A 72,089-nucleotide genomic window follows, 5' to 3' on the forward strand; every position below is an offset into this window, starting at 1 on the left:
CTAAGAAATTACAAGTTGTTGCTATGGGTAACCCAGGGGAATCAGCTTCAAGCAGCTCGCATGGGGCCAGTGCTACACTTGTGTTGCCTATCGGCTTGTAGACTGTCACCAGTTTTGAGGCAGAGGCAGAGGCAGATTTGAGAGCCGTGATCTAAAATGAAATCAGAACCACTTTTAAAGGAACCCTAGGACAGTGCATTTATTAGACTGCTTTGGATTAGTTTCTACCTACTAGTGGTGCAAGGCCGTAGTTTTTTTTTTTTTTTTTCTGGCAGGGTTTAAGTCTTTAGCACCCAAAAAAGAATAATGAGGTGGTGCATGCAGAGCACTATGGTGAATTATGGGTGTGGCAAAATTGCACTAACATTGTGAGTAGCTTATACTGGGTAGCTATACCCAGGACACCTTGAGAGTAGAGCCCTGCGCGGGACTGTTTTATTAAACCCGCACTCACCCGCACCCGCTGAATGTATGACCAGGACCGCCCACACCCGCAATGTTAGTGTCCACTCCTGCAGTTTTGCCCTATACTCGCCGTATAAGACTACCCCCTCTTCTGAGGCAACACCATTTCATAACATCAGTGGAGCCATCACGTATCTATTAAATATTTTAGCCCGCTGGATGTGCCCTAATATGTACTGTAGCTTCTGCTACATACAGAACTTCTCTATTATTAATAGTTTAGCCCGCTGGATGTGTATACAGTAAGCTTTGGCTACTTACAGAACATCCCTGTGCTGTAATACTCTATGTACCATGCTGAGCCAATCACGGCAAGCTGTGTATTCTATTATTGCATACAAAGCCTGCTCGGATTGGCAAAGGTTGTATAAGCCCGCCTCTCTGATGCATTATCAGTACTCACTTTTGTTGCCAGCGGTTTAGACATTAATGGCTGTGTGTTGAGTTATTTTGAGGGGACAGCAAATTTACACTGTTATACAAGCTGTACACTCACTACTTTACATTGTAGCAAAGTGTCATTTCTTCAGTGTGGTCACATGAAAAGATATAATAAAATATTTACAAAAATGTGAGGGGTGTACTTACTTTTGTGAGATACTGTATGTGCAGTATATTCTTAGGGCTTTCCATGTTGATGTGATTTATGATAGCGCTGTGCCTTTCGCCTTTTTTGTTTAGTTGGAGGGAAAGCAAGTCCTGACAACAACAGCTGTCACATTTAATATTACATTCATATTTTCTCTGAAGCACTTAGCTCTGGTATTATCACTGTAATATTGCAAATCCCTTTGCAGGTAAAATAGGCAAAAATGTATTTTAACTGGGTATTTAGCAGTTTGCCTAGATTTTCACTTTGTCTTTATAAAGTTAAAAAAAAAAAAAAAAAAAAACAAGTGCCACTTTATTTCACAAGTGACAAATAAATAAATAAAAAAAATAAAAACCCAAAAGTCTTCTACTTTTCCTATTATACAGAAGGCATTTTCTTCATTGAAGTTGTGGAGTAAAGCTCACTAAGGACTTCACTAGAACGACCATGCCTATATGAGGTGTGTCAATGTTTGTAGTCTGTCAGAATTCTGCATGATAGGGTGACAACGCAGAAACACAATTGAGAGACAGGGACAAAATGTTGTCATCTTATAAAAGGAAGGAACTTCATGGCAGGATCACCAGATATTCTTTAAATGACAGTTTCAGATTTAAAAAGAATAAAAAACAGCTTCTGAAATGGAATATATATTTTAAGGCTTATTCGTTTTAGATTACGGGTTTACATTTTTGTTCTTCGGTTTAATTATCGTACCAAAATGTTTATGTCTTAGTTACAGTCTTATGCTTGTTCCTCTGTATTATTTGATTTTTGTATCTGTAACTTAATTTGCAATACAATTTTTATTGTGAAATAAAAAAAAAATATCCTTTAAATACACAGTTGAAATGTATATAAGAGAACTCTTGCCAACAAAAATGTATTTCCATCTATTCCATCCTGGGTTTTTTTCACAGCCCTGGCAGACAACATGGTCAAGTTGGTGACCAAACTTTTCTCTACTCCAGCTAAATAGTACAACTTAGTCACCTCTCTGGACTCAGCCTGTGATTGGACAGTGAAGGAGCAAGCAGATTTCCCATGTCAGCATGTTAGCTGTCATTACATCTGCATACAGTACCTCTGATTGGCTCTTATGGCGCTTTTCCACTGCATGGAACCGAACGGTTCAGCTCGCTTTTGTGCTTTTCAACTGCTGGTACCGTATGGTGTAGGAACGGTTCGGTACGGTACGGCGGCGCTTTTCCACTGCATGGAACCGAACGGTACGACTCTCAAAAACAGTACCTACTCGATTGTGGTTCCAAGAGGTATCATACCCGGTACCATATCCCACAATCTTTTGCATGCAGTCACTACTAGCCACTGATTGGTCAGAGAATCCCACCCACCCCGTTTTTATCCCACCCACTTAACTTTAGTACTACTTTAGTGGAAAAGCAAACCATATCGTACCGTACCGAACCGTTCCAACACCGTACCATGCGGTACCAGCAGTGGAAAAGCAAACCGGGCCAAGCAGGGCCAAGCAGGGCCGAGTAGAGCCGAGCCGGTACTTGCAGTGGAAAAGTGCCAATAGTGCCACCTCTCCTTCTCCCATTTTTACTGGATATGTGATTACAAAGGGCTGATGTAAAATTCAGTTACTTACACATGTTGCATATAAAAATAAATGCCTTTTTTAATGAATACACAGCAGTATTAATTGGTATGGGGTTGTGGCAATAATTAAACTGCATTAATTGGTATTTTAGCCTCTGAAGTTCGGAATTAAAGCACATCCCTTAATGTAATTTATCAAAAGGGATGAAAACACTGAAGTCTTTTCATAAATAAAGAGAACGAGTAGGCACTCGTAGCTAGAAACAATATTTTTTATAATAAATGGATAAGTGCATGGTAAAATAAGATTAGACGAGAGTTCTAGCCGTGGGAACTCTTTAAAATCTTCTTTGATGCTCTTACCCATCTTTGAAAGTAAAGGTTGGGTCTTAGCTGTGACCATGGTTTATCTCCATTTACAGATATGCTCTGCTTTACTTGCCTGGGGTGTTTGTACTCTATGAGCAATTGCATCAGCCCACAAAGTTACCGGGCTTGGTATGCATGAATACCATATGTCAAACCACAATACTGGTAAGAAATTTTCATTTTTTACATACAACAGCTCCTTCTGTGTGCAAGATCTAAAAATATTTCTGTCCCTGTACTGCAAACTGAAGAAAACATCAACCATTTATAGTACCAATTAAATAAAAGATAAATTGCTGTACATACCGTAAAATCCACCGACCTCTCATGAAAGATATTGAAAAAACTCTTCTTCTTTGCCATGTATAAATAGCCAGTAGTAAAGTTATTACATAAACCTGCAACTGACAAATCAAAGCAACAAAGACACTGTTTTGGGTGCTGAGAAAAGTCTTCACTGAAGAATGAGATGGTTTGATCATACTTTGTTCCACTAAAAGGAATAGTCATACTTTCACCAATATTCATATATTTACAGTGTATTTGTAATAGACACGTAGGGGCTTCTTTCTAAAGCCATGAATTGCTGACCATTTTCTGCTATTTGCTACAGAATACACACAATTTCCTTGCTGCATTTAGAAAACATGTGGGGTCCCAACTCCTGGCCGAATTCAAGACTCTTCAAACTACTCAAGTGACGAAACTAGTAGGGCGGGACTAGGACGCTGGACATTACCGCGCATGCTCGATTCACGCTCGTGGCTCTGATTGTGACAGCCATAGGAGAAGAGCACACACATATACCTTAGTGTCGGGAAGAAACTTGTCGATTGTGAGTTTTTTACTTTACTTTTAATAAAGGAAGAATTTGTTTTATGGAATTACGCTACGTGGATTAATCTTTCCTCCCCCTATATGGTATACCCCTACCTGCTCCTATGATAGTGTCTGTATGGCAGTGACAACATAAAGTGGATTGTGGACCTGTTTGGTGGATATATATGAAAAAGGCGCAGCAGCTGGTTTAGAATTTTTACCAGCCACTCCATCTGGTGAGTCAGTTTGGGGTGATTGGTGAAAGGAGCACACAGGGTATGGTTTGGCACTCAATTTTGACAGAAGATTTGTTGCACAGAATATATTCACCTTTCTACACTTTGTTCGAATGCTTCTGGGACTTTTTTAGAAATATTAATGAATGAAAATTGTTTATGAATTTTTTTAATATTTTTTATTGGACTTTTTCATTGATATCAATTGTTTTGTTACCCCACATTTATTTCACTGAATTTTTCACAGATATGAATTGTTTTTTATAATATATATATATATATATATATATTTTTTATTTTTTTTTTTTTTTTACTTTTTTTATCATTATTTTCACTATCATATTTTTGCACTAATTAAGAGAAAATATTTTTTTCATAATTTTTCACAATTCTCATTAAGACCATTGCACTTGCACTTTCTTGTTAGACATTATAGGATATTATAAGATTGAAGGTTAGTTTGTGCTGATTCTATAGTTTGTTGTTCATGCTGCACACTTTTGCAGATAATTAGCTGCAACTACATATTATAGCATTCTTTGATCACAATTCATAGCCATTGATATTTCTAAGCGCCAAATCTCTTTTTAGTATATCTTCAAACTACTGTCATGTGCTTTTTAAAGCAAAATATAAAAACAATTCCCTCACATTCTTCTCAGGGGTTTTCCCTGTAGACTAAGATGACCAGATTTTCAAAATGGAGCCATGGGTCAGGAAAGCAAAAATTCCCCCTCCTCTAAATACAACTACCACCCCTAATGACAAAACTTCCTTCAGCACACATTACCCCCTCACTCCCTGAACTGTACTTTTCGTACCATGATATTGCATTGCATCTGCTGGTAAGTTCCGCAGGTCCTAAAACCACGCCTGCCCACATTTTTTGTATACATCACTTAATCTGGAATTCTTACATTATAAAGATAACACATGGGTAATCATGACAGTACATGAGCAACAAACAGGCATTTGTGACAATACACAGTCAATACAGGAAGATTGGGGTTTGTGATGATGAGCTGTGGCCCCCTTGGGTTCAACGTTGAGATGTTAGGTGATAGGTAAATAGGCATGTTATGAGGTAGTAGTGGGCAGGTCAGTAAGTCTTTTTAATAAACAGTTGTTACTAAGTACTACACTATGAGTATTTATACAGTATTTTATATGCCCCCTGACATTGTGAGTGGAACCGTGGAGTGAAGGGTACCCAAGACTGCCTTAACCTATGTGGATATGTTTGGAAGATATTCCCTAAGGCGCTATTTGGCTTTCCATTTATTTGGAAGCCAACTTCTTTTGGTAAGCAGCCAACCTCACTGATTGTCTTTTCCACTGGATGTCCTGGGGAGTCGTTTGTCTCTGTCTACGTGTCCCTCTACTTCTCTTGGAGTCGTTTTTGGGAACATCACCATCCTTTTTGCACTTCTATGGACTTTGTTTACTTATCCATTGAATTTACTCATATATTGTCACTTGTGCATGGTGATTTTGTAATTATTATATGTTCACAATCCTTTGTTTTGTTTTTTCTTGATAATCGCTGCACTTTTAGTTTGAGAATACAAAGTCAGTAGGTCTACAGGTCAGACACGAGAAGGAAGGTTGCCAGATCAAGTATGAAGGGGTAGGTGGGCAGGTCAGATAGGATAATGTAGGTGGAAAGTTTCGATATGAGAAGGTAGGTGGACAGGTAAGGTACGAGGAGATAGGTGAGTAAGTCAGGTAAGAGAGAGCAGGTGGAATGGTCAGATAAAGGGCGGTAGGTGGGCAGGTCAGGTATGAAGGTGTAGGTGGAAAGGTCACATAAGAAAATGTAGGTGGACAGGCCAGGTATGAAAAGGTGGGTTGAATGGCCAGGTATGAGGAGGTAGGTAAATAGATGTGGTAGGAGAAGGTAGATGGACAGGTCAGTAGATCTACAGGTCAGTATGAGGAGGCAGGTGGAAAAGTCGGGTATGAGAAGGTAGGTGGAGAGGTCAGATATAAGGAGTTAGGTGAATATGTTAGCTATAATGAGGTAGGAAGACAGGTCAGTTATAAGGTCATAGGTAGAAAGGTGAAGTATGATGAGGTAGGTGGGTAGGTCAGGTATGAGAAAGTAGGTGGCAATAGTGTCAATAGTTATGACACACCACAGCAAATCTAGGAGTTTAATAGAAGTGCAAAATATGAGACTGACAGTGGAGAAAGAAGAAATGCTCTGGCATCAATGTGAGGAAAAAAATGTACCTGCACCGGTGGAGTCACCAGAATGAAAAAGGCCTCTAGGTCTGCGGGGAAAAAAATATTGCCGTGCCAGTGTCAATTGGAGGAAAAAAATGCTGCTGTGTCGGGGTCAAAGGGATGAAGAAGGGAAGCTGGGGTGGGGGGGGGGGGGCTCTTTGGGATTCCCTATGTGGCTTTAGGGAAGGAAGGGAGGCTGAAAATCTCTGAGATAGCTAAGGTGGCTAAGGTTTCAGCATGACAAATAGAAATGTTTCCTCCTTTAACCATTAATACTAATCTAGAGTTGCAGTGTGAGCAGAGGAGGATGTCGTGCTCTAACAAGAAGTAGCAGTAAACTTACCAGTTTAATGATATAACAAGAGAGCTGATCAGAGCGCACTTGCTGTGTTTCCACCTCTGTTCCTTTGCAGCTAGCTCCCTCACACAACACCCCTCCACCCCTTTTTCCCCATGTCCTGCAGTGTTTACAAATATAATGGAATCCAGATATTCTTGACTAATGAGAGATTTCAATCTAAGTGGGGCCCAGGTAGATTACCAAGCAGCTCCTGGGCTTGAAACTCTATTTAATAAGTAGGAACACTTCCAGGGATACCTTTTCTCTAGACTCCTGATAATGGGGACTGCCCCCAGGAATCAGAGAAATCTGGTTAGCTTACTAAAGACACACCACTCCAAGTTGCAGCACTGCTTTCATGGACCAACCTCCTGGGAGTGCATCATAAAGCTGGCCTGATTTCAAAAGGGAATGCTGCATCATTCAGGACTGTCAAAGACAGAAGAGAACCTCATATAATATGTGACTGGACTGGTGACACCTAGAAAAATAGCAGCTCTGTGGCTACTTCTGTTACAAATTACAGATCCATATAAAACTATTGGAATGTAAACACATTGTGGGGATCTCAAGAGATGTCAATAGTCAAATTTTGGATTATTGGTCAATGATGTCACTGAGGATCCCTGCTGGCTTGTTTAAAAACAGGAGGCGTTGGGGATCTGTCATTTAGCTGTGAAAATGACCCCATCACTAAATGACAGATTCCTTTGTTTGTTGACAAACAAACCCCAATAGGGATTGGTCATTTAGCAGTGGTAGGGCAATCATTGCTAAATGACAGATCCATGGTCACTGTTTGTAAATGCAAAATGTCACTTTTAACCACTTCAATACTGGGCACTTTCACCCCCTTCCTGCCCAAGCCAATTTTCAGCTACACAATTAAAAAAAAGACCGAAAAGTTTGAAAAAAAAAAAGTTCTTTGGTTTATGTTATACAATTTTGTAAATAGATACGTTTTTTCCTGCACTGATGAGGCTGCACTGACAGGCACTGATGAGGAGGCACTGATGGGGTGGCACTGATATGCAGCATTGGTGGGCACTGATAGGCGGCACTGCTGGGCACTGATAGGTGGCATTGATGGGCACTGATGGGCACTGATAGGCCGCACTGATGGGCACTAATAGGCACTGATAGGCGGCACTGGTGGGCACTGATGGGTACTGATAGGCAGCACTGATCGGCACTGACGAGCGTCACTGATGGGCACTAATGGGCACTGATAGGCGGCACTAGTGGGCAATAATGGGCACTGGTGGGCGGCACTGATAGATGGCAATGATGTGCATTGGTGGGCAGCACTGATGGGGAGGGCACTGGCGGGCAGTACTGATGGGGAGGGCACTGGCGGGCTCCCTGAGCCCTGATTGCAATCCCTGGTGGCCATAGTGGGCATCCCTGGGGTCATGGGTGGGCATCCCTGGTGGTTCTAGTGGCACCCCCCCCCGAGGGTCTGCACTGGTAATCAATGATCTGATTACCAGCACAGATCCCCCGCCTGTCAGGCACATAATGAGGAAAGCCGATCAACGGCTCTTCCTGTGTACTATGTGACCAGCTGTGATTGGACACGGCTGGTCACATGGTAAAGAGCCTACCGAGATCGGAGATGCAGTGAGTCAGTGTGACACACTGCAGCACCGTATCATATGACGTCCGGTCAGGATAATGCAACCACTTTACCGCCGTCAGTCGCCTATAGGGCGGGTGGGAAGTGGTTAAAAGACTACATCCCAACGCATCTGCAACTTCATGTGCTGGTTTTAGGCATCCCCAAAGCATGTTATATAAATGATTTGTGTGGGTTTATGTTGCCCTTTAAGCCCCTTTAAAATAGAAGTGCGGAACCCCCACCCCCCCCCCCCCTAAAGAAAAACAACTACGTACACCTGAATGACTGCAGCATCGTTCCGAAACATAAAACCATAATTCTGCCACTTTTCCACTTCTACCACTTTACAAAACTCTAGTCCGGCCACATCTTGAATATGCTGTCCAGTTCTGGTCACCAGTCCTCAGAAAGGATGAGAGAGTCCAGACAAGGGCAGTGGTTTTGCACAGAACAGCCCTAATGATCCTCTTCTCAGGTCCCCCGGCGGCGCTCTGGGCCCCTCCCCCTTTGCCGAATGCCCCCATAGCAAGCCGCTTGCTGTGGGGGCACTCGTGCTTGCTTGCTCCTGAGCCAGCTCTCTATATCCATAGAAAACAAAAAGCGCAGTTCATCCCCGCCCCCCACTCCCTTCTCACTGGCTGTGATTGACATAAGTGGGAGTCAATGTCTCCTGCTGCTGTATCTCAGCCATTCAGGAGGGAGAGACCCAGGAGAGTCTCAGGTTTCATGCACATCATTGGATCAGGCTTAGGTAAGTAATAGGGGGGACTGAGGGGGAGCTTCACACTGAATGTTTTTTACCTTCATGGATAGATTGTTACTAAGTACTACACTATGAGTATTTATACAGTATTTTATACGTCCCCTGACATTGTGAGCTGAACCGTGGAGTGAAGGGTACCCAAGACTGCCTTAACCTATGTGGATATGTTTGGAAGATATTCCCTAAGGCGCTACTTGGCTTTCCATTTATTTGGAAGCCAACTTCTTTTGGTAAGCAGCCAACCTCTACATTATACATGCTATACAGGTTTTTCTATACTATTGACTATAACTATTCTTTTAAGAATAAGTCTGTGTATGTTTGGTAATCAAAAGAATTGTTAAGGATATGTGGAGCAGCAACATGCTACTTGAAGATAATTGCTTTTCCGTACTAACACAATAAGGAAAGAAAATTATAGGAAGCCCGGTAGACTGTGCTTGTCATTCTTTATATCAGTGTTGGGTGTTGTTTTTTGCTCACAATAGATTTTTAATATGAATTTCCCATATGGGAGGTAAAAAATAATTCCAATATGGTAAAAGAACACTGCAAAAAACTTGAGAATTATTATTTGCATCGCAGTTCTCATTCTTTAACAGGAGACAACAAGTAGAAGAGCTATTAAAGAGGCACTTGTCCTAAAATTTCCTGTGCACAGCCAGATGTGTCTGCTCTTGGTGAAGATCAATAGAATAATTGGGCTTGCAGGTCTGTCAGTTCAGTTTTCTATATTCAGATACTTCTAGGAGATTATGAAGTGTTAGGTGTTAAGTGCCCATTCAAAACTCGAATTAAGTCCTTTACCATACACATATGTAGCGCTACTCCCGTAAGAGCCATAGGATTACTCTCTAGGTCTTCCCAAATGCTTCTGCCACACAGCCAGGCACACAACAGGCTCATTTACTCTTCCTTCAAGGACCAGTGTAAGGGATATTGTTTTCTTGTGTTTTTTTTATTTTTTGGGAACTTGAGGGAAGTGGTGGGATACTCCAAAAAAACAAGAACTATGTACAACTTAAACACTTAAGCCCTGGCGCGCGCTCGCTCCCTAGAGCCTCACAGGCTAGTGACGTACCCCTACGTCACTTTGCCTGTGAGGGGCTGACCGCCGCCGTAAATAGTTGTGCGGCGGTCGGCAAGTGGTTAACCAGTTCCGGACTGCCTGCCACAGATATACTGTGGGAGGCAGCCCCTATGGCGCAAACCGACATAGGGGTACGTTGGTCGCGCTCCTGGAGCTGGGGGGTCAGCGCGTGCTGCCGGCGGCGTGCTCCTGCCCCCACTAGGCAGCGGGGATGCCGATGCACATAGCCGGCGGCCGCGATTACCGCCAGCCACCCGTCATTCCTCCCCACTGAGAGAGAATTAAGGGCAGCTGTTGTAAACACAGCTGACCGTTCTTCTCTCTGAAATGATCACAGAGTGCCTGGGATCCTTCTATATAGGATCAAAGGCCTCTATGGTCATTTCAAAAGCCCAACCCCCCACAGTTAGTAATTACTCCCCTAGGCTTACACTTAACCCCATGATCACCCACTAGGTTAACTCCTTCCCTGCCAATGACATTATTACAGTAACAGTGCATATTTTTAGCACTGATTACTGTAGTAATGTTACTGGTCCCCCCAAAGTGTCAAAAATGTCAGTTAGGGGTCCGATCTGTCCGCCGCAGTGTCGCAGTCCCGCTATAAATCACAGATCGCCGCCATACTAGTCAATAAAATAAATAAGAAAAAATTACACAAATCTTTCCCCCTAGATTTTAGATGCGATAACTTTTGCGCAAACCAATTAAAATACGCTTAGTGCGATTTTTTTTTTACCAACAATATGTAGCAGAATACAAAATGGCCTAAAAGGATGAAAACATTTGATTTTTACATTTTTCTTTTTTTTGGAAATGTTTTATAGCAATAATGTGAAAAATATTGCTTTTTTTTTTTTCTTTTTCAGAATTGTCGCTATTTTTTGTTTTAAGGCGCAAAAAATAAAAGTCACACAGCTGATCAAATATCACCAAAAGAAATCTCTATTTGTGGAAAAAAGAGGACATCAATTTTATTTTGGTACAGCGTCGCATGACCGCAAAATTTCCAGTTAAAATAACGCAGTGACAAATCGCCTGGTCAAATGGCCTGGTCATTAAGGGGGCAAATCCTTTTGGTCCAGAACTGGTTAAGGACTTGGTATTCTTTTCTGAGCAAGCTTTAATGAAGTACGGGCTTGAAACAAACAGTAGACTTTGTAGATAGATAGTCCCTTTAAGTAGATGATTTGGACAGAGCTCTTCAGGACCCCAGCCTGTGTCCCCTTTAACAGACCCACAGCTGAAACAAAGGCACCTGAGGGGTAGCTAGACACAAGTTCCCCAAGATCCCTCGGTGTCTGTACTCACAAGGCCCAAGGACAGTGGCCTGCTTCCAATCTTTTTTTGAAAATTTCTATTTATTAAAGTTTTTCACGAAAAAACAACACAGTACACAACACAATGCCACGCAGGGCAACCACAAAACAGAAAACCAAGGGACAACACGTCACCTAACCCCCCACCCCACCCTCCCCCCACCCCAGGCTCCACCCGGTGGTCCTCAGAAGGAAAAAAAAAAACACAAAGCCCCGGAAGGGGCAAGACAACCCCCTGATGTCAATTCAGTACATGCTCAAAAGAAGCTCATAAAGCAGAAAAACATCCCCAAATAAACAATAACTATGACAAGAGCAGTCCATGATCCCAAAGGAAAAGCAGGTAAAATGAAGAACCATGAAAAACGGATATCAACGTTGCGGCAGATGGAAAACACATGCAGGCAGCAGCCCACCCCACCACCCCCCACAGCATGAACACAAAGGAAATACAATACTACAGGCTCTCTAAGGCTGGTCATCGGAGGTCGAGGCCGGGGAATCAATCCATACCTTCCACACCTTATTGAACTTACAAGGACACCCCCTGCTGAGAAACGTAGCTTTATAGAGCGGAGTCACCTTATTCACCAGACTTTTCCAAAAACGGACGGTGGGGGCCAACGGGCTCTAACAAGCGTGCGAACGGCCCTTGCCGGGGCCAGTTCCTCTACCAAGCCCAAAAGGCACCAACCCCTTCCAGTGATACTAGACAGATCTTTGGCAAACAGCTCCCCTCAGTCAGCTTCTCCTTAGCACTTGGGTCTCAGCATTCCTTCTCTCAGATCGCCCACCTGAGGCCCTGCCAACAGCAGGACTCCTCCACTCTGGTACAAGATCCCAAGCTCTGTGTGCTCCTAGAATGCATGCCAACAGGGTTGCATCAATATTAATGCTGCTATTTGCATAACTCCACACCTATCATACAGATACTAATCAATTACCTGGATACAGAGGAAGCTATCAGGCAGACACGCAGTCGCAGACCGAACTAAACAATCCGAGCTGAGGACAGTGAGCCAAACTGCGCTTTTACCTTAGCCAAAATTATAGCCACACTGACTACAGTGTGGCAAGTAAATGCACCTATCAAAAACACATACTAACACTTGGCTAACTCTCCTAGCAACTACCTAGGATACTGCTACACATACAATGACAAAAGTGCACATTCCTAGGGAAGGCAACTTATCCATGGACTGACTATGCATCTAACCAATGTAACGGTCAGATCTCTGTTAGGACCAGATGACCACTGCTGCAGTATGCTTTACTTTTAAAAAACACCTTTGAAAAATGCTGTAAGGTTATCTAGTCTGAACAAGGAGGATGTCCTCCAGTAAGAGCATGTTTAAAAAAATGGAGTAATCAGAAAATCTTTAGTTCAGGAAAAGCCAGAAAGAACTGCAGGAGAAGAAGCCAAAGAAGCAGCAACAGGCAGCCAGGGAAGCAGCAACTGGCTGGTAACAGTATCCAGGAAAGTCAGGAGGAGCAGCAGCAAGAGCAACAGATGGCTAGGACTCATTAAAAGACAGTGGACATAGAAGCAATTTAAAGCCTGTGAAATAGCTGTTCATAATGTGTTGAGCAAAAAAACTAACCAAATGATGCATGTTCAGTGAACAGTGAAAAAGAGTATCACCAATTAATTATGGTGTGTGTTAGGTCTGTTAACAAACAACAGTGTCTCAAGGGAATGTGAGCAAGCCTCCTCTTGCTGGCTTACTGAGCAATCAGCAAAAATCACGTACCTTGGAAAACTCAAAGTCCCTTTTGTTTTGTTAAGGTGTGGGTGTGCAACCTAAAAGATTTTGGAAAAAAAATTGGGGCATGGTCAAAATACAGTTGCCGTTTTAAGAAGTTGAAATGAGGCTGGTTGGGGAGATAAGGAGATTAATAACGAGACCACATCGCTATCGAAATAAGAAAAGGAGGAGGACCCCCCCGGTGGGACTTTTAAGGTCTTCAAAAAGTAGTAAAGTACTAGAAAGCAATGAAGTCAATTTATATAAAAAATTATTGTTTTATTACAAGAAATATAAAGAAATCACATAGAGATTACATACATCACATAGAACATATGGGTGGCTGGCCCTAAAAAGACAACTTCATATGGTAACAATAGGTATTGAGAAAAAGAATATAATATAATATAATATAATATAATATAATATAATATAATATAATATAATATAATAGTATAAACCCATGCGGTATTACACCCAATGAGTTTCTGGAAAATTTTTCTGTCTTCAGGGGTGTTGTGAGGTATATTATGATATACAAAGTACCTATGACATAGATGAGTCTATTATTTATAGCCAGATGATTAAAAGCAAATATAGACTGTCCACTGATTACTTTTTGCATTATCGTTGATATCTATATTGAGCCAGGCAACGCACTGACACCTTTGCTGCCAATGTGCCTTTAAAGAGGGGTGGGCTCCCTCTAGTCACCTGTCCTCCATCTTTCCATTAGAATGCATGTGCTCTCACTGTAGAGACTCTTTAAATTGTAGAGTTTGGGACTGCAGATTACAGGGTGCCTTGTCGGGGCCTGCAGCTTACGCATGTATTTACAAATGTGTGCAACTAAACCCCTGTTTTTAACGCATACTGTTAGACAGGTCAATTCGGTTGGTCGCTGGCTGGTTGGTAAGTTGTAACTGGAAATTTCTTCGTTTTTTTTGACCTGTGTCCACCCTTTCAGTGCTTCTTACCATCAAGACCAGTTATAGGTGGAGGTGGTGACCACTTTTTGCATTATCGTAAATATAAACTGTCCAGCCTCTGCAAGATGGAAGGGTGGGAATTCATGATCCCGGCCATCCCCCAGGGGGAAAAGAACGCCACGGTGGAGCACAGGCACCAAGGATAGAAGGTACTACTTGAATCTTCATCAAGGTACTAAGGTGGATAGTAAGTACACAGGGCTCACGGACCGCGGATCTAGGGACACCCCCAACCGGAAGCAGGAAGTGTGATGTTGTCTTTTTAGGGCCAGCCACCCGTATGTTCTATGTGATGTATGTAATTTCTATATAATTTCTTTATATTTCTTGTAATAAAACAATCATTTTTTTATGTAAATTTACTTCATTGCTTACTAGTACTTTTTGAAGACATTAAAGTCCCACCAAGGGGTCCTCCTCCTTTTCATTTTTAAGAAGTGGGATTCAATATTTTATAGATGCCCACTTTGTTTTGATAGAAGGACAGTGAGTGCATCTGTGGGACTGACTTAACATAAATAGTCTTTTACTAGTAGAAGAAACACATTTTTGAAGACCTAAAAAAACCCTACTAAACAGTGTGAATAAATAAATAAAAATGTTTAAACAATCATTTGAGCTATAACACTTAACATACTATGTAATCATGTTACTAATAAAACCAATTATGCCAACCAACCAGTGAAGAAAGAAGCTAATAAGTGAATTAGAGGTAAGCTGAAGGGCACCTTTAAAAATAATTGCTCTATAGGCACTGTGCAAGCCTTTCATTTAGCTACAGCTGATGTGTATTGCATGAAGAAGGCTAAAGCAATGGAGGATTATCATAAGGGCAGAATGGGCAGGTGCCCAGGGTACCAAACTCCAGAGGTTCTCAAGAGGTTGCTATATTTTCTCCTCCCATAATGTTCATTATAAGCCAATTTAAGCTTTGTTGGTCTTTGGCCTTTCTTTTGCTATAGGGGTCAGCAGTGGCAGTCTTCCTAATTTTCTCAATAGAGATTTCCTTCAAGATAATCAAACATTCTGACACAATACACATTTTCTGTACCTTGAAGCATTGTTTCTATATTATTTGCTATCATCACACATGTAATTTGCAAATGTGCATTTTTTGTAATTGAGATGATTATAACTGTTTAAGTCTGTCAACACCCATCTTATGTCTACATGCCTCTAAAAATTATAATTTTAATATACTCAAGGGTAATTCAATTACCATTAATATTGAGATGTTCACTTTCCAGCCATTCTAGATTATGAGAGATTAGAATATATTTGCATCAAATAAGCTTCAGGTATAAGAATAACTGGGAGGCAGCTGTGTGTATTAAACTAACTTCCCTACATTGTCAGAATATTGTCTAAATTATATTCTGAAATGACAAGCTTCTATATTTGTACTGTTTTCCAAAAGTGCTATTAAGACGATATTTTTAACCACAAGAAAAAAATATTTTACTGCCCACAGCTAGAGATAAGTGGTCAATTTTGCCAAACTTGTTTTTTTCTAAAAAAAAACATGCAGCGTTGCTAGGTAAAATTAGCAAAAAAAAAAAATGAAATAGCCCATTTAAAGCAAGGAGCGCACACTGATCTTAGCTTGCTTGTTATAAACAAAGCCATATCATACTTCATTGATGATTTAGGCCCCGTTCACATTGGGGCGATCCGACTTCCCGGGGCGACCTCCGAGGTCGCGGTGCGAGCAGCGCGCCGCGTCCTCGGAGCGGCCGGCACGGACTTCATAACATTGAAGTCTATGACGGTCGCTCCAGGTCACCCCAAAGAAGCTCCGGACCCTTTTTCTAAGTCGGAGCAACTTGTGTCGCTCCTATTAGAACGGGTCCGCAGCTTCCCTATGGAAGGCGACCTACGGTTAAAAAAAAAAAAAAAAATGTGATTACCATGATCGCACTGACAAACAATAACATAGAGTCATGCTGGCCATACAATATACGAAAAATCATTCAAACTAATTTTTGAAAAACAAACACTTGGCCGTGAGAGCAGACGATTGTGCCATCATGTAATGACCGAATTTTGATCGATAAATTGTTCAATGGACATAAATTAATCAGTTTTTCGTTCGTTTTGTAACATATACCTAGTGTAAATAGTTTGGGCAAGAAAAACATTAACCTTTCAATTTATCGTTCGTTCGACAGAATTTTCCAAACTGTTCCTTCAATTTTTCAGCTCTGAAAAGTTGAAACCGATTTTCTATTTGTGCCTATTAACTGGATGAAAAAATGAACGAATGGACCAAATGACAGCTTTTGAAATGATTTTTCAGCTAGTGTATGGCCAGCATTAGAGTTATCTTTAAGTTAGACGTTAGTGTAAGCCTTTGGGTTAATGCTAAGGTTACTTCCAGGTTTACGGTTACTGTTAGCATAATTTGGCACAAGAGTAGTTAAAAGGAACATCCCTAACTACCGGAAGTAATTTACCATCTGTAAACCGGTGCACTTTTTATTTATTTTTTCTTACCTATAAGGCAAAGACATAATGTGCAGAGACCCTATAGAATAAAATTGTGTGTTGCAATTTGTTATGTCACATGATATTTGAACAGTGGTTTTTCAAATGCAATTAAAAAAAACAAAAAAAAACTTTCAAGAATAAAAAAAAAAAAAAAACAGTAAAGTTAGCCTTTCTTTTTGTATAATGTGAAAGATAATGGTATGCCGAGTAAATAGATACCCAATATGTCATGCTTTAAAATTGCATCTGGAATGGCGGCAAACTACAGTGCTTAAAATTCTGCATAGACAACGCTTTAAATACCTTTGCAGATTACCAGTTTAGAGAAGCACAGGAGGTCTGGTACTAGAATTATTGCTCTCACTCTGACATTCGCAACAATACCTCACATTAGTGGTGCGACATTTACATATGTGTGCGGGAGTAACGTATGGATTCGCATTTGCGCATAAGCACAGTGGGATGAGGGCGCTTTAAATGCTTTATTTATTTAATAAAAACATTTTTTTTACACTTTTTTTTAAAAATGTAAAATGAAATATTGAAAAAAAAATTTGTAATAACTTTATTGCTATCACAAGGGATGAACAACATCCCTTGTGACAGCATGGGCCGTGACAGGTCTTCTTTATGGAAAGATTTGGTGTCTATTAGACCCCAAATCTCTCCTCTGGCCCCCCATGCAGCAGATCAGACCGAGATCGGTCTGATCGGCTGCTTCTCTGGCCGCAGAGGGCCAGGTAAACAAAGGAGCGGAACCAGAAGTGACGAATTCTCGTTGCTCCCCGGTCTCCAGGGTTACAGAGAGAGGGGAACGACATCAGTTCCTCTATCTGTACCAGGCAGCCATCGCCACCGGCCACATTGCTCCCGGCCTCCGCAATGGGACCTAGAAGCTTGGGAGAGGCGGCATCGGGAGGGGGGGGGGGGTGGAACCCACTTCCGCCACCTGCAGAAGTGATTGATTGGCATTGATTGGCTAATTAGCCACTTAGATCACTTATGCCTGAATTGGAATCACTGGCTGCAAAAAAAATGATACCGGGATGTAGGTGCAGGCATCATCCGGTATTACCACTGAACCCAAGGACGTACGTCCATTTGGGGGAAGTGGTTAAACAGGATGAAGTACAGGAAATGAGCATGAATAGCAAATATGTTCTGCATTTTTTGATTTTGTCTATATGTATGTTTTAAAGCCCAATGCACTTTTTAACCAAATTATTAGTCATTTCCTTTTACATTATTTTCAATGCATTTTGTTCAAATGCTAAAATTTTGGCGAAATATCCTAGAAGCAAAAACTCCTAGTTTAGTTCATTGTTGCACACAGCTGGCCTTGAATTAGTGATACAACTGAAAACCATGAAAGTAGCATGTTCTAGTCTCACTTAGATTACAATGGATGAAAGCATAGTAATTGTAAATGTCAGCTCCTCTATCATGGCTAATGGTGACATGTTGTTTTGCAAGGTAACTTGAATTTCAATCAGGTTGCAATTTAGGATTACTCGCACTCTCTACTTTATTGACATTCATGTGTGGGTAGTTGAAAAAAACTGAAAATTGGATCCAACAGATTTCACTGGGAGAGCTGCTACTTTTTAATCTGTGGGACTCAGATGTCAATCTGACAGCTAGATCCTGCCCTGTGTATTAGGAGTGCTGACAGCAGCTCCTATATTAATAAAGGTTGCAGGTTTTCTTTAACATAATGGTACTTATGTCTAATGCTAATTTATTTATTTCGATCTGCCGATAATGTCTGTTTTAGAAAACCTGTAAATGTAAAAAAAGTGGATCAAAATAAAAAGTTGTTTTTATTTAACCCCTTATTTCCCCCCTTAACCTCCCTGGCGGTATGATTCTTTTGGATTCTAGGTGCTGAAAGCGGTACCATTATTTTGCATGTAATTCTTGTTAATGAGCAGCCCAAACCAACTGCATACATTATATATATATATATATATATATATATATATATATATATATATATATATAATAAATGTATACAGTTGGTTTGGGCTGCTCATTCACAAGAATTACGTATATATATATATATATATATATATATATACATAAAAAGTACAGTAAAACTGCAGGAAAGGGTACTGGGGGGCAAACCAATATGATCTTTTTTTTATTTTGAATAGTATCAGTGTGTTTGGTGTGTTTTTACATTTGAATTTGCCACCGGTTCCACCCCCCTGCGAACTTTACGTCACAGGAGACGGAAGCCGGGGCACGGAGACGAACGGGAGGAAGATCCGCCGCAAGACACCGCCGGGACACATCACTGGATCCCGGTGACAAGGTAAGTAACCCTGCTTACAGGATCCAGCGATGCTTCTGGCGGTACCCCGAGTGTGGCTCGGGGTTATCGCTTTTGGCTCTGAAATTTAATCCCGAGCCACGCTCGGGAATACCGCTAAGAAGGTTAATGACCAGGCAAGGTTTTGCAATTCAGCACTGTGTTACTTTAATGACACATGCGCGGTCGTGCGACACTGTACCCAAATAAAATTCATGTTCTTTTTTTCCCCACAAATAGAGCTTTCTTTTGGTGGTATTTGATCACCTCTGCAATTTTTACTTTTTGTTCTATAAACAAAAAAAGAGCCACAATTCTGAAAAAAAAAAAAAATATTTTTCACTTTCTGCTATATAACATTCCAAAAAAAGTTTTAAAAATATACATTTTTTTATATTTTAGGCCAATTTGTTTTCTGCTACATATTTTTGGTAAAAAAAAATGGCAAAAAGCTTATTTTGATTGGTTTGCACAAAAGTTATCGCGTCTACCAACTCCTACTATTTTTAGCGGGACTGCAACATTGCGGCGGACAGATTGGACCCCTAACTGACATTTTTTTACACTTTTGGGGGACCAGTGACATTACTACAGTAATCAGTGCTAAAAATATGCACTGTTACTGTATTAATGACACTGGCAGGGAAGGGGTTAACACTGTGGGTGATCAGGGGGTTAAATGTGAGCCTAGGGGAGTGATTCTAACTGTATGGGGGTGGGGCTTGTGAAATGATCATAGAGACCTGTGACCCTATATAGAAGGATCACAGGAGCTCTGTGATCACTCCAGAGAGAAGAATGTTCAGCTGTGTTTGCAACAGCTGACTGTTCTTCTCTCTCAGCGGGGAACGATCGCAGGTGGCAGGTGGCAATCAGAGCCACCGGCCCCGTGCATTGGAGTCCCCACTGCCGAGTGGGGGCAGGATCGCGCCGTTGGCAGCATGTGCTTGCCCCCCTAGCTGCAGGCACGCGACCGTTGCGCAGGAGGGACTGCCAGCCACAGTATATCTGCCGTGGGCGGTGCGGAAGCAGTTAAATCTTAGGTAAGCCTTTTTCATTTGAAACACTTTCCCCCCCTTCAACCTTAGCTTTTTTTTCTGTATGCTTGGAAACTTTTGTTGTTTCGTCTATTTTTGCTGCATTAAAAAAAACACAACATTTTAAGAGCTTCTTATTTAGAAAATGGACACTTCACAGAATAATGCACTTTTCACTTTCTTCATAATTAGATGGAAGGAAACAGAACGTTAATGAAAACCTGGCTCTGGTTTACAGTGCTTATTATTACTAAATCGCATTTAGTAATTATAACAGCATTCCCCTTTCTAAGGCTTGGTACTGGTGCAAGCACAGACATTGCATGCGATTCGCACCACATTGCTGTGCAGATCATATGCGATGTCTGTGCGATGTGAATTCAGCCATACAAACTGTATGGCTGAAATCGCATGGCACTGGCACCAAAATGGTGCAGGACCTTTTTTTGTTCAGCACTGGAATCGGATTGCATGGGTGTGAACACTCATGTGATCCGATTCCTGTAACATATGACAGTTTGTAGTGGGATCTGCGAACCGATCTGGGGGTGTCAATAACTTTCAGTGGTTCGCAGAGGGCAGTGTGAACTGTCTGCGAATGCGGGAACGCGCACAGGAATCTCGCTGGTTCCCGCATTGCATATGTGTGAACCCAGCCTAAGCCCATCGGGCCAATTTGACACGTCAAATCGCATGCCAAATCAGAGCTTATTGGCAGCAATGGCACCGTTGAAATCGGTGCAACGCCGACTTTGCGGCGCCACACCGATTCCCACAAGTAGTTCCTGCATTCTTTTTGGCGACTTCGGGGGCAATGTCAATAGACATCTGTGCATGAACCAACACAGATGTTTCTCAAATCACACCCGAAGTCGGACTGAAATACCAGTTTGAAATCGTGTGTTCAGCTGAACTAGATTTCAAACCAGCATTCAGTGTGATCTTAGGCCAGGGATCCTCAAACTATGGCTCTCCAGCTGTTGTGGAACTACACATCCCATGAGGCATTGAAAAAAATTCTAACATTCACAGACATGACTAGGCATGATGGGAATTGTAGTTCCTGAACAACTGGAGGGCCATAGTTTGAGGACTCTTGTCCTAGGCTAAATCACATTTCAACAGCAATCCCCTTTCTAATCCTTTTAGGGTTTTCATCAATCAAAATATGGCAACTGGGGGAGAGCAGCTGTCAATTGTGTGCCCCAAAATGTACAAATATGTTCCATCTAAAGGCCCGTTCACACGATCAGATTGTCGAACGATCTTGCGTCCGATTTTTGTTGCATGCTAGTCTCATATGGAAAGTGAAGAGGTTACTTTCATACGAAAATTCCCATACGACAGAGTTCTCCAAAAGTGATGTCATGTGTTGAATTGTTTTGTATGTGTTCTTTCATTTCGGAGCATGCCTAGTCTTGCTCTTACGATTTTTTTTGGACGAAAACTGTACTAATTAAACGGAAATCGGACGTTGTGTTGACGTACGATAAAAATTTTATAGCCTGCACATCCAGATTTTGTCATACGAAAATTCGTAATTGGCTGTCGAAAGCACTAAACTAACAATCCGAAAATCGGCAGATCGTTCATTGGACGAAATTTTACTTCCAATTTTCGTATCGTGTGTACGGGCCTTTAGGTTGGTCATACACGGCTTGAATTTCAAAAGAATCTTTTTTCAAAAATCTTATCTAAGAATTTTCATTTGAATTTCGCACTATAAGTGGGCCGCAGGAACGGCTGATTTTCATGCGGTCATCGAATTGAAGGCTTGGTTGGTCGAATTTCGGAATCAATGGTGGCACCATCGGATCACAAAACGCACAAAATTTCTGATTTTTGAAAGAAAATTCTTTAGGAATTCGACCCATGTATGGCCAGCCTAAGTTTGGGAGGTGGGTGATAGGGATTTTGTCCAGACACTGTGCTGAGAGTATATGCACAGACACCTACTTACATTTTATAATATAACAAAATGCAGCGCTTAAATCTAATAAAGTGCAAACATCAATCTAAATCCTATTTATTTATATCGTAAAAAGCTTTTTTACAACACAATACAGTGGCTTAAAACAAAGATAAAAAAACACTGCCGTGCACTCACATAGCATGTCGCCATACCACAAATCGATGCGGCGGCATGGCGTCTCACATGTAGCTCTCCCAACGCGTTTCCCACAAGCCTGCCTCCTCAGGGGCCTCGTTCACATGGCAGTGTTTTTTTATCCACTGTATTGTTCAGTAACAAGCCTTTTTACAATTAATACTGCACTATGGACTAATATTTTATCCATGGTGTATGGTGTGCTTGTATCATCACATGGGTGGATGTCAGCCCAGCATTGGAGGAGTAACAGAGCAAGCCTTGGAACCAGTGATGTATGTATGGATCTGGGATCCCAGGGAGGTCTCATTTGTCATATGAGATGTGAGCATGCGTGCTGCTGATAACATGGCAGCCAAGCTGTCTGGTGAGTGTTCAATTTACTCACAGGTGGAGGAATTTTTGTACAATAATCTTCTTACTACGTGCGGTATCTTTAACCACTTGACCTCCGGAAGGTTTACCCCTCTTCCTGACCAGGCCACCAGGCACTGCATTATTTTACCTGACAATTGCACGGTCGTACAACACTGTACCCAAATAAAGTGTATGTCCTTTTTTTCCCAAAAATAGAGCTTTCTTTTGGTGCTATTTGATCATCTCTGCATTTTTTATTTTTTGCGCTATAATTTAAAAATGACCGACAATTTTGAAAAAAAAAAAAAACAATATTTTTTAAAAATCAAATTTCTTCATAAATTTAGGCCAATATGTATTCTGCTACATCTTTTCAGTAAAAAAAAAAAAAAAATATCCCAATAAGCTTATATTGATTGGTTTTGCGCAAACGTTATAGCGTCTACAAACAATAGAATATTTTTTTTTATACTAGTAATTGTGGTGATCAGCGAACTATAGCGGGACTGCGATATTGAGGCAGACAAATCGGACACCTAACTGAAACTTATGACAGTTTTTTGGGGACCAGTGACACTAATACAGTATTCGGTGCTAAAAATATCACTGTCACTGTACTAATGACACTGGCATGGAAGGGGTTAACATCAGGGGCGATCAAAGGGTCAACTGTGTGCCAAGCTAATGTTTCAGTGAAGTGGAGAAGGTGCTTTTACTAGTGGAAGACGTGGATCAGTGTTTCTACTTTACAGAAACACAGGATCTAAGTCTTCTGTACTGACATATAACAATCTGCCTTGTTTACATAGGCAGACTGCCATTCTGCCAAGTCCTGCTGGAAAATGAAATCAGCATCTCCTTAAAGCTGTTCAGTAGAGGGAAGCATGAAGTGCTCTAGAATTTCCTGCTAGAGGACTGCGCTGACTTTGGACTTGATAAAACACAGTGGACCAACACAAGCAGATTGATAAAAAGCGAGGACCAATGCGCTACCTGAAGTGTTCAATTTCAAACGAACAAACTAATAAAAAAATAAAAGCTGCCAATCTAAATCGGTGTCCCCACCTTGAATAGTACAGTGTATGGTGAATATGATCGGCGCTAATTCAAAATGATCAAATTACATCTGTGCATAAACCATTCCCTTAATTCAAAAACAAAGTGACTGCGAATCACTGTGAAATGATGAAAACAAGATATATATATCTCCAAAATTTGTGAAAAAAAAAATATAAATTTCCAAAAATCGTGAAAAAACCAAATCGATCAATAATTCAATAAATGGTGTAAATCGTAGTGCTGAAGTATATCTGTATAATCAAACAAAGAAAAATCCCAAAATACACTGTCCTAAACCATGAATCATAGATCTGTGAGAAAATCATCAAGGAATTTTCAAATCAACCAATTGTGAAGTGTAACATAGCAGTCTGGATATCGATCCAATCCAGACATCCCAACCTGCAAAAACTCATTTCAGGGAGGTGGCACTCCGCGCCGCTGGATCCCCCCGCGCGTGCCGCCGCACTCTTCCCGCGCTTCCGCTGTGCAATTCGATCACTCAAAGGAGTCAATCCAGCCTGGATCTCAGTCTCTGACAGCTCGTTGCTCAGCCCCAGGCTTCCTGCACTCAGGCCGCTGTGTCCGAAAAACCTGCAGTCAGGAAAAAAAAAAAAACTCCCGGTGTTAAAGCGGCCTGTAGTTTGTTTACATGCAGGTGTTGAGTTATCACAGAGGACAAGGGGGCACTTTTTATGTCTGGAGGAAAAGATATTTAATCTCTAAATGCGGAAAGGCTTCTTCATAGTTAGAGGTGTGAAAGTGTGGAATAGACTGAATCTGGCCAGCTCAGTAGATTGTTTTAGGAAAGGTCTGGATTCTTTCCTAGATACACAAAATATAACTGGATACTAATATTTATAGGTAAAGTTGATCCAGGGAATATCCGATAGCCTCTCGGGGATCAGGAAGGACGTTTTTCCCCTGCTGGAGCAAATTGGTTCATGCTTTATTGTTTTTTTTTTTTTTTGCCTTCATCCGGATCAACTGTGGATATAGGATTGTATGTGCGTGTATATATGTATATATATATATGTATATATATATATATATATATATAACATTTTTTCATCTATTGGGTAAACGAAATGGACTTGTGTCTTTTTTTAGCCAGACAAGCTATGTAAGGTGCTGCCACCAATGTAATACTTACATTGGTAGCAATGGAAGGAAAAAAACTGACGTTTATATTTTTAATTTTGTAGAAATAGTGACTTGCTAAGGTCTCCTCAAAGTGTATGTATAGCCAAAACAGTTTTAAATTAGTTTTGGTCTCGAGTATGGAAGGATTTATTTTTTGCTGTCTGTAATCCATATAGTAGATTTCTCCTTTTCAAAATAAGAGTGTATGTAAACCTTAACAGTGAAAATCTATTGCTGCCTTGCTCTGTCCCTACTTATCCTTACGCGTGTTACTTTATAATATGTCCACAATCTGCAGCAAATACAGTATCTGGTAATCCTGTCAGTCCCCTGCTATTCCTTTAGCCTCCTGCCCAGAAGCAGAAGCTGATCTATGCTGGCTTGGTCAGCTTGTGTCCCTCATCTCTGAATTGGAACTACAGGACATCAAACTGGCACATGGCGTGCCTGTAGTCCCTCAGTCAGCCTGGTTGACATGCCTCCCACCAACCTTGATTGACAGCAGCTACTAGCAGAAGGCTGGCTATAGAAAATCTGCTACAGATTGGTATTGAGCAGCAGAGATGCTGTCCCCATCCAGACCATGAAACCATGCCTCTGCATTCGGCAAGAGGGATGACATGGAGCTAATGTGACCACTGAATAAAACTACATTTTACCATTTTATGGGAGATAGCAGCTTATGTTTACAATTTTAGTAGGGTTTCACTCAGAGGCTTAACTAGAACCTTCAGGGCCCCAGTGCAAGAAACCATAAAGGCCCCCCGACCCCCAGCAGGGGCTTCCCCCACGGTGGTGAATGGGATTGTGGCAGTGATAGTGGGGGAATGGGATGAGTGGCAGTGCTAGGGGGGATGAGTGACAGTGCTAGGGGGAAATGGAATGAGTGGCACTGCTGGTGGTGGATGGGATGAACAGCAGTGCTGGTGGGGGATGGGGGGTGATTAGTGGCAGTGCTGGAAAGAAATGGAATCAGTGGTAGTGCTGAGGAGGCTGTGATCAGTGACAGTGCTGTGGGGTGATCAGTGGCAGTGCTGTGGTGGTGTGATCAGTGGCAATGCTGGGAGGGGCAGACGATCAGTGGCAATGCTGAGGGGGGTGGTGGTGTGATCAGTGGCAATGCTGAGGGGCGGGGCTGTGATCGTTGGCAGTGGGGGGGGGTGATCAGTGACAATGCTGGGCGTGGTGTGATCAGTGGCAATGATCAGTGGCAGTTATGGGGGGGCTGTGATCAGTGGCAATGCTGAGGGTAGTGTGATCAGTGGCAGTGCTGGGCAGGGGGGGGGCTTTAATCAATGCCAGTGCTGGCGGGGTCTGTGATCAATGACAATGCTGGGGGAGCTGTGATCAATAGCAGTGCTGGAGGGGGGCTGCGATCAGTGTCAGTGCTGGGGGACTGTGATCAATGGCAGTGCTGGGGGGGGGGTAATTTGTGACAATGCTGGTGGGGGGGGCTGTGATCAGTTGCAGTGATGGGGGGTGTGATCAGAGACAATGTTGGGAGGGGGGACTGTGATCAATGGCAGTGGTGAGGAGACGGTGATCAATGGCAGTGCTGAGGAGGCTGTGATCAATGGCAGTGCTGGGGGGGGCTGTGATCAGTGGCAATCAGGGACAATGCTGAGGGTGGTGTGATCAGTGGTAATGATCAGTGGCAGTGCTGGGCAGGGAGGGGGGCTGTGATCAATGGCAGTGCTGGGAGGGCTATGATGAATGGCAGTGCTGGGGGGGGCGCTGTGATCAATGGCAGTGCTGGGGGGGCTGTTATCAATGACAGTGCTGGGGGGCTGTGATCAATAGCAGTGCTGGACAGAGATGTATAGTAACTAAGTAGAACTACTTCATTACTGTACTTAAGTACCAAAAGGCGGTATCTGTACTTTCCTAGAGTATAATTTTTTTCTCCTACTTCCACTTTTACTTCAAAATGTGTATAATGTCATGTGTAAATCAGCGCATACGAAAATAAATGCTACTGTATGTATAAATAAAATGGTCTACATATCTGCTGTTAAGGGGAAAGAGAACCTCCCAACCAAGGAGAGTCACAAGTGTACATAGACCTTTTTTCTGGTAAGAGGCTGATTTTGCTTTTTTCACTGGAAGTTGACAGCACAGGTTTTGCGGTTTTGTTTCACTGGAAGAGTCTATTTGCATATTATTTTGCACTTACCTCCATCTGCCGGGTAAGGGGGAAATCCACAAGGTGGTGGGAGTCTGCACCTATTATTTGGAATAGCACCTGTTTGATTCCTGCACCTTTGAAAATATATTCATCTTGTTTTGTCACATACGGTATATATGGTATTATATATATATATATGGACTTTTTTATTGACTTTGATTTCATACACTCGTCCTTTATTTCATTATTGAAATATATTGTTGTATATCACATTGGTTTATATATGATTTTGCGCACCAATAAGTGGTGGAGAAAAAAAAAAACAGGCAGGGAAGAGAAGGAGGGATGCTTTAAAGGGGAAAGGGAGGGACATACTTTATCTGTTTTTGTTTACAAAAAGTTACAGCCAAAGGAATTGTGATTGTCCTTTAGGTTAATCATTTGAAATAATAAAAAACAATATGATGTTCAAACTTTTGACTTCTTTCTTTAATAACTACATAACACAGTACTTGTACTTTTACTTTCAGTACTTGAGTAGCAAAATGTAAAAAAAAAAACTACTTGCAATACTTAAGTACAAAAAATGTTGAATACTTTAGTACTTCTACTCAAGTCTCTTTTTGATCGAGCACTTCCACTTCCACTCAAGTCACTTTTTGATCGAGCACTTGTACTTTTACTCAAGTATGGGTTTCGAGTACTTTATACAAGTGTGGTGCTGGAGGGGGGCTGTGATCAGTGGCATTGCTGGGGGACTGTGATCAATGGCAGTGCTGGAAAGGGTAATTGGTGACAAATTGCTGGTGGGGGGGGGGGGGGGCTGTGATCAGCTGCAGTGATGAGGGGTGTGATCAGTGACAATGTTGGGAGGGGGGACGGTGATCAATGGCAGTGGTGAGGAGGCGGTGATCAATGGCAGTGCTTGGGGGGGGGGGGGGGGGTTGACAGTACTCACTGTCACTGGGAATGAAAGACAGACAATATGCTAATACCATCAGCTCAATCACCTGTCTTCCAGACATCTTTGAATATGTTGATGTACTCACCTGTTATCTACAATAGGTTCTGTATTTACACCTATTGTTTGTGATTTTGTATTGCAGGAGCTCGAGGACAGTTTTGACAAATCCATCTCAAAATGTTATATGTGTTTGGAGCCTCTTGATTCTACCCTTCCATGAAACATTCCGCCTGCTAATAGAAGTAGAAAATGTTTTTTCTGGTACTGCTCCTCAACTCCCACTAGTGTTAAATTGGTTTAAGATCTGGTATCTGTGATAGTTATGGAATATGGTTTATCTCATTTTCAAGATCAGCAAACTATTGAGTCATTTCTGGTTCAATTTTGGTGTTGTCACAGTTTAAAGCTGATCTCTAGGATAAGCAAATATTGTAAAAATACAAGAGCCATGTGTATTCCTATACCGGAGGGCCGGAGTGCTGTAATCCAATATGAAACATTACAGAAGCTTCCTCTAAGGATTTGTTTATGTAAGTGGTGCTCTCTAGAAAGTGATCTGTGGTGCATTGCTTTTTATGTAGCTTTGACAGACGGTGAGGAGGCGTTACGTCACCTCATATCCATATGTTTTAACCCCTAATCCTTAATCATCATGCTGCAACTGCATGCAATACAGGGGTGGGTGTGGAACTGCCCCATTGGTTCGTGATCAGCATTCGGTACTGCCTGCTGAACTCGTCCAGGGAAAAAATGTTGCCATGCTGCAATGCTTTGCATTGTGGCACAGAATATATACACCCTAGGCCGCTGCCTTTTCAGCTTAACCACTTGCCGACTGCCGATCTACTGCGGCAGTCAGCCCCTCACAGTAAAAGTGACGTATATTAACGTCACTAGCCTGTGAGGCTCTCGGGAGCGAGCGCGCGCCGCCGCCGGCGCGCTCCCGCTCCCGCGCGGTCACGGATACCCCCGCGCGTGTGTGATTTGGCGATCGGCGGGGGAGAGGGAGAAAGGCAGGCAGCTTGTGTAAACAAGCTGCCTGTCAGTTCTCCCTGTGTAGAAACACTGATCATACGGTTCTACTATGTAGAACCGTTGATCAGTGTAACTACAGCTCAACAGACAGCCAATCACAGTTAGAATCACGCCCCTAGGGACACACACCACCCCTCCCTCTCAAATAAAGTTAACCCCTTCACTGCCAGTGTATTTTTACAGTAACAGTGCATATATATAGCACTGATTACTGTAGAAATGTCACTGGTAACCCCAAAAGTGTCAAAAATGTCAGTCAAGGGTCCGATCTGTCCGCCGCAATGTCGCAGTACCGAAAAAAAAATCGCAGATCGCCGCCATTACGCGTTAAAAAAAAAAACAACAAAAATGGCAAAAATCTTTCCCTTTGTTAGTAAACGCAATAACTTTTGCGCAAACCAATCAAAATACGCTTTTTGCGATTTTTTTTACCAAACATATGTAGCAGAAAACAAATTGGCCGAAAATGTTAAAAAATTTTGATTTTTACTTTTTTTTTGGGGGGAATTTCATATAAAAAAATGTGAAAAATATTGTTATTTTTGCAAAATTGTCGCTCTTTTTTTGTTAATAGCGCGTGATCAAAAAATCGCACAGGTGATCAAATACCACCAAAAGAAAGCTCTGTTTGTGGGAAAAAAAGGACGTCAAATTCGTTTAGGTACAGTGTCGCACGACCGCGCAATTGTCCGTTAAAGTCACGCAGTGCCGAATCCGAAAATACCCCCTGGTCTTTTAGCAGCCAAATCCTCCGGGGCTTAAGTGGTTAAGGGGGAGCAGACTGGCCACTGCTGCTGTCTCCTTGTGTGGGGTTGAACAAAAAAGAAACACATCTGAGAAAATCTTTTGAACCAAAATAAATTCAAGGTAAACCCTATGGGGTTGATTTACTAAAGGTAAATGAACTTTATACTTTTCAAGGATAAGTTGCATGGGAATTTGCTCCAGAGCTTAGTGAATCCTTCATAAGCAAAAAAAAATGTTTTTTGTATTTTCCTTGCACTTAAGTGGTCATTCTTTGCAAAATGAAACTTTACTGGGCGGCTGAGACCGGGAAGCAGAGTGGTGGGAGAGCATTGGGATGTCTCCTATGCAATGTCTCCTATGCAATGTCTCCTATGCAATGTCTCCTATGCAATGCTCTCCCACCAGAACTGAGCCTTCCCATTTTACTGATCTGCTTCTTAGGCTCTCTCCTTCCAGTGCTTGAAGCTCTCCACACGGACATCTGTCAGTGTGCCTGTCTGAGCCTGTCAGCTTCCTCAGCGAAGGAGCTAAGCTCAAGGCTTAGAGAGGTATACTAACAGTGGAGGCATCAAAGGGTGGATAAAGACAGCCAAAGGGCCGGATGTGACTCTGGGGTCAGTCAGGTTTCACTTAGTTGTTAACAGCATAAGCTGGCCATAGATGGAGCAATTTTCTTTCATGCAACCACAGTCTGTGTTGACTGGAGAATCCCTCCTGCTGAGCCATTGTGTTCTCCAGTGATGGTAGTAACTGCGTTTAAGTAAACGGCGTTACTTAACGCAGTTACTTTAGAGCAGTGGTCCTCAACTCCGGTCCTCAGGGCCCACTAACAGGCCAGATTTTAAGTATTACCTTGGAGAGATGCAGACTAGAGTACTGCAAGCACTGAGCAGCAAATTATATCACCTGGGATGTATATCAGTTATCTTGCAAACCTGGCCTGTTAGTGGGCCCTGAGGGCCAGGGTTGGGGACCACTGCTTTAGAGGGTAACGAGTAATCTAACTGATTACTCTTCCCCTCCTGGTAACGCCGTTCACATTGCTGATAAAGAAAAGCCCCTCAGGTGAGATAAAACATTCCGGTGCGAGTCAGATCCATCATCCAGATACTTTGCAGCCAAAAGGAAAATTGACCGCACTCAGCAATTGATGAAATAGAAGTGTTTTAATTCCTCATGAGAAATAAATACAGACAGTGCATCACAGGAACATGCGACAGGTTGACGCGTTTCACGATACACGAGCTTACTCATAACCACATGCGCACACAACCAACGCGTCAACCTGTCGCATGTTCCTGTGATGCACTGTCTGTATTTATTTCCTGAGTGCGGTCAATTTTCCTTTTGGCTGTGAACGCCGTTCACATTACATGGGCCGCGTTACCGCAATTACATCTACCGCCACTAGATGGCAGTAGTGTAATTCCTCCTTTCCTCTATGACTGAGGCAGGCGCTGTCCTCGGTACTGGCCGAGAGAGGAGGAGAGAGAGAGAGAGTGGCAGACAGTCAGTGCAGGCCATGAGGAGGGCAGGGGCAGAGAGCGCTCAAGGCGGCCATATAATTTAATTTTACAATATAAAAATATATATAGTCCAGGCGGCAGACAGTACACCACCACTGCCACAGGAGTCGTCAGACAGGCACAGGCAGCCATGCCAGCCAGCCAGAAGAGTTGAGAGGCAGCACAGGCCTGGAGGACGGAGCCAGACGGACCCCATTGTGCCTGGGCAGGCCACACCCCACCACCAGCCAGCCACCACCACCAGCAGCCAGCCAGGCAGCACTGCAGCAGCACAGGTACCAAAAAAAAAAACTCAGAACTCAGTCACAGTCAGTCAGGACAGGAGGACTCAGGACTCGGACCCCCACCACCAGCCACCAGCCACCACCAGCAGCCAGCCACTCAGGGCAGCAGCAGGTACCAAAAAAAAAATATATACGGTTACTCACATAGTCAGGAGGATTCAGGACTCAGACCCCCACAGTGGGCCACACCACCAGCCACCACCACCTACCCACCCTATACACCCACTGACCCCTATATACACCTACCCACCCACCCTATACACCCATTGACCCCCAAATACACCTACGCACCCACCCTATACACCGGCAGTTTACCATGCAGGTACCACAGTCCACTCTCAGAAAATACCACTCAGGAACCACTAAGCAAATACCACGCATACAAGGGGCATATAAGTTATTTGACATATTTGATTATTTTTTTTAAAGTAATGTAATAGTTAATTTTTCCTGGTAATTAGTTACTTTTTACTGATGTAACTCAGTCACTAACTCAGTTACTTTTTGGGAGAAGTAACTATTAACTATAACTAATTACTTTTTTTAGGTTCCATGACCAACACTGGTGTTCTCCCAGTGGGACGGGGTGCAGGGAAAGCCATCCCCACCGGGAGAACACAGTGATTACTGCTAGTGGCTATCATAGAGACTAGCAATAATCACAAGTGAAATCCAACAGGCTGGTTGTACCCAGGTTGATCAATTGTTCAACTTGGGCACAGTCAGCCTGCCCATACCTGGTTTGAATCTGAGCAGGTTCAGCAGGAACCATCTATGGCCGGTGTTCTGTCAGATTAGCGAACCCAGAGAACGGAAGTGACGTTTCATCAGTTGACTGGCCAAAAATACTTACTGCGCTTGCGTTCCCCCGCTTGCAGGTTTGCTAATCTGACAGAACACTTGCATTTAGAAGGCGGCAGCATAGCATATATTCACCATTTATGCTTAGTTTCAGTATTTTGAAAGCCGTGAGACTGTTTAGATGTTTAATTTTGAAAGCCTGCGGTCAGAAGGTAACTTTGGCGCTGAGCAGTGTGGGGTGTACCAAGATGGCCGTCGCCACCTTCTAACTGCAAGCTTTCAAAATGAAACATCAAAACAGTCTCACGGGTTTCAAAATAGTCTCACAGGTTTCAAAATACTGTATATAAGCATACTGTATATGCTGACTTTATTGCTATGAGTCTGAAATTCAAAAAAATATTAGATGGGCACCTTAAAGACCACAACATACAGGGGTATACAATGTACAGTTAGCAGCAAACACACACACACACATCATAGGTTGAACTGGATGGACTGGTGTCTTTTTTCAACCTCATTAACTATGTTAATTCAAGACTTGGCTGGGTATAACAAGATGATTGCTACTGCCTTCTGACTGCAGGTGTTCTGCCAGATTAACAAACCTGCAAGCAGAGGAACGCATTAATTTTCGGTCAGTCAGCTGATGGAACGTCACTTCCGTTGAAGCTAATCTGACGGGTTTGCTATTCTGGCCTTTAGAAACACCTGCTGTTTGTTTACATTAGGGGACTAGAAAATTGCCAAGATCTACTCTCATAGAAGAAAAAAAACTATTTCTTCAAAATGCTCATAGATACAGAGATAAATGAGGGCTTGTTTTAACATGCTTTTACTGCTTGCTCAAAATATATATGATCTGAGCACAGATTCCTTTTAGGTCCATCAATCCACTGACTAAACAATTGCCCAGTAACAACAGTGTGAGGTCGAGCTGTTTTATACTAAATAATGAAAAGAAAGGGAAGTGTGTTCAAATGGTTGTAGGTTTCAAAGATAAAACACTGATGTTAACTTGTCTACAGGTATTCAAGACTCAGAACTCATGCTGTTAACTTGAAACTAGAATTCATTTACAGGTAAAAAGGGAGCAGCGGGAAAAAAAACATATCAGAGCTACAAGAAAAAAGAAAACTTTTCAAGGAAAACAATTATCCTGGAGAAATCTGTAGCAGATAAATACATTTATCACTGAAAATGCATTCAAGGAGGAAATTATGCTTTAAAGTAAATGTGTCATACCTGACAGTTGGTAAAGATTACATATACATTTAAAAGAAGTACCTTCACATAGACTTCTTTATGTTCCAGAGTTCCCGCAAAGCCTCCTAATATGGAAATAATGGCTTTAAAGTATAACTAAAAGCAAAGTTGTTTTTTTTTTAGTTTTTGATAGAGTGGAGAGGAATTAAAACACTTTTCAATTTTTATTGTTGTCTGTGCCCCCCCCCCCCCCCCCTGTTAGGGAGATTCACCTTCTCCGTTTGTCCTGTTTTCCATTATCATTGAAAGTAAAAGTAAAAGAAAATTCTGAATTTTGGGTTGTCCCCAGAAAAGTAATAGAGGAGAAATCTTCCAATGGTGACACTAGTTCTGGTGACCTGGGGGCACCAGGGATATCACCTAATTTGCAGCGTTTTCATGTCACTTCCTGTTTGGCTACAGGGCAGAAAGTGAAGGAAAATCACAATGGTACACAGATGGAGAAAAAAATTCTGACAAGGGTCATACCCTACCTTGCTCTATGCAAAATGAAAATAAAATTGCCTATAGTTCTACTTTAAAGTAATATTAAAGGCTTTCTTTAAAAAAAAAAAAAAAACAATAAAATAAAAAAAATGTCATACTTACCTGCTCTGTGCAGTGGCTTTGCACAGAGCAGCCCCAATACCTCTCTTCTCGGGTTTCTCGCCAGCACTTTTGGCCCCCTCCCTCCTGCGGAGTGCCCCCCGAGCAAGAAGCTTGCAATGGGGGTACAGTAGGTAAGTATTAGGGGGGCTGGGGGGAACTGCTGCACAGAGAAGGTGTTTTACCTTCATGCAAGGTAAAAACAAACCTTGAGCCTTTAAAACCATTGTAATCTCTGAATTCCAAGCTCTGGCACTTTTTTCCATAGTGTACACCTGTTTTTTTTTCTCTGAGGCATGGTGCATCTTATTGATGGATATGGGTGTTGTGTCAGACAAAGCTCTGCCTTCTAAAGGCAAACTTCATACTAAGCATCCAAAGTTTGAGGGATCCTGGTGAAAATATCTGCAGGCATCTCTTGCTGTTGATCTTCTTATGCCTGCTATAATGTTTGTTATGACAGGTTTTAATTAGGGCATAACTTTTCAAGTTTGAATAGAGCATAAGAGTCCTTTTTCCTGTGACTATTCTCACTGGGACTTAAAAAAATTAAAAAAGTGTCAAAAATCCAAATTTCAGAGTCGCTATCGAGAACAGCAATAAAGGAGAAATCTTTCAATGGGTTCTGGTGACAATTGTCTAAGTTGGCATTCTCCCCAATTCAAAGAAGCAAGATGAGAGTTTTTTGAACAAACAAAATTCTAGCTCTGCAAGTGGTTTTTGTGAAAAATCAAACATATTGTAATAATGTAATAGTGAGTGCGCTGACAATTCTGTGCAAAAAAATGAAGCTGCTACCAAAGATCCAGATACCTGATCTGGACAAATAATAAATTGGAAAAATAGGTCTGGTGCGCTAAATTAATGAGGTGCCAATTGTCATATATGATTTAAATCAATCAATGCAGTGACAACCATTAAAGCAGTAGTATCCCGCTTTTTGACACTTTTACCTACAGGTAAGCCTATAATAAGGCTTACCTGTAGGTACAAATAATATCTCCTAAACCGGCACGCGCGAGCGGCGCATGCGCTCTGAGGGACCGGGGGGACCTTCAGTTTTGCTTGCCGGGAGCTTGCCGGAAAATCACTCCCGCGCGCATGCGCGGGAGTGACGTCATCGCGGCTCCGGTCAATCACAGCGCCGGAGCCGACGAACCCGGAAGAGTCACCGAGGGATCATGGCAGCGCCCGCAGCGATGTCCGGGGGTCCGTGTCGGGGCTTCGTTCTAAGGTAAGTAATACATAATGGGCTAGTATGCGATGCATACTAGCTCATTATGCCTTTGTCTTGCAGGTTTTTTTTTTTCTTTTTAGGGTTTACAACCGCTTTAAAACAAGGTGTATATTCAAATACACCAATATGAACCATGAAGTGAATAAACCCCAAAGGGTTTGTGACAAAAAAATCAAGTCCACAATATGTATCCGTGCTAAAAGTAAAATAAAGTCCGTGCAATAATTATCCAGTAGTGACAATCCAAAGATGAAAGAAACAATATTCAGTGCTCAGTGACACGCTTGAATCCCACCACCTTCAGGATTAGCTTCTTCCAGAGATAAGGGATATAAATGCAGAATTAGGAACACCTTGAAGTGACAACACCCCTTTACTAAATGGGAGAATCACACGCTTGTATTTCTCTGCAGCCTGAGAAAAATATAGCCTCTTACCAGAGCAATCAGAGTGTGTGATGACTCCTGCTGCTGGATCTCATCTGTATTGTCTCAAGGGATGCCACTTTTTACACTCCTTTCCTCTTCTCAGCACTCCCCTACAAAATGCATAGTATGTTGGAGAATAAGAAAGGGATCCAATAGTACATTATCTTTTGATACTTTATTATGAAAAAAAGACGATTGCACTTACATGTAAAAAGGTGACAATAGGCTTGCTATCACTCGTGTAGTCGCGGCCACCTGCAGTGCAGACCACGGTTGTAGGATGTGACGATGCGGCGCCTCCTCTATTTCCCCCGATAGGGCACCCTGTATCAGTTTTTTTTGTCACAAACCCTTTGGGGTTTATTCACTTCATGGTTCATATTGGTGTATTTGAATATACGCCTTGTTTAAATGGTTGTCACTGCATTGATTGATTTAAATCACATATGACATTTGGCACCTTCTTAATTTAGCGCACCAGACCTATTTTTCGAAAAACATATTGTAATGAAACCTGTAATGTTTCTGGGAGTCTATTGACACAGCAGGTCTAGATAAATGTTTAAGGCTTTCAAACAAAATTAGTAGGTGTGACCAAGATGGCGGAGTGAGCAGACATTTTGCCCGGAGCTCTGCCAGAGTATTCTGTTCTTTTATCTGTACATGGGCTTCCTTTTGATCCTGAGACCGCGCTCTGTCAGCGGTTGCCTACAAGAACCTCTGGGCGATCTAAAGGGGATAAAAAGCTGCATTTTCCCCTGGTGATTCCAGCTGCTGCCAGTCCAGGACTGTTATTTGGAAGCAGGCCTGGGCCACTTGTCAACATGGCATCCCAGACAAACCCGCTGGAAGGGCCAGCTCCACCTACGCCAGGGATACCTGAGGTGATGGCTGCTATCACAGCCTGCCAAACCACCCTCACCTCTAAGATAGAGATGGTGCAAATGAATGTGGGTCTGATGCGCCAAGTTTTATATGCTCCCAGCTTTCTACTGCGGAGAGGAGGGTTGGTAACGTGGAGAATGCCACTGCAGAAAACACAGTGGCCATTCGTTCCATGCAAGCAAAGGTGACGGTCCTGGAATACAGTGCTGAAGATACAGAGAGTCGATGCAGGCGCAATAACATTTGCATTATCAATCTCCCCAGGGGAGTGGAGGGTAAGAACCCTGCGGACTTTGTAGAGAATCTGTTCCAGACCCTCCTCCCAGCTGCCCAGCTGTAACCTCATTTTACTGTGGAGAGGGCTCATCCTTTTCTGTCACAGCAAGGCCCACAGGGCCCTCCTAGTATACTTCACTTCATCCTATGCCTGCTGAATTTCAGGGATAGGGATGGGATCCTTAGAGCGGCCCGGGCAGCTTGTGAGCTTCGCTATCAGAACAGTTGTTTGCCCCTCTTTCCAGACTACCCTGTGAAAATGCAGAAGCTTCGGAAGTAGTTTGATGCAATCAAGGCTGCACTGAGAATCAGGGGAATCAAATATAGCATTCTTTCCCTGCCAAACTGAGGGTAGTGGATGGCGAAACAGTTTGCTTCCTTACATCTCTTACGGATGCAGCCACCTGGTTGGATTCCCTAGCCCCTAAGGGGTGAAGCTAAGTTATCTGGTCCCATGGAATCTTCAGCTCTCTGGCTGCCAACCAGCGCGGGTTCTCCACTTTGCACTTATGAGTGCTTTTACAGCGGTTCTGTGTTTTGTTCCTGTTTGGTACCCCAACAATTGATAGCCAGGTGCTCCTGTATTTGCCTTGTTGCTGAGGGGGGTCCCATGGCTGTTCACTGAGCATTGATATCCATTGTAAGGAATTGCCCTAAAAAGTTTGACAGGGTGTGACGACCATAGACAGGGGGTTCAGACTGAGGTGGTTGCACTGCCCTGTCAAACAGGTCCTATGTCTCTTTTTGTTTTTCTCTTGATGGAAGGACTTCCTTAGCCTTATATAGGATAATGTAAATTTGTTTTTTCTTTAAGTGTACAGTGTAATACTACCTCTTGTCATTTTCTGTACATTTCCAAGTTGCTGTTTGTACATGAAAAACTGAAGGTTAAGGGGATTGAGAGAGGTGCATGGAAACCAGCCAGCTCTCAGTCTCATGTACTCACCCACCAGTCTGCCAACCGACCAAAAAGGGATGGAGGTGTATGCTTCTCAGCTAGTCCATTTCAGTTTGTACTACTGCTACAACACACCTAATTAGAGCTATGATATATTTAGACCAGTCATTGATGGGAGCGGGTTGGGGGAGGTTTGGGCCACCTCCAGTCCCACCTGTCTCCCATCCATCCATTAGCAACCATGTGCTTCCATTGTGGAGACTCTCAGATTTGTTAGTGTTAGGACTGCAAGTAACACAGGGTGCCATGAAGGGGCCTTGCAGCTTACACATGCGTTTGCAAATGCGTGTCAACAAAACCCCTGTTTTTTACCTATATCGTGAGACAGGCCTACTTGGTTGGTTGGCAGACTGGTGGGTGAGTACATCAGACTGGGGGCTGGCTGGTTTCCATGCACCTCTCTCAATCCCCTTTACCTTCAGTTTTTCTGATACAGGGATGGAGACGCTAAGCATTATCCGCTTGTGTCTCATCTAAAGTCCCAAATAGGAACAGTTTGATTTGTAAACTAAATTGGTAAACTCAATTTTAGAAAGATAAAAATTGTGAAGGAATGGTTTTTAGAAGTTTCTATGCAAATGTTCAAAGGATATTGCACTGGTGTTTGACCAGCTAAAACCCAAATCAGTCAAAATATAATGACCAGTAGCTGTTTTCACACTGGACTGTTGCATAGTTGAGACAATGCTTAATTCTATGGTGGGCATGACTCATATGGCTGTATTTTGGCTCATTTGGCTGTACTTTCCCTATGGATCACAGGAATGCAGCTCATTCTGCACTCCTGTGACCCCTTTTCAGCAGACAGCAGGCTGAATCGCTTGGGGAGGATCGCTACTATGTGGTCAGGATCCACCCACATGCCTGGACCAGCACCCGGCTCAGCCTCTCATTGAGCCGCTAAGAGCGTGAGCGACCACTCCCACCCCCTCCACAGCTCAGCGCTTCAGTGAGTGCGGTGGGGAAGAACAGAGAGCTGGTTACTCAGCCACCATCTTTCTGCTCAGGGAGCTTTGTGAACTGAGCAATAGCAATGTGTGACCACTTGGTTCTCAATGTTAGAGCCGGCGAGGGACACTGACACCGTCAATAAGGTTTATTTTATCAAACTGACACCAATAACAGAGGGTATTTTATCCCACTGGCACCAATGATGGGACTTAGTATTTTACTCCCACTTTCTCTTCAGTGTAACCCCTGGCCCTGTTTTGATCATAGTAAAGCATAACAAGAAAGATGTTACACTACAAACCATACACTGTGGCACAAAACCTACTTTTTTGACTAAACCCACCTTTGGGCTAGACCCCTTAATTCCAGATTGACTCTTCTTGGACTATATAGGGTATCCTTCCTTAATATTTTCAAATTTTGTTCTCTTGTTCAGACCCTCAGCTGACTATATAGCACACCAGAAGGGGTTAAAAAGCACAAGTCTATGGATCCTTTTGGCTGTCTGTACAAAATGGCCAGGGACAGCTGGTACCCTCTCCAACTTCCAAGCGACACTCTATACTAGTAATACCAGAATAAATCTTTAATAGACAGCCCCTTCAGCTAGCTCTCTGCAGAACCAGGGTCATTTTCAGAAACTTCAGGCCCCTTAGGACTCCCACCCAAGGTCGCATGGCAATACACTCTCTCTCAATTCAGGACCTCACGTCGTCCACCTGGGGCCACATGGCAACAAGTGCCAGGGGAGGCCAGCAGTCTCTCCCCTAGCTGGTGCAATCCTCTTCTAAAAAGAGCTCAGAGCCCATGTGCTCCTAGAATAAACATACAGGCACCCAGCATCCTTAGGGGCACCCCCCTTTTTAATTGGGCAGGGCTGTATGAATATTAATGCTTCCATCTGCATGTTTTCTTCCTATTATACAGACCTTTCCCTAGTTGCTTGAATACAGGGAAACTCAAGTGAGCATTTGCAGCACCAGAGCACACTAATCAGGCTACACTTGCTGATCACCACTCTCTGTTAAGCAGACAGCAATTACACTTACCTAGCTGTTCCTCTGTTAGGCAGAGCAACCGGAAAACTATTCTACAGTAATCCTAGCTCCTACCTAGGAGGGTCCTACATATAGGTGCTGAGATGGTTCGGTGTTAAAAGAGCAGACCATGTGAAGCATGGACTAGGTAGTGCTGGTGGTAGAACTGGCAATGGATCAGTACTGGACATTGGACTTTTAGCAGCCTGGATTGCGGCAGACTGACTGTAGCAGGCTGGACGGCTGGACTGCAGAGGGCTGGATTGTAGGAGATTGAACAGGAGCCAACTATTGTATACTGTGGCAGACTGGACAGTAGTAAACTAGACAGGACCAGACTGGACAGTAGTGGCCTCTATTGCAGCAAACTGCAAAGTGTCTGGCAACAAGTAACAGAGAGCTTGAGCAGCACCCATAGCCACTGTCTCAATGCTGTGACATCAAATTATGCTCAAGCCTTAATTGATTTCTTGGTTATATGGCACATCGCAGGACCTGGAAACATCTGAAAGAGGCACTGGCACTGGAGTGAGGCAGGTAAATGACTGACACCTTTAAGTGAAAAACGTTCTGCAAAATTCACTACAGTATATGGACCATTTCTATATTTATACAATATAGTTTCCAATAAATAATCTGATAATGCAAAGTTCATTTTAGTATATCTAGCTTGAAAAGAGAATATTACCATTCCAATTCTAGGACTGCTTAGAATAACTACTGCATGTATAAAATGCATAACTGGTGCTAAAAGGCTTACAAAGCTTTTAAATTGAATTACTAATAGCAAGTCAGCTGTGTATAAGAAAATATCTCCCATTAGGGTCAGAAATTTAATTCAAATATATTCACTTCTGATAAGCTTCTTAATCTTTTATTATGGATTTAGGAATCTTATCAGTATCCCATTTATATAAACAAGGTTGTAATTTCATTTTGCTTGCCATTAAAGGCATAATGATGCCCATTTTTGTAAATTACATATTTTACTTTTCTTTTTTAATTTCAAATTAGAAAGAGAGAAAGCATTCATTTGAAAGAAGCTCTGTATATATCTACAGCTGGTTCAGCAATGAGCTACTAGGCACAGTATGGGTGAATGTAGATACTTTGAGAAAGTCCAAGCTGAAACCTACAATAGTTGACCATATAAAGAAAAGCCTGGGTCAGCAGATTACAGTTCAGAAGTTTTATCTTTGGTGCTCATAGGTTTGTGCTCGACAAGGTATGCTTCAATTAAAGGTGGTGTTAGTGACCAGAGATGAGGTGGAATCAGAAATAAAATAAGTCTAAATCTGTTTGAGCTATCTAAGCTAGAGTCTATGCTTCCCCAGCCAGGAGGGTTAGGTGTTAACAGTATTTCCCAGTTCTTTTCTTGGCAGGCTTTCCTGGGTCTTACCCACTGTTTCTGTATATTATAAAAGAGACAGGGGTCTGGACCCAAGAGAACAAAGAGAGCACACAAGAGGTTATTGGAATTCTAGAGTTGCTGTTGGCACCAATGTTGGACTCAGTCCTGTTGGCTAAGTCCTGAGCCAAATCCTGAGCGACAATTAATACACATCTGCCCTCAAGACCCTGCTATAGCCTGGAGAAACAGCTGGGACTTGTAGTCTACCTTGAAGATGTCAATCCTGGGTACTACTGTTATGGACTCTGCCAAGAATGGACACTTTCCTGTGAAGGTATGCTGGGACAGCTGCAACCCTTAGTTAGGGACTAGGGATGGTAGGAAAAGACTGCACTTTATGTGAACTGTTGCATTAACATTTTCTTCAGGAAAGCTTTTGAAACTATGCCTTTGTCTGGTCTGAGGTTACTCAAGGGGTGTAGTCCAAGTAACCGGCACACATAGTCTACCGCTCAAGTCACTAAGCACATTGGGGTATAAAGATGTCGGTACAAGAGTTAATATAACATGAATATACAAGTGGTTACCAAGAGTAACAAAGCTTTCTCTAGTAGCCTGTCATGAAGCATGTACATGTGACAGGTGGGATAGCCTCTTGCAGGAGAACTTGTTGTCGGCACTCTTTCTGTGACCAGGTCCATCTCCCATAGCAACAGGTGCAGATCAGCACTGCAGAGTACCCCAATCTGTACACAGGTACTGAAGAGGAAGAGTTAAATCAAGTGCACGTATGGAGTCAGTGCTAGGTGTATGGTGGGGCTCCATACCATTACTGGGAGTGAGGAAGTGGTGATCCGCTGGACAGGGCAAGGGCTCTACGTATCCCTCCTAAATGCAGCAGTGACCATGGTGATGTACAGTACATTTAGAGAGTTTATTGGAGATCAGTCGTCTGTTCCAGTAAAGGTAGCTCATGTGTAGGAGGGTGGCCTGTATTAATTTCCTAGTGTAGCCAAGAAGAACCCATCCTGGTGTAGTCCTCTTATATGATCCTTGCTTGGTGCCCAACAAAGAGGGAAACATGGGGGATGTGACGACCGCCACAAGACTCTTTACACACAAGGAAGCTGTCAATGCGGACAGCCAATCATTGGGGTAGAAGCTTTCCCTACCCTTGAGCTGCATGTATACACATCCCTTGTATTTGTGCAGCCGCGGAGGGGTATGCTTCTGCCACCTATGATTCGCTGTCCACTGACAAATTTTTGGAGGAGTTCAGACTGGTGTTTGAACACACCTGAGCTCATCCTTATTAGGGACTCGTTTAAGGGCTATTCATAGTAATATTTTTCTTTTCGTTTTGGATAGAGTAGGAAAAGGTTAAAACTAGGGGTATACCAATTATTATCATTTTTTTTACAACAAGCATGAGTACCGATACTACTTTTTTAGTACTCGTAAATACCAATTACTGATAACTACTACAACTGTTTTGTTTACACTTCAGTTGTCAGCAATGGTACAGAGCATTGAAAAGTTATTTACAAATTAAATACATTTATTTTTCAAATGTTGTGCTTTTTTCAATGTGCAACATGTAAATATATGGTAAAGGTGTAAAAATATTAATGAACAAAGCAAACAAAAAAAAACCTTTTTAATTATAGATCTTTTTAAAAAAAAGTGTTGAAATTTTTTTTAGCAGAAACTTAATAATTAAATGGAGGAGAACAGGGAGTTAATGAAGGATGATTAAAGTAAGGGTTAATAAGGGGTTAAACAGAGAAACAATTAATAAAAAGCATAATTTTTATTTATTTTTTCTTGACAGGTTGCTTTACCCGCCTCCCACCTGCCGTATAGATATATGACAGGGGAGTGGGGCAGCTCTTGTTCTGTTATGATGCCATATGACAGCACCCAGTTTAGCTGCGATCAAGGCTCTTTACCCATGTGGTCGGCTGTGTCCAATCACAGCCAGTCACATGTAAACAAGGAGATGCCATTTATTGGCTCTACTCTCCTCACACTGACAAAGTGTGAGGTGAGGAGCGCCGATCAACGGCATCTCCTCTCAGGGGAGATGTGTATAGGCAATCAGGGCACTGATCATCAGTGCCCTGATCAGATTGCAGCCCCAAAAGTGCCCATCAATGACTCTAATTAGTGCTGCCTTTTAGTGCCCATCAGTGCCTCCATCAGTGCCGCCCATCTGTGCTGCCTATCAGTGCCACCCATTAGTGCCGCCTATCAGTGCCCATCAATGCTGCATATTAGTGCCTCCTCATTAGTACCACCCCATCAGTGCCCCTCAGTGCCGCCTCATCAGCGCCCATCAGTGCAGACTATCAGTGCCCATCAGTGCAGCCTCATCAGCGCACATCATTGAACGAGAAAAATTACTTATTTACAAAGTTTTCTGCCAGAAACATTTTTACTGTAAATACTGTGGCTGCTGACTTTTAATATAAGGACACTTACCTGTCCAGGTTCCCACAATGTCAGCACCCCAAGCCCATTCGTCCATTGGCTTCAGGTGCAAGCGCCGGAATTGCAACTAAGGGAAACTGGCAGCCAAGCCTTTAGGCTTTCCTACTGCACATGCGCGAGTCGCTCTGCGCTTGCTGAGTAGTCCCGACATCTTCTGGGACACACACAGGTCCCAGAAGGCAGTGGGGGGGGGGGGGAGGAGGAGGGCCCAAATCACTTAGAGAAATGACATACGTCGCCACGGCGGGGTACATAGGAAACAAAGAACAATAACAATAGAAAACAAGGTAGAGCAAACAGAAATAAAAAAGATGCATTAATTGACTAGATGGCACAAAGTCTTATATGTGGGTGGAACTCCGCTTTAATGTCTAGTATAAAGCACATATAATTTGTCAAATATTCTGTGCTACCACTTTAAATATGTATTGTGAATTTGTGAATAAAATGAACCAATACATTTATCACATCATAACATGTGTAAAATCTACACAAAAACAGAATGCAATGATTTGCAAATCTCATAAACCCATATTGTATTTATATTGGAAAATAGTACCATTTTAACCACCTGTGCCAATACTGGGCACTTACACCCCCTTCCTGGCCAGGCCAATTTTCAGCTTTCAGCGCTGTCGAGATTTGAATGACAATTACTCAATCATACAACACTGTACGCATATGACATTTTTATCATTTTTTGGGACACATAGAGCTTTCTGTTGGTGGTATTTTATCACCACTGGATTTTTTATTTTATGTGCTATAAACAAAAAAAAAGACCAAGAACGTGGAAATGAGCATGTTTTTTCTTAATTTGTTTTTAAAATTTTGCAAATAAGTAATTTTTCTTCATCAACGTTGACCAGAATTTATACTGCTACATTTCTTGGGTAAATGTAACCCAAATCAGTGCATATTATTAATGCAGTGTACACACGATCAGATAATCGTACAACTTATCGTTTGTGTTTTGTTGCATGATACTAATACCAAATTCAACCGTGCTAAAAGCGTTTTATTAAACGTGCAATTTTTTTTTTCACGATTCATGAAAAGCTTCCTTTTTTTCATAGCTACGTATCAGAAGTGATGTCATGTACGTGTGACCCCTGTGTCAGCCACACCTTTTGGCTATTTCCGTTTGTATAGTAGAGGCATATCCCTGTATTGCTAATGCTAATATCAAACTTTCATGAAACCTGCTGATCAATACAGAAGTACAATAATATTATCTGTTAATTTATTGTTGAGAAACATTGTGATAGCCTGCAAATGATTTTCTGGTCGTATGTTGTAGCATTTTCACGGTACGAACATTGATTATGTTCTCCCATCGCCATTATTATTATTATTTTCATATTTCCGATCATGTGCGGTGTTTGTCTATCGTTTCTTGGCGGATGAATACTGTACTGATTAAACGATTGTCGTTCACTATGCTGTCATATAATATGAGATCAGACCTAAACACTTTCAATTTGTATGCAATCAGGCAGGCCCTTGTACTACATGTAGTTGAAGGTAAATCTAAAGGAAATTAAACAAGAAAATGATATAATGTATGGCTGGCTTAACATGCCAAGACAGTACAAATATCTCCCAAATTACCCCTTTTTGGAAAGTAGGCAGTCCAAGGAATTTGGTAAGAGGCATGGTAAGTTTTTCGAAGTTGTACTTTTTCCCACAATTCTTTGGAAAATGAAGAAATTATAGAAAATCCGTTTTTTTTTTTTCACGAAAATGTCATACAGTAAAACCTTGGTTTGAGAGTAACTTGGTTTGAGAGCGCTTTGCAAGACAAGCAAATTTTTCAAATAAATTTTGACTTGATATACAAGCGATGTCTTGATATACAAGTAGCGTCATGTCACAACTGGGTAGAAAAGAGAAGAGAGGCGCCTCTAAGTGTAGCAATATTGTTACATTTAATGAAGGTTCAATATTTAGCAGCTCATATGGTTGATGATTAAAACAGGCACATCTAAGTATGCAGGCATCCGGGGTAAAGCTGTCCACATAGACCATCCTCCGCACTGCCATCTTCATCACACCCTTCCACGATGCGCTCCACGAGCGATTCAAAGTCTCGCTTTCAGATCACTCTACTGCAGGGTAGTCTTCCCATTCACAATTGCAGACTGACATCGGTGAGAGCCAGTGGTTCAGAAGATAGTCTATGTGGACAGCTTTACCCCAGAAGCCTGCATACTTAGATGTGCCTCTTTATTCATCAACCATGTGAGTTGCTAAATGTTGAACCTTCATTAAATGTCCCCATACTGCTACAATTAGAGGCGCCTCTCTTCTCTTTTATACTCTGTAGCTCCTGCTGGATTTTGCTTCTAATCCCCTTGTGGAGGCGCCATTTGTGGATGGACATTTTATGATGACACAACGTATCACGTTGCTATAATCTTTGTATATAGACTATAAACTGAAAGACTTATGAATAAATGGTTGTGGAACGAATCATCTGAGTTTCCATTATTTCTTATGGGAAAAGTTGCTTTGATATAAGAGTGCTTTGGATTACAAGCATGTTTCCGGAACGAATTATGCTCGCAATCCAAGGTTTTACTGTATTAACATGTTATTTCTCACACAGGGCATAGGCATACTTGCAACTACAACCAAGTATAAAAAATATGTAGATTTATTAGAGTATTCATCTTTATAAGTATTTCAATAAAAAAGACAAACTAACATTTATCAGATACAAATATAACAGAAGAGCAGATGCAGATAACAGCACTATACAGATGGGTGCCTACTACCATTAAAGTACACAAATAGAAGATATATCTTTCCTTATATAAGTCCATTCAGGATTGCTGTTATGATGATAAGCTGGAAAGTTCTGGGTAGCAGGCTATAGCCATCAATGAAGCATCTGTTCAGTTGCTCAGACATAGGTCAATAAGGCTCGACATGTTTCGCGCTTGCACGCTTCCTCAGGGGCCTATTGAGCACTGTAAACATTGAAATACAGTAAGTGGGCCATACAAATACAAAACCATTATTTTTATGTAAAATGTGTGAATCAATAATCTTATAGAACAACATGTGGATGGCACTGGAAAAACCATATGCCTGTAAACATGAAAACTCATCAATATATACCGTGCATACAGAAACCAACATTAACTTTCCAGCTTATCATCATAACAGTGATCCTGAATGGACTTATATAAATAAGGAAACAAATCTTCTATTTGTGTACTTTAATGGTAGTAGGCACCCATCTGTACAGCGCTGTTATCTACGTCTGCTATTCTGTTATATTTGTATCTCATAAATGTTAGTTTGTCTTTTTTATTGAAATATTTTTAACCACTTAAGCCCCGGAAGATTTTACCCCCTTCCTGACCAGGGGGTATTTTGCGATTCGGCACTGCGTGACTTTAACGGACAATTGCGCGGTCGTGCGACGCTGTACCTAAACGAATTTGACATCCTTTTTTTCCCACAAACAGAGCTTTCTTTTGGTGGTATTTGATCACCTGTGCGATTTTTTGATCACGCGCTATAAACAAAAAAAGAGCGTCAATTTTGCAAAAATAACAATATTTTTCACATTTTTTTATATGAAATTCCCCCCCAAAAAAAAGTAAAAATCTAAATTTTTTAAAATTTTCGGCCAATTTGTTTTATGCTACATATGTTTGGTAAAAAAAATCGCAAAAAGCGTATTTTGATTGGTTTGCGCAAAAGTTATCGCGTTTACTAACAAAGGGAAAGATTTTTGTCATTTTTGTTGTTTTTTTTTTTAACGCGTAATGGCGGCGATCTGCGATTTTTTTTGCGGTACTGTGACATTGGGGCGGACAGATCGGACCCTTGACTGAAATTTTTGACACTTTTGGGGTTACCAGTGACATTTCTACAGTAATCAGTGCTATACATATGCACTGTTACTGTAAAAATACACTGGTTGTGAAGGGGTTAACTTTATTTGGAAGGGAGGGGCTGTGTGTGTCCCTAGGGGCGTGCTTTCTACTGTGGTTGGCTGTGGGTTGAGCTGTAAGGACACTGATCAACGGATCTACATACTAGATCCGTTTTATCAGTGTCTTTACAGCGAGGAGAATGACAGGCAGCTTGTTTACACAAGCTGCCTGACATTCTCCCTCTCCCCCGCCGATCGCCGAGTGACCGGCGGACATCGGGTCCGCTGGTCACACGCGCGGGGGGGTCCGTGACCACGCGGGAGCGGGAGCGCGCCTCCGGGGGCGCGCGCTCGCTCCCTAGACCCTCACAAGCTAGTGACGTAGCCCTACGTCACTTTGCCTGTGAGGGGCTGACTGCCGACGTAGATCGGGGTTAGGCAGTCGGCAAGTGGTTAAAGATGAATACTCTAATAAATCTACATACTTTTTATACTTGGTTGGTTTTTTTATGTGCCAGTAAAGTCCACAAATACTATATTCTCTCTTGACCATTTAAATAGGACGTGGCACTATATATTTGATATGTCCATGGCTACCGCCCCAATGGGACATCTAGTTTTTTGATAGATACTTTCAACTACACCGTAAAACACGTTCTGCTTCTCTGAGTATGGCGATATCACATTTGTGAGACTTTTTCACAGCCTGGCCACATAGAGAGGCGCAACATCCAAGGACCCCCTTCAGGCATTACAGTATCCACTTTAAGAATAGGCCTTCGCCTGACACTTTTTGTTTACAAGTAAAAATCTGTATTTTTCCTAGAAAATTACCTAGAACCCCCAAACATTATATATTTTTGTAGCAGAAGACCTAGAGCAGGGATCTTCAAACTACGGCCCTCCAGCTGTTGCAGAACTACACGTCCCATGAGGCATTCTACAACTCTGACATTCACAGACATGACTAGGCATAATGGGAATTGTAGTTCCTATACAACTGGAGGGCCATAGTTTGGAGACCCCTGCCCTAGAGCATAAAACGGGGTTTTGCAAATTTTTATGTCACATGGTATTTGTGCATAGGTTTTTCTAACACAATTTTACCCACAAACGCATAACACTTTAATGAATTTCAATGCACACAAAGACAATATAATACTCATTTTTTTGGTAAAATATAAAATCTTGTTTTGCGCCGGGTAAATAGATACCAAACATGTCATGCTTTAAAATTGCATTTGCTTGTGAAATGGTGCCAAAGTTTGGTATTTAAAAAGCTCCATAGGCAATGCTTTATAAGCCTTTATTGGTTACCAGTTTAGAGTTATACAGGAAGTCTGGTACTAGAACTAGTGCTCTTTCTCACATGTGTGGTGCGATCGCCGTTTACATATGCGTACAGGACCAACGTGAGTGTTTGCCCTTGCCTGTGAGCTCGGGGAGATTTGGTGATTTTAATTTTTTTTTATTTATTGTTGGGACACTGGTACACTGACAGAGGTTTTTGTGCACTTGTACACTGTGATAGATGTTGATCGTCCACCCATGGACACTGGCAGATGTTGATGTTGCAATGGAACACTATTGCATATGTTTTTGTGCACTGGCACACTGTGACAGATGTTGATGTTACATGCGCTCCTCGCGCTCTGATAGGATGTATGGGTACATCCTGTTAGAACAGGGGAGCTCCCACCCGGCCATTTATGGGCAGTGGCCAGGTGGGAAGTGGTTAAGATATTATTAAAGTAATTTGCAATTGATGGTAGCAACACATCTCAAAAAATATGTGACAAGGCCATGTTTACTTACGGTATAGCATCCCCTCTTCTTTTAACAACACTCTGTAACTATGCGCCAACATTTTTCAATTTGTGAAAGGTCTGGACTGCAGGCAGGCCGGTTAAGCACCCATACGCTTCTACTACGAAGCCATGCTGATGTCATAGATGCACTATGAAGTTTAGCATTGCCCAGCTGACATAAGTAAGGCCTTCCTTGAAAAAGATGTCATCTGGATAGAGTATATGCTGCTCAAAAAAATGTATATATGTTTCAGCAATGATGGTGCCTTTCCAGTTGTGCAAGCTGTCCATTCTATACGCACTAATGCACCCCCATACCATCAGAGATGCATGCTTTTGAACTTGACCTTTTTGAACTTGAGCTGATCATAAGCTGGAAGGTCCCTCCCTTCTTTAGTATGGAGGACATGGCACCAATGGTTGCCATAAAAAAATGTTAAATCTAAACTCCAACTTTCTTTTCACTAGAATTGAATGGAATGATCAATCCCAGGATAGATCATCCCTCTGTACCATGTTGCTCAGTTGTTTGCAGATCCCCTGATATTCTGGGTTTAGTTGTGGCTTTGTACCATGTGATCCTGCTCTGTCCCTTCCACAGCCACTTCCTGCAGCAGCTAGAGCCTAAATCACACCCTCTGTAGTCTTTCAGACAGCAAATGATGTAACTTCTTTTACAGCTCTGATAGTGGTGTGATTGAATACATCCTAATTAGCAATTCAATCCCATCCAGTCACACGTACAGGAAGAGTCCAAACCTCACAAGTCCCGCCTCACAGATCACAGAATTATTCAAAAAGGAAACCCCTTCATATACATACACAGCCTGCTCTAAAAGCTTTGAAAAATTGAACAGACAGCACCACATAAAAGTAACATGACTTCCAGCGCAACTATCATTCCTGTGCAACTTTGATGGATTAGTGTTTTTTTAACCCTCACCTCTCCACCCTGGTCATTCTTGCTGCCTAAAAACTTCCTTTCAAGCACATTCCATTTCCACCTCAGCGTAGTGGAAACGCATGTTCCTGCTCGAGGTTTCACATTGCTGCGTATTTTTGAAACGCTCGCCAAAGTGTGCGTTATCTTGCAAGTTGCCCTGCATTCAGGAAATGCACAGATGCGAATGAATGGTAACACAAGTGTGATGTGCCTTGCCATGCATTTTCAAAATGCGCAGCAAAGTGTGTGTTTTTGTGCAGGTTGCATTTAGAAACATGTAAATGAGAATGCAGCCTGAATGGTACCAAGAAGATGTATACACCGCACAGGTGAATCTGTACCAGCAATTAACGTGGGTGCCTGGCCCCGGCTTGACAATGCAGACAAAAAGAGAAAAGTGGCCGCACACCACAAAGGAGCTTGAATGAAGCTAATTTTCATTTATTGACACGTGTCCAAGTACAAGGTACAAAAAGGAAAATGTAAACACGTTTTACACGGACACAGCATGCTTGTTCACTACAAATAGACATCAGAAAACCATTGTTTAAGCACACACCCCGTAGAGCTCGCACCATTTGTTGCCTGATTTTCTCTGCATTGGCACATACAAACTTCAATAGTAAAAACAACAATTTATGCATACAGTTTATATACAGATATATACAACGAAAATAAAGAGAAAACAAGAAGAATAGACCCATATCTCAAATTATGAAACGTCAAATTTATACAGTATCTCACAAAGTGAGTACACCCCTCATATTTTTCTAAATATTGTATTCTATCTTTTCATGTGACAACACTGAAGAAATGACACTTTGCTACAATGTAAAGTAGTGAGTGTACAGCTTGTATAACAGTGTAAATTTGCTGTCCCCTCAAAATAATTCAACACACAGCCATTAATGTCTAAACCGCTGGCAACAAAATTGAGTACACCCCTAAGTGACAATGTCCAAATTGGGCCCAATTAGCCATTTTCCCTCTCCGGTGTCATGTGACTTGTTAGCTTTACAAGGTCTCAGGTGTGAATGGGGAGCATGTGTGTTAACTTTGGTGTTATCGCTCTGACTCTCTCATACTGGTCACTGGAAGTTCAACATGGCACCTCAAGGCAAATAACTCTCTGAGGATCTGAAAAAAAAAATCGTTGCTCTACATAACGATGGCCTAGTGTATAAGAGGATTGCCAAGACCCTGAAACTGAGCTGCAGCACGGTGGTCAAGACCATACAGTGGTTTACCAGGACAGGTTCCACTCAGAACAGGCCTCGCCATGGTTGACCAAAGGAGTTGAGTGCACAGGCTCAGCATCATATCTATCCAGAGGTTGTCTTTGGGAAATAGATATATAAGTGCTGCCAGCATTGCTGCAGAGGTTGAAGGGGGGGTGGGGGTCAGCCTGTCAGTGCTCAGACCATACGCCACACACTGCATCAATTTGGTCTGCATGGCCCAGAAGGAAGCCTCTACTAAAGATGATGCACAAGGAAGCCCACAAACAGTTTGCTGACGACAAGCAGACTAAGGACATGGATTACTGGAACCATGTCCTGTGGTCTAATGAGACCAAGAAAAACGTATTTGGTTCAGATGGTGTCAAGCGTGTGTGGCGGCAACCAGGTGAGGAGTGCAAAGACAAGTGTGTCTTGCCTACAGTCAAGCATTGTGGTGGAAGTGTCATGGTCTGGGGCTGCATGAGTGCTGCCGGCACTGGAGAGCTACATTTCATTGAGGGAACCATAAATTCCAACATGTACTGTGACACACTGAAGCAGAGACTGGGCCACAAGGCAGTATTCCAACATGATAAGGACCCCAGACACATCTGCAAGAGGACCACTGCCTTACTAAAGAAGCTGGCCAAGCATGTCTCCAGACCCAAACCCTATTGAGCATCTGTGGGGCATCCTCAAATGGAAGGTGAAGGAGCGCAACATCTAACATCGCCAGGCTCTGTGATGTAGTCATAGAGGAGTGGAAGAGGACTCCAGTGGCATCCTGTGAAGCTCTGGTGAACTCAATGCCCAAAAGGGTTAAGGCCGTGTTGGAAAATAAAGGTGGCCACACAAAATATTGACACTTTGGGCCCAATTTGGACATGTTCACTTAGGGGTGTACTCACTTTTGTTGTCAGCGGTTTAGACATTAATGGCTGTGTGTTGAGTTATTTTGAGGGGACAGCAAATTTACACTGTTATATAAGCTGTACACTCACTACTTTACATTGTAGCAAAGTGTCAATTCTTCAGTGTTGTCACATGAAAAGATTTAATAAAATATTTACAAAAATGTGAGGGGTGTACTCACTTTTGTGAGATACTGTAGATCACAATAGTGAATGAACCATGAGAGAAGAAATATATATCGCAATGTGCTAAGAGTTATAAACATAAACATAAAGCCCTCAAACTGCATAGCAAGAATAACAAAAAGGTTGATGTGTGTAATACATATACCAACCAATGCACAGCATCTCAGACCCCATTTAAATGATGCTATACATATGGCCAATCAATGTGCAAAATAAACAGGGAATTAGGATACCAAGGTAAAGTGCCAGGAAATGTCTTATACTGGATTGCATTTTGTACATATATATATATATATATATAAAAAAAAATATTGCAATACAATAAAGTGTGCATAAATTGAAATAAATTCCAAAAAAAGTGGTTATAAACCATATAACCTATGGATAAAAAGAAAACACATATCTTTTCTTCAGTGATTCAAGTAAAATCAGCGTGGCAAATACTTGGATATCTTCACATCCTTACATTCTGAAGCAACCAAAAGGCATTGCTCAGTCGGCTTGTATCAAATCAAATAAAAAACTGTATTAGTTATAAAATCTATGCAACAAGATCATGTAGGAAAAATTTCCTTCCTAAGATCTAATGGACACACAGAAGTACTGAGTCACCCCATAGAAACCATCCTAGGGGACAGTGGCGGCTGGTGAAGTTTTAAGATGGTGGGGTGCAAGACCCCGCCCTTCCATTTGACCCCTCCCGTTTCTCAGAAGCCCCACCCCTTATAGACTCCACCCATTTTGCCCCCTGTATTTTGCTTGCGTGAACAAATTCTCCCAATATATCACATATTAAGGGGTCCATCAGTACTAGTATATCCCATAATAGGGAGCAGGGGCCCTATTATGGGATATACTGTGAGAGACACCCTATTATGGGATACACTGACTGAGAGTGGCACAAACCCCACAGTACAGACCCCCCCAGCACAAACCCCTCAAGCACAAACCCTCTAGCACAAACCCCACAGTACAGGCCCCCTAGCACAAACCCCATAGTACAGGCCCCCTAGCACAAACCCCATAGTACAGACCCCCTAGCACTAATCCCACAATACAGACCCCCTAGCACAAACCCCACAGTATAGGCCCCCTAGCACAAACCCTACAGCACAGGCCCCTTAGCACTAATCCCACAGTACAGGCCCCCTAGCACAAACCCCACAGTACAGTCCCCCTAGCACAAAGCCCACAGTACAGACCCCCTAGCACTAATCCCACAGTACAGACCCCCTAGCACAAACCCCACAGTACAGGCCCCCTAGCACAAACCCCACAGTACAGGCCCCTTAGCAGTAATCCCACAGTACAGGCCCCCTAGCACAAACCCCACAGTACAGGCCCCCTAGCACAAACCCCACAGTACAGGCCCCCTTTCAATGCAGTGACCAGCGTACATGCCCCCTTTCAATGCAGTGACCAGAGTACATGCCCCCTTCAATGTAGTGACCAGCATACATGGCCCCTTTAATGTAGTGACCAGTATACATGCCCCCTTCAATGTAGTGACCAGCATACATGCCCCCTTCAATGTATTGACCACCATACATGCCCCCTTCAAAGTAGTGACCAGCATACATGCCCCCTTCAATGTAGTGACCAGCATACATGCCCCCTTCAATGTAGTGACCAACATACATGCCCCCTTCAATGTAGTGACCAGCGTACATGCTCCCTTCAATGTAGTGAACAGCATACATGCCCCTTTCAATGTAGTGACCAGCATACATGCCGCCTTCAATGTAGTGACCAGCGTACATGCCCCTTTCAATGTAGTGACCAGCGTACATGCCCCCTTCAATGTAGTGACCAGTATACATGCCCCCTTCAATGTAGTGACCAGTATACATGCCCCCTTCAATGTAGTGACCAGAATACATGCCCCCTTCAATGTAGTGACCAGTATACATGCCCCCTTCAATGTAGTGACCAGCATACATGCCCCCTTCAATGTAGTGACCAGCGTACATGCCCCCTTCAATGTAGTGACCAGTATACATGCCCCCTTCAATGTAGTGACCAGTATACATGCCCCCTTCAATGTAGTGACCAGCATACATGCCCCCTTCAATGTAGTGACCAGTATACATGCCCCTTCAATATAGTGACCAGTATACATGCCCCCTTCAATGTAGTGACCAGTATACATGCCCCTTTCAATGCAGAGACCAGCGTGCGTACGTGCGTGCCCCCCCCCCCCCGAGACTTCACTTACCTCTGGTGCCACTGCCGTCACCGTGCCTGGCGTGCTGCTCGGGACTCGGTCGGACGTCTTCTTCCTGCTCCTCCTCGACCTGCATGCGCGCCGCCCATTACCGTCCCTGGCATGCTGCTCGGGAGTCGACTTCTTCCTCCTCCATGCGCGCCGCGACTCGGTCGGACCGGACGTCTTCTTCCTCCATGCGCGCCGCCCGCTGCCCTCTTCTCTGACAGCGGGCGGGAAGGTGACGTCGGGACGGTGCGTGACTAACGCACGCACCGCCACCCACGCGACCTCATCCGGGATGTCCTCTATGATTAGTTCAGACTGGAGACTGGACCAATCACAGCCAGGACATCCGGAAAGTGGGGAGTGTCAGGGTGCATTGCTCTGCGCCCCGATGACCCCCAGAAGGCCGCCAATCGGTGGCTCTGCTGCAAGCACGTGGGGTGCAAAACCCCACCCCCCCATAGCCACCTGTCCGGCACCCCTAGTGGGCTGAAAATTTTATTTTTTTTTCCTTTTTTTTATTGGGCCACAGAGATTGGGGGGGGGCGGCGCCCCTGTGCCCCCTATAGACCGGCTGCCACTGCTGGGGGAGTATATATCGTTAATCCGCAAATAGCAAGATAACAAAGAGGAACCTGCTAGAGCATAATATAAACATTTATTTGCAAACTGGAGAATTTAGGACTTTACAGGTACTGAAAGATGGACGACCACATGTTATAATAATTGACTTGTGAAAGATGGATTGAGACGGGGAACCATAAGTGAAAGGGGCTTTGTGGTTATACATAATGAGCGTTTGAGATCTTGACATGCGCTGCTTGGTCTGGTTGGTCCCCTTTGGGAAAACTATAGACGATATTGTGGCAAGTACAAAAGCCTGCTTTATACAGATAAAAGAGGTAAGTTACACACACATATTGACAGTGGGGTTGTGATTCATTTTACATGCACAATTCATCTGTTGTTTTAGGGAGGAAACACTGTAGTTCTTTAAATCTCAGTTTTTATGACCACAGAACAGTTTTCCACTTTGCAATAAAACATTTTAAATGAGCTTTGGCCTAGAAATGACAGCAACATTTCTGGATCATGTTCAGATATGGCTTCTTCTTTGCATGATAGAGCTTTACCTTGCAGTTTTGGATGGCAAGGCGAGCTGTGTTCACAGACAGTGATTTCTGGAAGTATTCCTGATCCTGAGTCTATGCAATGATATCCATCACAGAATCATGCCGGTTTTTAATCACTTGAGCTCTTCATGACCAGGCTATTTTTTTCTATTTAGCATTGTGTTACTTTAACTGTTAAGTGTGAGGTCGTGCAATACTGTACCCACATTCAAATAGAGCTTTCTTTTGGTGGTATTTGATCACCACTGGGTTGTTTTTTATTTTTTACTATATTTGTAAAAAAAACTGAACATTTTGAAAAAAAAAAACAATATTTTTTTACTTTCTGCTAAAAAACATATCCAATAATAAAAAAAGTAAATTTAGTATAATCAGTATTCTGCTACATGTCTTTGGTAAAAAAAAAAATCCCAATTGGTTAGTTTGTGTGAAATTTATAGCATCTACAAACTATTGTGTATATATTCTGGAATGTTTATTTATTTATTTTTTATACTCGTAATGGTGGTGATCAGTGACCTATAGTGGTGACTGTGATAGTGCATCCAGCAATCAGACACTAACTGACGCTGCCTGGGAGGTACACTAAATGTCGCTGACATCACCAGTGATGCTAAAACAGTGATCAGTGAGAATAATATACAAAGTCACTGTACTAAGGACACTGGCTGGAAAAGGAATCACATCTAGGGGCAATCAAAGGGTTAACTGTGTGCCTAACAATGTGTAATGTGTGCTGCTTTTTACTAAATATCTGTTTGTTCATTTTCCCTGCTTTGCAGGGAGTAGAAACAAGCACATTGTTCCATTTGTAAAGTGCCCTGTGTTGTTTGTCAATGCAGGGCTCTGAGCTGTGATTGGACACAGCCAATCAGCAGGTCTAGGCCATGAATCATTGGCTAAAACCTGTTGACAAAATACCATTGTGTCCAATGACAGGCTCGGAACACACTACTAAAACTGTGTGCCTGTACGAGCCGCCCACTCGCAATAAAATGCGGTCAGGCAGTCGGCAAGTGGTCACAGGCATCAAATATTAGATTTTTTGTCTTGTCCCATGCGCACAGGGATTTTTCCAGATTTTCAAAATCTTTTCATGATATTAAGTATTGTAGATTATGGTATAATTAAAGTCTTTGCAATTTTCCATTGAGGAATATTATAATGAAACTGTTTGACAATTTTTAAATGCAGGTTCTTCTAGATTAGTGAACCTCTGCCCATCTTCACTTCTGAGATACTCTAGAATTCTAAAGCCGGCCACACATGAGTCAATTTCCAAAATAATTTTCATATGAAAATGATACCTAAGAATTTTCTTTAGAATTCTGCACCATTGGGCTGCAGCAACGGCCAATGTTCATGTGGCCATCTAATTTAAGTGATTGGGCACGTTGCAAGTTTTTTGGAAAAACAAACAAATTTATAATAAGTGATGAGAGAATCTTGTGAGAAATATAACTGAAAAATAAATGTGCATGAGCTGTGACCTGGAAAGAAAAGAAGATTCCCAGCCATGAAAATTATTTTCTGTAGCAACATGAGGTGAAATTGAAGGGTTGGATGGTTGAATTTTGAAATCAATGGTGGCAAAATCGGATCACAAAACGCACTTAATTTCAGATTTTCTAAGGCCCCTTTCACACATACGGACCATTCATTTCATCCATTTTTCACCCTTTGTCGTCAGTTTTTCATCCATTTTTCCATCTGTTGTCATCCATTGTCACCTGTTTTTCATCCCGTGTCATCCGTTTTTATACGTTTTTCCTCCGATCCGTTTTTTTAACAGATGAAATATAGGGCTTTCATCAGTTAAAAAAAACAGATATTGATGGAAGCAGATGAAAACTAATGTAAATGAATGATCATCCATTTACATCCGTTTTTCCATAGGAATGCATTGATGTCCGTTTTTCATCTGTCAACGGAACATAGGTGTGAAAGGGGCCTTAAGAAGATTTGTTCGGAATTTGAACCATGTACGGCCAGCTTAAGGTGCTTTTTTTATACCCAGTCACGATATTGACCTGTTGCCAATTAACCTAATTAGTTGCAAAATGCACTTTCTTGTTAGAACCACTTACTTTTCCAGTTTTTTGTTGCCCTTTCCCTACTTTTGTGAGACGTGTTGCTGCCATCAATTTCAAATTTACCTAATTTTAAGTTTTCTCATTTCTACTGTAAATAATATATAGGTTTCTGAGATTTGCAAACCATTGCAATCTGTTTACATATATATTTTCATTTCAATCATTTTTATTGAAGATTTTAAAAGTGTGAGATAAAATACATAGAACAAAAAAGTAGTAGAACTGAACAGGTCTGATGTACAATTCAACATTACATGGAAAGCTAGTTAAGGAGTTACATGGAACAAACAGAATTCTCAATTAAACTTGAGTAGATGAAGGTGTATTATTATTAATGCTCACTAGGGATGATCGAATGGTTTGGGTCATTGCTGAAAACGTTTGGAATTCGGCAACCAGAACCGACCAAAATGCAATGGGACAGGAAGTGGGCTTTAAAAGCCAGTGATTGGACCAGAACCATCAGTAAAAGCCGATTGAGGGGGCAGGAGAATGCTAGGAATGTGATTGGAGTGACTAGGGGGTCCAGAGGCCAATCATTAGTGAATACGCCCCCCAGTATATAAGATAGCCCCGCCAAATCTCTAGCATTTTAATACAGGGCTGTGCAAGAGAGTGGAAGCAGTTCTGTTACTTCTGCTCTCAAAGTGTCATTTACCAATTATTAGTGTGAGGAAAGGGATATCTAGTGTAGTTAGGGTACTATTTTCCACTATAGTTAGATTTAATAATCTAGTTTCTGTAGGGAAAGTGATAAGTGTAAGGGGACCGTAGTGTAGTGTAGGGTTAACTGACTCTGACTGCTATGGCAGGGTGACAAAACCCTTCCATGTCAGGGTGACCGCTATAGAGAAAAGATTGTTTCTCTTAGAACACTTATAGAAGCGGATAGTGGCTTCTCCCCTGTCACCCTGCTTTTTGTTGCAGGCGTTTATAGGGCATTTTTTGGGTGTCTTTGGAGGCAGGCATAACATCTGTACTTCTGTGTAGGGGTATATATACACACACACACATGTATGTATATATACACATACACATACACATATATAGGTGTGAAAGTAGCAGAAACCTATGCTTGCGCTAATGAAATAATTAACACCCATATGGATTCTCTGCTATAACACCTATATGTGTATGTGTATAAATACATATAAGTGTGTGTGTATATATACCCCTATACAGAAGTTCAGATGTTATGCCTGCCTCCAAAGACCCCCAAAAAATGCCCAAAAAAAACCGCCTGCAACAACACACCTGGGCTTTTTTTTTTGGCGCAGGCGTTTTTTTGGGCATTTTTTGGGGGTCTTTGGAGGCAGGCAAAACATCTGAAATTCTGTATAGGGGTATATATACAGACACACTTATATGTATTTATACACATACACACATATAGGTGTTATAGGAGCAGAGACATATGCCTGTTAATTATTTCATTAGCGCAAGCATAGGTTTCTGCTACTTTCACACCTATATATGTGTATGTGTCTATATATAAGATCAAGGATATAGAGGTGTATAGGTGTAAACAGCCCAAGGTTCTCATATAATTTCAAAGACCTGGACTCTATCTTGGAGTATACTAACCATTTTCTCTTGGGGAGGAATCTAGAAACATTCTTGCGAGTTGGGTGGGGACATGGTACTATTGCGTGAAAGTTTTGAAGTTTGCCTTCATCAGAGAGATGTTCATCACTCCCTTAAAGGAGCACTAAAAGCAATGATATCACTTTTCCAAGTCCCACTCTTTCTCCAGGTCCGCCTCTACATACCGAGCATAAACCCCAACGAAATTTGGGTTAGTCTGTATTGCTCCAAGGAGGGCATTTCAAGTTTGCTCATGCAGAACCCAGCTTAGAGGGGGCACGTTGAATAAAGAAATGGCTTAGTTTAAATAAACCCTTGTTAAGCCACCATTTGAAGGCATGAATGTCCATGCCCGGGGGGAATGCTGGGTTTTGAAACAAGTGTGCTAGGGGCTTAAAATCAGAGATCAATGAGGAGTGTTTGTGTAGGAGATCGCATAGAGCAAGGGAATGAGAAAGGGTGGGAGCTAGTATTGGGGGTCTAAGTCTGGGAGGACACCAGTGTAGATAGTCTAACGTGTGATGTGAGACTGCTTGTCTTTCCATTTGGAGCCAATCTGGTTTAGGGCTACTAAAATAGACAATAGAAATCCCAGCTAGCTGTGCTGCCTAATAATACCATCACATATTAGGAATTAGCCTCCTTGCCATAGGTATGCACAGCCTATTGCATTAGGGTGTGCACCCCAAAGCGCAAACGCATATACGTGTACATGTGTATATATACTGCCGGTGTCAGTTGAGCAGTGGCTGGTGTCAGCAGGGCAGAGTTTGGTGTCAGTAGGGCTGTGTAAGGTGTCAGTAGTTTTTATTTTTATTATTTTATTTTATATTATTATTTACAATTTTTTTTTGGAGCCCATTAGGGGAGCTTTGGTTAAATATCAGGGTTCTAAACAGGGGGAATCTGCAGCACACTGGGTGATTAGGGTGCGCCCAGGCACACCTGGCACACCCTGTGCACACGCCTATTTGGATCGAAAAAAGAAGCCCCACAAAAATTTGATTGTTTTAGACTAAAACTTAAGAAGCTGTGTTTTCTTTATTGGAATAGGTGATGATCTAAAGAGGTACAGGAGACGAGGCATGAGAATCATTTTAACAGAATTGATCCGGCCCAGCCAGGGAAGGTCATGTGAGGACCAAGAGGATAGATCCTCAAGTAGCTTTTTAAACATGGGAGGATAGTTGGCTGAATATAGTAGATCAAAGCTGGGGGCAAGATTAACTCCAAGATGGGGGATGGAGAAGGAGCTCCAGAAAAAAGGGAAATGTTTCCCGCAAACGCTCAAGCAAAGAGGGGGGGAATGAGATATTTAGTGCTATCAATTTAGATACGTTTACTTGAAGGCCTGATGCTAATCCGAATTCTGGTAGTAGTTTAAAGAAATTGGGGGTCAAAATAAGGGGGATGTGACAAAGAGAAGGAGGTCATCCGCAAATAATGCACATTTATGTTCTTGGGGACCACAAAGGACCCCCCTAATATCAGGATGACTCTTAATGGTAAACGCTAGAGTTAACGCTACTTATACAAGGATTGTTATCCTTGTATAAGTAGGGGTGACTAGGGGTGAGAGCAGGCTTCCCTGTCTGGTGCCCTTCTCAATGCTAAGAGGTTCAGAATATCGAACTTTAAGTCTGACCTGGGCACGAGGGTTAGAGTAGAGAGAATGAAGAATACCCAAAAAGATTGGGCCAAACCCCCATCTTTCCAGCACCTTAAATATATATGACCATGTTACTGTATCAAAGGCTTTTTGGAGATCGATGGAAAGTAAAAACCCATCCGGAGGGTTGCCTCCGTCCCATTGTGATTTAAGTAGAGAAATGATATCACTGGCTCTCCTTTTCTGGTCCGGTCCCTCTCTCCCCGGAAAAAAGCCTGCCTGATCTTTATTCACATACTGATCTATGAATTTAGACAATCTGTTAGCTAAAATTTTTGTTAGGAGTTTGAGATCTTTATTAATCAAAGAAATTGGATGGTAGTTACTTACTTCACTTGTTTCTTTACCTGGTTTAGGCAAGACAAAAATATAGGCTAAATTTAGAGATGTATCTAAGGAAGAGCCCGGTTTGAGAGAGTTGAAGAACTGAGCCAGATAAGTAGAGAGAATAGAGGCATACTTTTTGTGGTAGCAAACAGAGAAGCCATCTGGGCCTGGTGCAGATCCTAGCTTTAGATATTTAATGAAGTCTAGGACCTTCCTAGACTTCGAAAAACCTGTCAGAGACAGGTTTTTCGAGTGAGGCGACGTGGTTCACAGACAAGGTGGGAAGGAATACCTTATTGAGGAAGTCCTCCAGCTGTAGATTCGAACAAAAATTGTTATCCTCATATAAGTTAGCGTAAAACTTATGGAAACATTCCATAATGCGCTGAGGATTCTGTGATAAAGTTCCAGAGTTAGTGCGAATTTTAGGAAAGGGAACGAAGCTTAGAGACAGCTTAGCTGCTAATTTGGAGCCTATCTTGTCTTTTTGGGAATAAAACTGAGCCCCCGACCATTTTTCAGCCTCTGTAGTCAAGGCCAAATTTTAGGGCTAACCGAGCTGCCTCCAAGCGATCCAAAGAATCCTTAGTGTGATTCCGTTTGTGAGATTTACTGAGAGAGTGAAATTCCTTAGTTAGCTTATTTATTTCAGCACGGCGTTCTCATTTTAGTCGAGAGGTCAATTGTGTAATCTTTCCTCTTATTACCGCTTTATAGGCCCCCTGTAAAGTTTCTAGGAATACTGAATCAGTGTCGTTCATTGAAAAGTTTTCTTTCAAATCCTTTTCTAAAATTGATCATTGAGTAGGGTCACTTAGGAGGGCCTCATGGAGACGCCAAGTGAAATATCTATCTAAAGTTATTGAGCGTTGTAGGAATAAAAGTACCATGGAGTGGTCTGAAAGGACAGTGTCTCTGATGACCAATTTAGTAGCCCATGGAATGTGGGAGGTTTGAAGAAAGATATGATCTATCCTGGCATAAGAGTGATGGGGAGCCGAATAGTGGGTATAGTTTTTAATGCAAGGGTTTGAGCTCCCTCCAGATGTCAACCAGACCTGCAGTGTAAAGAAATTTAGCTAATTTCAGACTTTGTTTGAGAGGCCCTTTAGTGAGGGGGAGACCTTTCCCAGATTTATCTACTGATTGGTCAAATGCCAAATTCGAGTCCATACCCGAGAACTACTACGGCCTCAGAATGAGGCCTAAGGGATGTCAGCATGGAAGAAAAAAAAGGAGCCTGTCCACTATTTGGGGTATAGTAGGAGATGAAAGTAGAGTTTGACCCATCTAGTGTCCCCTTCAGCAGGATATATCTGCCTATGTAGTTGCTGATCACCTCAGTTTGGGAAAAGTTCAAGATTTTGGAAAAACAAATGGCTGCCCCTTTTGTCTTAGTAATGGCATTGGCTAAGTAAAACTGTGGCTAGTGTTGATGTAAAAAAGAGGGGTTGAATGAGCTGGGGAAATGGGTCTCCTGGAGCATGGGAACTTCCATCTTTTGGAAGTGGTAGAGCTTAAACAATTTCCATCTTTTAACTGGTGAATTTAGGCCTTGCACGTTGTATGAGGCAATGCATAGTGGAGTAGAAATGGAGCTGTCAGTGGGCATGGATCAGAGGAGGAAGTATACACATCATATAGTAGAAACCTACCCTGAGTTAGAAGGTCCCATTCCACACTCCCGAGTCCAAGCTCCGTTGTTCGCCCTGATCCAAGGCCCTGAGAAGATGATAGATTCTTGGTGACCCAAAAGGGGAGAGAGGAGAAGAGAGAAGGGAAAGTAAGAACTAGTCTGAAGAAAAAGAGAAACAAAATAGGTGGGTAACAGTAGCCAAAATAGAACAAATCCATATCCCCAAAGTGACAAGAAGATACCAGGACATTACTGTCACTAGTCTTATCCCAGAAACCATCCTCTGAATTTGTTGACCACTAACTATCTCTGAATGGAGTGGGTTCCTCATTCAGAAACAGCCGGAGGAGCAGGACATTCGCTCTAGCCTCCTCACCTAACTATAGCTGAAGGAAGATTATAAGGCAGAGCCCCGTTAATGCTCAATATATTGAATATGTCAGGCTCCTGATTGGGGCAAAGGTAATACCAACTAGGGGTTCAATGGAAAGCGGGGAATCCTGTACAGAGAGTATCTGCAGTGTGCCAAGAGGAGTGGAAACCCATGGCCCAGTGCAAACATAAAACAAGTATCTATCAACATTATACAACAGTCTGTCAGATGTGTTGAGCCGGTGTGATAACCAGAATATTATTCAGAAAGAACCAGATAAATTAAACGCATGTATATGCGACTTGAGAAAAAAAATAACCAAGCTGATGCGAGTACAGTCTCTTCTATGTTCACCATTGTTAGTGGAAACAAAGGGTGTTTTAGGCCATGTGGATCATGGCTCAAAAGAGTAAGGAGATTGGAGAATACTCAGGGAATCTGGGGATTGGGAAACCGGACATCTGAGGATCTTGAGCCCTGGTCTTGGGTAAGGAAGGGGTGGGAGGTGAGAGTCTCTGGATCTCTTTGATTGATGTTTCTGCCACACATGGGGCTAGGTGGAGAGGGTCTCTTAGAGGAGCTAGGGCCTTTGGAAGTCGAAGCGGAAGTGAGATCTTGGGAAATCAGGCCCAGATGTAGCAGTAAGTGTTCTCTGTCAGTGGATGAAGAGAACCCATAGGACTTGTTTTGGAAAGAGACGTCCAGACAAAAGGGAAAGGACCATCTATATGTGATAGATTTTTGGGTCACTATCTGGAGGAGGGGTTTCAGAGATCTTCTCCTTTGTATGGTGTAGGGTGAGAGATCAGCAAAAAATTGTATGGGGTGACCTTGAATTGTGAGGTCCCCAACTTCCCGTGAATGGCATATGACATCTTCTTTTACTTTGTAGAAGTGGGTTTAACCAGAATGTCTCTGGGTGGACCGTTAGTGCGTGGAAGTTGTAGTGCTCTATGAGCATTAATCATTTTAAGACAGTAATCAGGTATATCTGGGATAAGATCCTTTATGAAAGAGCGTACTGCTGAGTCCACTTCCTTGCTTGATTCAGAGAGACCCCTAATTCGGAAATTGTAGCGTCTTGATCTATTTTCTAGATCGTCTATCTTGGAAAGTGCAGTGTCCAATTAGTCATAAAATTCTGGCTGTGTTCTAATTAGTTCTAGCTATTGTTTGGTCAGATTTATTTTTAGTGACTTCAATCCTGGTTCCCAGGTGTTGTAAATCAGCCTAGATGGTGAAGGTAATTTGGGCCGCAGTTTGGTCTATGCCTTTGGAAAGCATTCTGGAAAAAGTGGTCATCATGGATAATAAATCACCTGGGGTGGAAGGACCACGATTACAGTCCCTAATCACCATTTGGGCTAGCAGCAATGTCCTCCATGGGGGTGAGGAGGAGCTCATCCAGGGTCCTTTTTAGTAGGGATTCAGTGGAGGAAGGGGATAGTATGGCTGGGATCCGAGTACTCACTGCGGAGCCGTTAGCCATAATAGAAAGGCTGTAATAGATTCCTCTGTCTCTGTCACCACGCCTCGTGTGTTAGTAGTGGGTTCCATCTTGTACATGTCAGCTGGTGAAGGCCCAGAATCTAGTTGACAGGATAGATCCCTTCTATTGAAGTAGGGCTTTTTCTAATTTGGAATTGCAAAGTTCAACACCCCTTAGCCCAAACTGAGCTTTAGCTCTGTGTCTAAGTTGAAGATATCTAAAACTACAAACATGTGATACTCACCTCCTGTTGCAGCACAGGGAAAGTTTTAAAGTTTATTATATTTTATACTCTTTTGTGCCCACTGTAGACCATCAGGAACAAAGTAAACATTTGGAAGTGTGGGATTAAAACAAATGGATTAGTTAGTAGAGGTTATATGTGGCAGGATCCACCCTACCAGACAAAGGTGATACAGAATAAATATATATTTTTAACAAGACCTTTAAGATCTCAGTGCCGGGGGGCGTGTTAACTGAGCTCCAACATGGCCACATAGCCTAAGAGCTACACTCGACCGCCCTGGAAAATAGCTGTCTAAGGAACCCTCCATCGCACACTAGCCACCTGCAACGAACCTTCCCAGGTACAAAACGTGGCTGCAATGTCAAAGTGCCACAAGGAGCACCAACATCTGCGGAAGATGCCGGGGTTCTTCTCCATTCTGAAGCATCCACGGCAAAATGGCAGAGGTGCCCGTGCCATGCAGCCTGCACACAAGGCCTCAATACAGGCCACGCACTGCGGATCACCACAAAAACCAAATCTGGCCTCTAAAACCGGGACACCCTCAGGCAACTCCAGCCCATGAACCCAAAGCCCAGTAAAGTCTAAGCCCTGTAGGGATTCTCCTCTCCGCCACCAAGAGGAAACAAGCATGGATGTCAGTGGGACACATACACCCAGGGAGGGAACAGGATCACCCAAATATGATCTCATTGCTGCCTTTCCCACAATAGGCCAGCCAGTATCAGACACCTTGTTAAAATACATGATGCTGTCGCTTAGGTCGTCTTTGGTCTCAGATCTAGTATCAAACGTAAATCAATGCCAAAAAAAGTATAGGTACTGGGGGGACAGAGTAGATCACATGGAAAACACAATGGGGCAAATTCTTAGCCAACAGGGTTAAAAATGCAAAAGCCACAAAAGCAAAATAGCACATTTCTTACATCCCTCCTTAACCACAAGATCTACAGCCCAGGGAGATTGACAACCAATTTGCTAAATACTGTTGATCTCTGTATAATCTCAAAAATGATCCTCAGACCCCCCAACCCACTGAAGGCTATTGAGGAATTTTTACATAAACTACATCTAACATCCCTATCCGACAACCAACTACAAACACTTAATGCCCCGTTCACCCCTAAGGAAATAGACTAAATAATAACCACTCTTCCAAATAGAAAATCACCCAGTCCGGATGGCTTTTCCAACAAATACTACAAACTATTTAGCTTCACCCTATCCCCCCATTTGTACAAAGTGTTTACTGAGGCAGCATCTTCTTCCTCTTTCCCCCAGGAAATGCTCAAAGCATATGTCATTACTCTTCCTAAACCTGAGAAAGACCCAACTACACCAGCTAATTTTAGACCCATCTCATTATTAAACTCAAAAATCAAAACTTCTAGCAAAATGTCTAACTGACATCATTCCGTTTTTAATTAAAAAATGAGTTAAAAGATGGGGTTCATCAAGGGAAGACAGATCTCTGACACCACTAGGAGAATTTTGAATATTGTGCATTATTAGGAATGGTCATGAACGCCTTCTCAGCAATTGACGCAGAGAAGGCATTCGACAGGGTGCATTGGAGATACAGGTCTATAGTACTATCAAAGTTTGGGTTTTACATGTTTCATCCTATCTGCTATTTTAGCACTGTATTCCCAACCAATGGCACAGGTGTACACATCCGGTCTACTGTCCACACCATTCAGGAATCAGGATCTCAAACGAAACTCGACAGGGTTGTCCCTTATCCCCCACCATATTCAATCTAATGATTGAACCCCTTGCAAAAGTGATCAGAACTCACCCCCTTATCACTAACTCTCAGTTTAACCCACCACAACATGTGAACAACCTTTTTGCGGACGATGTCATAGTCATTATGACTAATCCACACAACTCCCTTACCGCAGCCCATCAAATCCTATCTAAATTTAGTGAAATATCCTACCATAGGATCAACTTCTCTAAATCCCTAATTATAAACCTCGGCCTCAGTGAGTCATCAAAAAGCACTCTCCAGAGTGCTCTACCCTTCAAGTGGAGTACCCAGGGCATCCTGTACCTAGGCATCACTCTTGCCAGCAAAGCCTCTGCTCTTACTAAACGTTCTCCCTCTTATAAGCAAAATCAAAGAGCAACTGAAACAATTCTCAACACGGGAACTATCCTGTGTGGGCAGGCTTGCCTCATTCAAAATTATGATACTACCCCAAATTCTTTACTTATTCAGATCGCTCCTCATCCCCATACCAAGCCACTATCTGAAAACTCTGTTGAGTATCCTTAGTAGATATGTGTGACAGGGCAAAAGAGCCCGATGCTCACAATCCCATCTGGTTTTCCACAGGTCAATAGGAGGAGCAGGATTGGTAGAAATTCGAGACATTTACCAGGCTGTTCACATGGACCAACTTAAATTTTGACTCTGTGAATCTGACCTCCCACTGTGGACAGAAATAGAACTAGCCCTAGATCCTACTACAAACGTGATCAACCTCCTCATCTGTGATTCCTGGAAACCATGGGACATTTCCACATTGCTACTAACATCCCAAGCATCACTTTTAGCATGGAGAGTATTGACCAAACTCCCCTCTAAAAAGAAACAGAAAGGACTGTCAAACTACCCCCTTCAAATTCTAGAAAACATTATCCCGATGATCTCCACTAAGTCCCTCTCCCTCCAAGCCATTAACTCAGTACAGGATCCAAAACAAACTCAAATTCTAGAAAACATTATCCTGATGATCTCCACTAAGTCCCTCTCCCTCCAAGCCATTAACTCAGTACAGGATCCAAAACAAACCCAAAACAGTTGACATCCTTATGGCAGAGTTCAAGCTCCCTAGGGAATCCTATTTTACATGCGCCCGTATCGTACATTGTCTATCTAAAACCCCAATTCCCACTATCCAGGTACCAGCCAACCTATATGACTTCTATTTCTCGCAAAAAAAACAGTAAAAAGTGGAATCTCTATACTACAGTATACAATGCTTTACAAAACAAAAATTTCTTCCAAACACGATGCTGAAGTGGGAATTGGATCTCAAAACTTCCGATTCACTCCTAATCAATGGCGTACAGCCATAAACTGGATATACAAATCATCACATTATGTAGCCCATTGGGAAATGATCGTTAAAATCACCCATAGGTGGTAATATACCCCCTACAGATTGGCAACATTCTCCACATCATCATCCCCCTAGTGCTGGCTCAACTGTTGCCAGGTAGGAAACCTTATACATACTCTTTGGGATTGCAATACTCTGACAAGCTTCTGGTCACAGATTTTTAAACACATAGCCTCGATCACAGCTATTCTGACCCCCCCATGTCCTAGCCTAGCACTACTTAATATTGGGATTAAAACTTACCCACCTTCCCACAGAACTGTGGTCACACACATACTGTTGGCGGCCCGTCAGATTGTGCTTCAGAATTGGAGATCTGATTCCTCCCCAAATGTAACTGAAGTCTTTTCTTTGGTCCAACAAAATTACACTTATGAACATATCCTAGACTTAAATTCCTTCACAGGCTACTCTTTTACCAACAAATTGGCTATATGGTCTAGAGCCTCCACCTAAATCCTTTTGTAATGCCAAAGCATGCGTGCTACCTCACTCATACTCTGATTCTGCTTTAAGACCAATGTGCTAGAACCGTCCGTTATTCTGGATTCACCCCCACCCTTAACATCACTCTGTTACCAGTACTAGATTTTGTTTTATTGCCAATGTGTAGCTTATCTTCCATCTTCTTATGTCTTTTTGTTTATTTTTATTTTTCTAATTATCTACTGTTACACCCAACTGAATGCATCTCAGTTTCATTGCATTTTCTTTGTAATGTATTGAAGTACCAATAAAAATGTATTAAAAAAAAAAAAGATCTTAGTGCCGCCTTCAACCGGGGACAAGGTACATCTATGATCAAGGTTAGAAGACACTAGAGTAAATACTTACCTGGCTCCATCCATCACTACTTTAGTCTGCTATGCATAATTATTCTGTCAGATCACTAGAGTGAAATAAACCTTATCGTGTGTTTTAGTCACAGTCATTGTGCTTTGCAGCGAACTCTCCACCAGAACACTTTGTATCCTCAAATGTTGTCTGAAGCTTTTTTTGAAGAAGGAACACATCACAAAGGACCAAGCACTGATGATCAATGGTGTGCTGGTGAATATGTTCATTGATCTGTGATCATTCCAGTGTCCAGCTGGTAGTTACTGTAGCACCTATAACAGATGAGCCTATTTCTAGGAACGGCTGCGATGTGAATATTGACAATACTTTGCAGAGAACTGTGACACCAATGCAAGCAGGGGTGTCAGTGGGATTCTCGGTGACAGTGATGCAACCAGATTCCCATTGGTACTAGTTCAAAAGGGGGCTTTTATCCCTCGTGATTTCTAATTATGCCTCCAATTATTTGCCTCTAGAAAAAGTATAAGCTATTAGTTATACCAAGTTCCTTTTTCCTTTCTGAGCACATCATGAAATTTCCTCTTTTTTCATCTAAAAGCTTTGATAATGAGGTATAACCACATCTTGCCCACTCATCAAATATTTTATAAATGACTCCTGGTAAAAACCTTGGGTTAACTCTAATAGACAAATTACATAAATTCTCAAATCTTTTGCTCTTTATACTTCCAAAATAGGTTCCAGGCCCAAACGTACCCCTAAAGAAGGGTAATCTGCTTATGATCCCTGAATACTCATTTTAAATTGCGTATAACAATAATGCTAAAGAAACTCCCTGAGCCTTTTTGTTGCTCTATATCCAGGTCTATAAAGATATCATTTTTTTAGAAGCCAAGCTAAGGCACCGCTTACTATGGCAGCAGTATTGTACAATGCCAAATTTGTGACTCCAAACTCAATCCTCTTAGGGATTTATATTAAGCTGTTAATTATACTTTTTTTTCCTCTCCAAAGGAAGAACCTAATTTTCCTGTGTGAATCACAAAAGGTAGGGATTTCATCAAGTATGTCAATCTTTGTAAAAATATTAGATTTTATTAAACTTGCTTGCTTAAGGATAATGAAAACCCTTCCTATTCCTTCAATAGTTTGAGTATGGCATCTACAGCAGGGGAAAAATTAAGGGCTTATATCTTATCCTGATTATTAGTAAAATGTACTCCCAAATGTGGGGAATGGTGTATACCCATTACGCTTATTTAGCTACAGTATCTCACAGAAGTGAGTACAACCCTCACATTTTTGTAAACATTTTATTATTATTTTTTATTTATTTATTATTATTTTATTATCTTTTCATGTGACAACACTGAAGAATTGACACTTTGCTACAATGTAAAGTAGTGAGTGTACAGCTTGTATAAAAATGTAAATTTGCTGTCAAAATAACTCAAACACACAGCCATTAATGTCTAAACCACTGGCAACAATAGTGAGTACACCCCAAGCCAAAATGTCCAAATTGGGCCCAATTATACATTTTCCCTCCCCAGTGTCATGTGACTTATTAGTGTTACAATGTCTCAGGTGTAAATAGGGAGCAGGTTGTAAGATTCTGGTACCTTCGGTACCCTTATAGGTAATTTTCTTCTTCATATTGCGTCCCACCTTTTCAGCTAGGTGGAACGCATATACCTTTAAGCCGCATGACGTTCAAACCGCATGGTATACAGCCTGTCTTACGCTGCCGGATCCTCCAGCTATTGCCATACCTGGAAAGACTGGAACCTCACCATTGATCCCGTATCTCGTTACCCGATCATTCACTCATTACCGGACCCTTCAGCTTACTAAATCTAACTAGTGATAAGTACCCCACAGGGGATTCCTTCCTATCAAACTTACACTATCTACTTCTGCATACTAAGGACTGTTACTATCTATGCATTACTATTTCTATCATCTGCACTGTTACATAGATTGCTAGCTCTTGAGTCTACTACCATCTATCCTTGCACTAAGTTAGCCTCTCTTGTACACTCCATCTGCTGTCCCCTACCACCTGTTATTGCACATGATTGCTAACCTATCTACCATCATCTACTACTCTCCTGAACATTACTATTGAGTACTCATCATTGCTATCACAACTCACGCCTGTCCTTTCAGCACATCACCTCTATACTATCATATACAACCTATCACTCCAGGAACATCTTATTGAGTGTTTGTATATTATATGCTGAAGCAGGCTGGCCACAATGATGAGTCTGGAGAGTTGGACCTGGTGATTCAACACATCTCTACATGACTACTGAGTGGAGATTCTGCAGCTGCAAATCCAACTCTCTAAACAAACGCTAGAGCGTTACAGATTGAACGAACCTTTAAAAAATGGATTCAGCAGAATTAGTCACTCAAGTGATACAATTAACACAAAAGGTAGATGCATTAATCCTTGCTCTTACTGAAGTAAAAAAATGAAAATCAGACTTTAAGACAGCAGATAGCCCGTGTTTCACAACTCACTGCTGCTCAACCTCGTGAGCCTAAAATAAACCCTCCTCAAGTGTTTACAGGTGATCGGAAAAAATTTCGTGAATTTAAAAACGCATGTCAATTGCTTTTTAATTTAAAACCTCGTACTTATACTACAGACCAAATTAAAGTCTGTACTATTATTTCATATTTATCGGGTGATCCACGGGCTTGGGCAGACTCTCTCTTTGAGAAAGAGGACCCTCTTCTCAACTCCTATCCTCTGTTCATAGCGAAACTCGCTAGCTTATATAAAGACCCCAATAGGCAGAGTACTGCTGATAGCCAATTGAGGGCTTTAAAACAAGGAAGGAGACCTGT

The sequence above is a fragment of the Pelophylax lessonae genome (assembly GCF_965119305.1).
Source record: "Pelophylax lessonae genome assembly, chromosome: 11".
NCBI classification, from domain to species: Eukaryota; Metazoa; Chordata; class Amphibia; order Anura; family Ranidae; genus Pelophylax; species Pelophylax lessonae.